Below are 72,089 nucleotides of genomic sequence, written 5' to 3'. Positions count from 1 at the left end.
CCCAATGATTACTTGAAAGTTAAATGTTATTCCTACTGGGCACCCCTTTTAAGGATGATGTGCTCACCCATTCCCACTTTCAGTTTCAGAGGCAGATCAGAGTTGCGCACAGAAGCATCGAGGAGTTGAGTTCGATAGTTGATTAACTTCTGTTATGTTTATTATGTTGTATATTCTATTTGCAAACCAAATGACTATTGTATATGTATCATTTGAGAGGAGTTTTTGTATTTATATATTTCAGAGCGGGGCTAGTTTTTGGGTTAAGTCTTGTAGCAGATTTCTTTATTGAATGCCTAAGTATATGATTTAGATTCTTAGTGCCTCTGTGTTTAGTTAATCTCTTGGATTAGTCAACTGCTAGCTTTGGGGGAGCTACACAAGGGGTCATGGAACCGGCCCTGGTTGGTCATGGGACCGACTGACAACCGTTTGATGAAATTCCAAGTTGTTTGGAAGAGTTTAAACCTAAAGTGAACAAATTAGGTCAAATGATGAAAATATGTGGGACCAGCCTCTTGCAAGCCAAAGATCCAACCTTGGTCGGTCAAGATAATATGCTCATGTCACCATAATGTCCGTGCCTCAGTCCTGAGAATTTTGATATTTTCTGATGCGCGTTTGAGCAACATTTGAGAAATATGAAGAAATCAGGGTTTTGCTCAAACTGAGGAACTTCATAAGATGAAGGAAATAATAATAATAATAATAATAATAATAAAATAAGGAATTACAAGGTGTGGGACCGGCCATGGCTAAGGCATGGCCGACCGGCTAATGAGCCCGGCCCATGACACCTTTCCTAATTTTATATTATTTTCATGATGTGAAGGAAATATCATGAAATTAAGGAGTTTGTTGAAACGAAGGAGTTTCCATGAGATGAAGGAAACAATAATAATAATAATAAAATAAGGGGTCTCAAGGTGTGGGACCGGCCATGGCTAGGGCATGGTCGGCCGGCTAATGACTCGTCCCGTGACACCTTTCCTAATTTATATTATTTCCTTGATGTGAAGGAAATACCATGAAACTGAGGAGTTTCATAAGATGAAGGAATTAATAATAATAAAATAATAAGGAATTATAAGGTGTGGGACCGGCCAAAGCTAGGGCATGACCGACCGACTAGTAAACCCAGACCTGTGACACCTTTTCTAATTTTATATTATTTCCTTGATATGAAGGAAACACCATGAAACTGAGGAGTTTCCTTAAAAGGAATGAATTTTCATGAGATTAGGGAAAATAATAAAATAATATAAAATATGGGAAGAGGCGGGGTCCAGCCACAGCGGCATGTTCGGCTGGCCGGTGGGCTTGGTCCCTTAGGCGCCTCAATTAATATTTTATTATTAGTATTTTCTTTCCTATTTTGCATAGGTTCATCGTTCCTTCGTAATTTTTTGAATGCTCGTTCGTGCATTCAGGTGCTCATTAGTGCATTATTGCTGAGTACACTTGCACCATTTTGTCAGGGCTTATTCGATAGTGTCTCAGATGCCCGTTCGTTGAATATTTATTACTAACCCATGGAATTCTGCTAGGAAGAGCCATGAATTGAAGTAATGAAATATTTTGAAGAACATAGAATATTTTCTAGGAATTCAGTTAATGAATTTAATAACTAGAAATAATTAATTGATGGCTTTATACTAGCACGTTGTCTAGGAGCATTAATTGTTCTAGAATTGAGCGATATGAGCTAGTTGAAGCGTCATATTTATTACGTATAGTCAGGGAAAACGTTGTTGCATACTGAAGACGTTATCGCTCTATACTAGCAGGCAAGCTGTCTAGGAGCCGTCCAATCATTAAGATTCTATACACATGTCTTTTATATAATTATGGAAAACATTGTTACATGCTGAAGATATTATCGCTCTATAATAGCATCAAAGCTGTCTAGGAGCCGTCCAATCGTTCGATTCTATATAAAAGTGATTACTGAAATTGCTCAGTATTCATGAAATACGCCATTGCCTCAATTGAGATACTGTACATTCATGTAGTTTTTGAGAGACAATATACTCAGTAAGAGGTTCTTATGGCATAAGTTTTGATGCTTTCATGAGAGACATGGGCCTCAATATTCATCTGATTGCTGGATCAGGAATATGTAAGATTATGGTTTTATGATTTTAGCCTTTGTCGAAAATCCACCATCAACATTAAGTCCCCTTCTTAGTGAGGGACAGTCATGTTCCTCAGCCAACACTAGATGGTGATTTTTCTAGTTGCAGAAGAAATAAGTAATTGAACTTAGTCGTAAGAAAAAATGTTACCGGATTTTCGATTGCACAAGCGAGCCATAGCTTGGCTGAAGATCCCAATGGTATGATAGAGCATCTTCTAACGAGCGTAAATTTGTGTAGCACCGCTGATTTGATGATGGAACCTTGGTCGATTTAGGATTCACGGGTCCGGATCCAAGAAAGGAAATCTTGTGAAATTAGGTTTTGGAAATAAAATTTGATATAAAAGGGATAAACACCCTTTTTTTTATCATTTCTCCCTCACATAACCGACCATCCCCTTCATCCCTTCATCTTCTTCACGTCAGCAGCAGAGGAGGAGAGCAAAAATTTTGTCGAAATCCGTTGTCGCCAACCGTCCGGACAGTTTCCGGCCGGCACCGACCAAGTACGTAATTTATTTTTTCCATAACTTGATAATTTATTCATGAGTTGCTCATGCTATATATATATATATATGCATATATAGGCGCGAGTTTTGTAGAAAACCCTTGTTTTAGGAACAGACGTTCGTTTGATCGTTAGTTTAAGAAACTAGCAATAATCCCTAACGTAGGAGAGATTTTTTTTTTTTGAAATAAACCTGTGTCTAGTGATAAAATTTTGTCTATGAGCTTTCATGAAAACCAAAGCTTTATCCTAAAAGGTGTGAATTTTCACAAAATCGGAATAAACCCTCGTTTCAAAGACGGGCGATCGTACAAGGGCAAAGTTTTTTTTTTATTTTTTAAATTACGTGATTAATTCACGTTTTTTATATGTATATATATATATTTTTAGTTGAAAATCAAAAATTGATTTTGAGTAATCATTAAAAATAGGCAATTATTTATGATGAAATATTGCTTTGGTGTGATTTTTTCATAATTCAGTTATGAATGTTCAGATGGTGGAAAAAATTATGTTCATGATTTTATGAAAAACCAGGTTTCAAAAATCACGGTTTTGCTCATTTTTTGCAGGTTTAAAGAAACGAGTGAGTTTTGAAATATTAACTCTTGTATCACAATCACTACTGTTAGTGGAATCGTAAAGAGGTAAGAGTTAAGAATTACCATTTTTGTAGATGCTAGTTGAGCATTTTTGCCATCTAGTTGCTTGATTCCATCGTTTTGTTGAAGTTTGCATCTTGTATGGATGATACTGAAGTAAAGTATTGTATGGATGTTACAGCTACTTCACAAGGATGTCTGATTCCCAGAGTAATGATGCTTCCAGAGATGACACATGCATGGATGAAACTTTTATTGATGAAGAAGGGGAAGAAGAATCTCCTGGAATCAAGAATATTCTGAATACAGAGGATTATTTCTTCGTGATTCAGTATAAACCTGAAAAACGTCTCAAAACCACAGAATTTCGTCTCCTGATAAATCCAGAGATATTTCTCAGAAGAAACTGGTGACTCCTCGGGCGGCCATCTGATTCTGTCTACAACGAAGGAATTTTTCTGCTTCAGTTATAGAATTTAATCTTTCTCGACGTCTTTAGAAAAATTTTCTGTATGGGCAAGTCATATGTTGGGATTTCCTCATGTTCAATCCATGCTGGATAGTGCACAAGTAACAAAGGCTATTCAAGCATCCGGAGACTTGTTTATCTTTCACGATGTGCGGGGTATAGTAGCTCTGCTTGCTCGCTGGTGTATTCCAACCCATACTTTCATATACAGTTGGGGAGAGTTTACCATCACTTTAGAGGATGTAGTTGCTTTATTGCATCTCCCAATCACGGGCAATCTTCCTGAGAGTCTTTCGGCAAAAGATATGGCAATCTCTAACATCTTGACAGCTGAAATGGAGGAAATTAATAAAGTATCCAGCAAGTGTTGTTATGCTCACTGGTTAACATACTGGTGGCCGAGAGATAATGTTCCTGACATGCCTGTCGACGGTACGTTATCTATTGCTGCTTTCTTGTGTTTATGGCTGTCCAGAAATGTATTTGAAGATAGTGGAAATTTGTTGAATCCGTTTGTGATTCCCTTTGCCATTAAGATGGACCAAGGTGAGCAACTTCCCATAGGTAGCCTATTCTTGGGCTCTTTATACTCTAACTTGGACTCCTTGGTTATAGATTCCAGCGTCTCAGACAACTTTATGAATATTGAATGCTATGCCAATACGATGTTCCTCCAAGCTTTAACTTGGGAACGCTTTAGGAATTATGAACCCGTTCCTAGTAGTATTCTATAAGGGCCGAATGTTGATGCTCGTCATGTTTTCTCTGAGAAGGATAATGCCAGGATTATGCGCTGGTCCACAAAACAGCCTCGACTTAATACACATCTCGTCGATGTGTTAGACAATGCGTCTGAGTTTAATTTTCGTCCATGGGTGCCAATTCCTTCTTATATTTATCAATTGACGACTTTCAATGCTGGAGAAAGTACTACTTTGAAATATGGTGCAGATATGAGTGATGGCGAGAGATCTTTTATGCTGAGTTGCACTCCTGGTTACTTAATATCAGCGATATATGGATACATTTCAGTAGAAGACTACAATATCGATAGAGCAACTCGAAAAATGGGTATGGATCAGTGTGTTCCGACTTTTCGAAGGATAAAACCATCAGTTGAACAACTTAAGACCCGTTTAGACCGTACGCATGTGTAAGGAAGTAATTACTGGTTCCCTTGCTCTGGCCGAATTACATATGTAATTCCAGGTTACATAGACTTCTGGGATCAACAATTTGAGCGTTTGCATGATTTCGTAATGGTTGTTCAACCTTTGGTGAAAGATCCTCCTTGTGTTGACATGATTTCTACTCGACCCAGATTGAAGTATCTCTTCGGCGATAAGCGAAAGACATCTCTAGGGTGTTCACAAGTATGTATCCTTTTTATAATCTTCATAAGGACATGATAATTGTATCTTGATTATTTCATGAATTTTTCACAGAACGGTCGTATCGTGAGACCTCGAATCGATGTATACTTCTCGGAAACGGAAGCAATTATTCACGGCGGAGAAGGCAGGAGCAAAAATTATAAGATGTTGTCTAACACCATAAAGTCCCCGGTGGTTTCTTTAGTGAGTTGTCAATATTTATTTCGCCGTGACTTCTTCTCATCCGTGTAATTAGGATCACAAAACCAATGTTTGTTACTCCGTTACAGAACTTTACCCCGTCAAGTATCGATGGCCTTCAATTCTCAGCTGGGCAAGCAGTTTCTGAATCGAGTGTTGAAGAAGAAGTTGATGTAAGTATCTCTTTGCACATTTAGTCACAAGGTTTGTGAATAAAATTCTAATTGTTATGAATGCATACAGGAGGATGTTTCCATGGAGGTGGATAATACTGGTGATGCTCGTTCATCTAAGTAGGATTGTGATGAAGAAAATTCCCATAACTCAAGACCGAATGAAAGCAATGATGCTCCTAATGCTGATATGGGCAATTCTGGTTCTTTGAACGCTTCATAGACCACCCAAGTAAGTATTTCCCTTGTATTTTATTCATAAAAGCATAAACTTGTTGATTTGTGAACGAATTAATGAATGAATGAGAATCCATGTGAATATACGAAAAGTTTTGCCAAAATACGTCACCAGAAAATCCAGAATTCAGCCCTTTAGTAAAAATGATGTAGAATCTTCGTCCGATGTCGGATTTTTACGGTCTACCCTAGTTTTCTTATGCCCAGGAAATTTAAAATTTTAGTCAAAGAATCTTTTTGAGTTTTGATCATGTTTAGAGGTCGAAATCGACGAAACAGTAAACTTCCAGGAGATTTCTAGAAAATTTTCAGCTGTCATGTAGTCCAATATTTTGGCCACATCTCTTTGTTTGTTTGTCCAATTGTTATGAAATTTTTATATGTTGTAGAGAACATCCATACTAAGATAATGGTATATAACTCAACCTTATATGCTTCTCCAAATGCTCCCAGTTCGTCGTCTTATACAGGGTAGTGTGAAATATCCTCAGACGAGCTTGTTGTAAAACGTGTTTTTATGACTTTCACGCTATTTGCTCATGTTGTGGATGTATAATGATGATTTTGATGATGTCAGATCACTTACATCCTGAATTTACAATTGCCTTTGCTTTTCATGCTTGGAGTGCTCTAATCTCGTGTGATCATCATATTAGGTGCCAAACGATGAAGTTGAGAATACCCGAGTTGATGACGACGGTACGAGCAGAATTATGAAGTTAGTGGCAACACAACCATTTCTACACCTCAAGATCATGAAGAGGTCATTGTTGAAGTTAGCAAGGAAAACGAGGTTCAGGTCGTCATTACTCCAGGGATAGAAGAAACCACGCCTCGTATGGAAGAAACTGTGATAAACCAAACTGATCTTGCTCGATCTTTGGAAATAGAAAAAGTTGCTCCAATGATAGAAGAAACCTCCCCAGAGATGGAGGAGACTGCTCTTGAGATAAACGAGACTGTTCCAATGGTGGAAACTCGCATAGTGGTGCATGAATACCCGAGTGCAGGAGTTGATTTCGATCCTCCATTTGGTGCATCACTCCCATACCACAAACTAGTTGGCGGATTCAGCATTCCTATTGGATATACATGCTTGTACGAGAAGATATGGAGGAAGTTTGGTCACATCATCCTTACCAGAGACGTTAAACGTGCTTATTCTTTAACAATGCAAGTACGTGTTATCTTGCGTGTTATAAATGACATATGCACTAGAGCTTGAAATATTGTTACTCAAGATGTACTCTTTGATTGGGAGTTCAACTTGGAGAATTCTGAGAGACTCTGCTTCAACGTGAAGTGGCTTCGTAAGAACATAAATGCTATCAAGGACTCATATGAGAATAACATACCCTTTCCCAATGATGATGCGATGGAGAAGGAAGATAATATTTCTAGATTGACTGAAGTGCTGGAGATGGAAAAGGCGGCTTTACAAGTCTTGAAAGATGCAGAGGAGAAAAAAATCTTATTTTGCTGATTTTCTTTGATTTCCTTTCCATGATCTCTTGAACTTCCGAAATTCTGAGAGATGTGAGGTTTTATTTTTGGTTTTGATTTTTGATTGGTTTTGGATAAGTAGATGATTGGAGATTTTATTTTGGATTTGATAGAGATTTTCTCTAAGTAAACTGAACTTTGATAAATTGCTGAATTCAAATTACTGAATACAAGTATTGCAAACATTTTGGAGGAAATTGAAATACAGTGAAAGAAAATCCTAAATGCCAAATTCAGATATTTTGGGCGTTCATGCCTTGAATCCCAATACCTCAAATATCCAATATCTTAGGCGTCAAATGCTTTGAGCCAAGTCTCGTGTATTACTGCCACATTCGCCTTGCCATCCATGTTGATTAATTTGTAGTATCCACCAACAACAAACTTAGAGATCATGCAAGGTCCTTCCCAGTTGGAGTTCCTTGTAGAATGAAGATTACACTTAGTTGCTTTGAGAACTAAATATCCTTCACGGAACTTGTTAGACTTGATCATCCGTGCCCTGACTATCTTATGTTGGTTCGGAACTCTACGTGCAGTGGGATTCCACGTTGGTGAAGCCTTCCTATCTTGTGGTACATATGTGCATTCGCGCAAGGGAGAGTATCTAGGATATTGTTTGTCGTATTCAGCCATTATTTCAGCAATGGCTAGGCTAAGTTAACTAGGATCCTCTACTTTCAGAGACTCCAGCCTTTCATACTTTTGGAGAACTTCCTGCAATTAAGGAGACTAAAACCTAAATGAAGTTGGGTGTTCTTCTGTATAAAACAAAGAAGATACTCTTTTACTTTGAAATTGAATCTCATCTAGCAAAGGTTTGAGCACCGGTCTAAGAGTCTGATATTTGAATCACTATATATTTGACACGGGTTTTCCGTAATGCTGGAAACTGTATTAGTGAGATGCTCGACTCGGAGAGGTTCCGTGTCCAACCACTTGGTGAAATATTGCTGAGGTGAGGTTATCCATTCATAGCATTTTGTAATAGCTAAGTTGTTGGTGGAGTGAAGTCCCCAGACCAGAGTAGCAATTTTGAAAATTGATAATATGAACGCATGAGGAGGGATAAGACTTTCCTGAGTGCGGTACCTTTTGACGAAAGCATGCGCATTTTCTTCAGGTTTTTGTGTCAGCTCCATCAAGGTTTTGACTTCCTTCAGATGCTCGAATGATGGAGTATCCTCTATTTCTTCCGAATCAGAGCTTTCCTCAACGGAGAAATGTGTAATTCAAGGTTTTGGAGTTACCTTTTCAGTATGAATCCACATATTCCCAAGGATCATATCGTATCCTGGATTTTCTCGGATTATGTAGAAATTGGTTTCTGTCCAGGTTGAGTTTACCTTCATCTTGATTGTAATATAGCCATAAATATCTCTGGGCGTCCCTTCATGATCCATGAATGAAATTGGAGCATTAATAGCTTCTTGTCAAGTGATACCAGCAGCTCTGAGAGTTTTCAGAGGGATAACATTGACAGAAGTTCCAACATCAATCAACACTCGCTTGAATTCTTTTCCTTTGAGTTGGACTGTGGTGAGAAGTCCCCAGTCGTACATTTCTTTGTCTGTTACTGAAGGCTCAGGGAGTGTCTCCTGAATCAATAAACGCTTCCCTGAGACAATGTGATTCAATGCAGCAAACATGTCCTTCCTTTGAGCCTTTTATAAGTACAACAATTCACAGACATGTTCGATTAAAGATTGAACTGCTTCTTTGACAGGTGGCTCAGAGAGAGTCAAGGTTCTGACCGGGAGAGGGTCTCTGTGTACTCCTTCAGTATGCAAGTTAAGCTCTCCTGATTCGACTTTCTCTTAGAATATGCGCTTCAAAATTCTGCAGTCCTTTGTGGGATGATTGACGAATCTGTGAAAGGGACAGTAACGAGGATTTTTCATTTCCTCTTCAGTTGGTTCTTTCTTGACATATGGTAACTTGATTGCACCGTCTTGAACCAAGACATACAGTAGTTCAATCACCTCTTCGATGTAAAAAGTGAAATCAAGTGCTTCTTGATCAGTTCCCATGTGTTGGGCAGGAGATTGTGTCTCGGGTTTGATTATCCTTCCTTTGTGCTTTTGAAGGAGTTGAAGAAGTATGCTTGCGTTGTGGCTCGGCTTTTCGTTTGCTCCCTTCTGCAACAACGTTTGTGGAAGGTTGGAGGTTGTACTGTTTGTTGATCAAACGTCTTCTACCTCGAGTTTCTCGTGGTTCTTCAGCTTTTGTAGCTTTAGCTCGCTCTAGTAAAGCAGGTGCATTAGTTGCTGATCTTTTAGCTGCTTCATGAAGTTCGAAGAAGGTCTGGAACCGGAGATTTTCCAGTAAAGCTCTGTAGACCGGGACCATTCCATTAATGCATAAGTCTACAAGTTGCTGCTTTGTGACATTTGGATCATGACAGTCCAGGGCTTGAACTCTGAACCTTTTCACATAATCATTAGGATGTTCATTGCTCCTTTGAAACATCCTTCCAAGATCAGAGAGGTTGATTTTCTCTGAAATGAAGAAATATTTTTTTGTAGAAAGCATTAATCATTTCTCCCCAACTTGTGATACTCCCTGGTGCGATGTTGTTGTACCAGGTATATGCTCTCCCTTTCATAGACTTTGAAAATTTCTTCAGACGGACGACATGGTTGTGCTCATGTTCACCCAAATGCCTCCAGAAACCGAGAAACATGTTCTTGAGCATTGATTTTTCCATCATAAAGGGTGAACGTTGGAGAGGTATAACCTTTTGGAAGAGGAATAATTTGTGTAGCAGCAAGGTATGGAGGTTGGTGACGGTGGACATATGACGTCTTATCTTTTCCACAGTCCTCCAAGAGGCGTTCCAGGTCTTCACGAGTGATGAAACTGGACGGTTCTTTCGCAGGTGGGTTTTTTGCAGCCTTGTGAACATCATCATCTACTACATGAATTGGAGTGAATTCAGGATCACCGGCCGAATATATTTCTTTAGCTTTTCCCTTCTCCTGAGTTTTCTCTGACATCTTGTCTGTAAGAGTCTTGGGATAATTGCATAACTCCTTCTGAGTGGCAGCCATGTCAATCTAATTCTTGGCAAGAGTCTTTTGCACTTTCATGAGATCATCTATGGTAGGCGGATTTTCTCTGATTTCTTCTGGAGATCGACCGAAGAGAGGATTGCTTCCGATGTTGGTTTGAGGAGGAATGGTACCGCTAGTGCCGTTGTTAGAAGCGGGAATAGTTTCTGGAGTACCACCAGTATTGTTGCTAGTGCTAGCATTGTTTGGGTTAGGGTTTGTGCTGATGGTGGTTTTTAGTTCAAGGGATAAAATCGTAAACCCTGTATTTAATGCGCTGTCAACATAAGCCATTTAAAAGCAATGAATGCTTAAGCCTCTTCGCTCACATATGTATTGAGCAATTCAATATATCTGTATATATATGAAATTTACTCAGAATGGTGCGTCAACAGCAATCCCAAAATATTCTGTGAATTTTACCTTCCACCAGCATTATTCACTAATGCATGACTTGCATAGTATTTTCCTATGCTAGGTTCCCAGCCGAACTCTCAATATTGACATGACATGACGATTGAATGTTCGCTCTCAGCTGAGTAGCATGAATCTCCCGAAGTGTCGGTATTGAGATCTGCATGGAAGTACTCACACAGGCTGCATCACTCTCTGACAAAGAAAATTTTGTATCGACGCGCTTTTAAGTTAGCTCGAACGAACACGCTTAAATTCCTTAAGGAAAATCTAGACTGTTAATATCAGTCTCAAAAATAATCACGGCCGCACGATTTGGCCGCGTGATTCAATATGCCTAGCCTTCTCCTAACAGAATTAGGCAATTATCATGATGACCACAGGCGGGCCCACTAACACCCTAGCCGAACGGTTTTCACCTAATACATCCGTAACGCTTCTAACGATCTACCCTAACATGGGTGATCGTGCTATCTAAGAAGAGCTCAAACGAGCTGAGAACGACCAAAGCGGTCTCAAATGCATCACATCCGTCTAACTTCGCCAGCCTACTTGGACGGCTTAGATCTTCCCTCGAATAATCGAAATGGTACTAGCGTGATTACCAACGACCCAACTACATTCTTGGTCGATCGACCTTCCCACTGCAAACCAGAAACGCGCTGAATCACATGCCCAAAGAAGGGTGATCGCGCAACCTTTAAAACCCTAAATTGAATAAGCGGAGTTATACAACTGCCGCAAATCAATCGTGTCCGTCCAACTTCGCCAGCCGATTTGGACGGCTTAGATCGTGTTTCAAACGATCAAGGAGATGCCAACGCGTTCACCATCGAACTAACTCCACACGTGGTCGATCGACTTGCTCATAGAAAGACTAGCGCATCAAACCGCCGTCCCAAAGTAGGGTGAACGTGCTGGTCGAAAACCCTAAGAAACGTTATGCGGCAACACACTTCTGTCGCAAATTGATCGTGGCCACTCATCTTTGCCAGCCGATTTGAGTGTCTTAGATCTACCTTTAGACGACCCGAGAGATGTCAGCGTGCATACCGGTGGCCCGTCTTTTCACATGGCCAATCGTCCTGTTCGAATCAGCACCCAGCGCTTTGATTCGACTAACCAAAATAGGGATGGTCGCACGGTTCCAAACCTTAAATACGACAACGACAATGTACAACTGCCGCAAATCATCTCGTCCATCCAACTTCGCCAGCCTAGTTGGATAGTGTATATTTGTTTTCAGAAATCTAACAAAGTAGCATTGTGATCACCGGTCATCTCTTCCCCACAGGGAGCGATCGACCAAGTGATAGCTCGCACATAGGGTTCTCAAATGAACACCCAAAGAGGGTCGGCCGTGCTTCTTTTAAGACGCTTGATTCGTGACTGATTCGATCGAGCTCAAAAAACAATGATGCTTCTAGCACATCGATTATTTTCAGCTGCTTATTCGAAAGCGATGCTTCACGTACATAGATTAAAAGCAATGCTTTATAAATATAGGTTTTACAAATAATTTATTATTTGACCTAAAAGCACTATGTGCTGCTTTCAGCAACGAGTCCCACGACTCGACCCACTTACTCAAGACATCAAACATGTCACAAACTAGGGGATGCTCACTTGGGTATTGGTCTGGCGGTTTACAGCGTGCGACGTTCAACGCGCCCATTACGAGAAAGTGTCAGGAAAGACGGACGGTTAACAGTAATGAGAGTAGTGGGTGAACGTGTGATCAGTCTTCCCTCATAACGGAAACACGATGATCATTACCTTCCGCACAAATCCACTTCTCCATTACTTAACTTCCTCCACTTCCTGTGAGATCAGGTTGCGCTCAATGACTTGTATAAATATATTTTCAATCTATTTCGACAAGAGGAGAACACAAGTTATCAACACAAGTATCCAAAAAACACCAAGAACCGATAACTTACATTCTTCAAGCCAGTTCCACATTCTGATACAAGTCATAAATAGCCACACCTTCATAATTCAATATTTTGATCTCAAACACCTTCTTCGCTTCCCTCCCTAAGATCAACCATTCTCCTTCACTTTGTGACCGAATTGAATGTGGAACGACCATTTCTTGGTTTAGGCCAGAGTCTTACAGATTGATCTCTTGAATCTAAAAGTACTCCCATGCAGTGCATAGTTTAGGGTTTGAATTCGTTTCTCATCAACATACTAAAATTTACCAAAAACAACAGAACCAATTTTTACCCTCAAACAACTGGCGACCACAATGGGAGATTAATCTCTCGGTTGCAAGATCAATTTTCAATTTCATTTCAATTTTCTCAAAATTCAAGATGGTGAATCTTAGGTCTGGATCAGCGACAAATACTGATGTTACTGACGCTGATAATACCCCTGGTGTCCACATTCCTGCCGGTGGCACCAATGTACCGCCTACCATCATGATCAACGCATCTCGCGGCACTAAATCCTCAACCACCAACACCAGCGGTGCAGAAGACACTCCCTTACGCGTGACACCTCCAATCACCTGAGCCACAGCCGTTGCCGCCACCAACATTTCTTCGAGCTTAACTCCCCCAGTCGTTACTAGAGCTACTTCCACTTACCTATCAGGATGAGAGACCGGAGGAGCCAGATGAGGCTAACCCCTATCACCATTGTTGATTTGATGTAAAGACGAGAAGTTCTCGCTAAGGCTCAGACGTACATGGCTACAACTCAGAAAGAGGTACTCACTTTCCTCAAGACGCTAATGGAACTATTATCACAAGAGCCGCGTCAGCCCATAAAACCAATGAGGAGTACTTTCAACACTTTTGGCGCAAGCACTTCAACAGGGCGTGCATTCATAGATGAAGAAGTTCGTGTTTCTCCTGATCGCTCAAGGGAAAGGAACCAACCGTTCAATTTCATCACGCGTGAGGATCTAGAACGACTTCTCCAGCATCGAGGCAAGGAAAACCCGGTAGGCCTGCACCAACATCAGCCTCCTTATCCTCCTGATGTGCAAAGAGTTCCTCTTCCGAGAGGATACTCCTCTCCTCAATTTTCCCTTTACGATGGAATTGGTAATGCTCGTGAACACTTCTCTCGTTTTCTGGAGTCATTAGGAGAGCACGAATACAATTGTCCTCCGCTTGAAAGAGTTCTCAAAGTCACTTACTGGGAGAGCGTACACCTGGTACAACAACATTGCACCAAACATCGTATCCAACTGGTATGAGATGGTAACCGCTTTCTACAAGAAGTATTTCTTCGTATCCGAGCAAATCACCTTTTCAGATTTTGGGGAGGGTGTTCCAACAAAACAATGAGCATCCAAATGATTATGTCAAGAGGTTCAAAATCCAGGTACTGGATTGTCACGATCCAAATATGATTGAACAACGATTGGTGGAATTATGCATTAATAGGATGGTACCCATCTATCATGCTATGCTGGAAAATCTGCAATTTCAGACATCGTATGAACTTCGTGAAGCTGTTAAACGCTCTGATACAACAACACCTGCCTTCCAGGAATGAAGAGCCTCATGATATTTGTGGAAGTGTACATCTCACCAACATGCAATACAACCTTCAGCCTTCTTTAAGCAGCTTCACTGAAGCATCAAGAGGAAAATCACCGAGATACAACATTCTGCGCGTCCAAAACTACCAACTCCAACCTCAGTACCACATGCACAACTATCGCAATGATAAAACAACGTCCGAGATATACCATATCTGGCTTGGCGGCAGCAAAATCGGTGAGAGACGCTTTCAAAATTTCGTCTCCCGTAGAAGAACTAGTTGCATTACCGAAGGAGGTCGCACCCGAGATTTAAGAGGTACATACTAACTCTTCATGTCAAGAGCTTCTTCATATTTTCACAACCTGTTAGTTAAGTCATCCGCATGAGGGAACTTCCCTACTCCTCAAAGACACGATCCAAAGATGATAAAGGCAAAAGAGTGTGGCTGGGGACTGCTCAACACTACCCATCTCAAAGATGCAAGCAAGCTATCATTATGATTCCAAGATGTCCAAAAACGGGGACATACTCAAGAGAGCAGACATATTGTTAAAGACCAGCGATATGCCTGGACGTATATGAAACGCAACGTAGACACAAAGACGGTCTCATGATCAGCAACTCGTACGATCTTCATCAACATTGGGTTCAACTCCAACTCTCTTCCAAAGTATTTCTTCAGAAACCCAGCGCATCTATCAAGTTCAAAGCTCAATAGATACTCGTGGGCAGGGGACTGTCTCCCTCTTCTCCATTCCTTGAGAAAACATCAAGGAAGCTATCGATTCCATCATCAGCTTCTCCCTCTAATAAAGAGACGATCTCTACCATTATATGAAGACTGCTAAGTTCGCGCAAGTAGCTACCACGCCTCACCCTGCCGGTCTCTTTTGATCACAGCTGCTGCCAAGAATCGTTGTTGCTCGCCAGAGCTTCACCATAAAAACAACCACTACGGACAGAGAATCCCTTCACTATTAAGGAATTCTTCAACACAAGAGAGACGGTCAATCAAGAAGCATGTAATTCGCAAAGGAAAATCAAACTTAAGGTCGGTCGAATCCTTAACCATTATTGTTATCTCCCCTATTTCCAATTATCGGAAAAGAGCGTTGCATGCGTTGAGATGTTACAATATAAATGGTATTCTTTCCCATGAGGAGAAAACACGACTTGCCGGACAGCACTATTTGTGTGTCGTCTTCCCATCTGCCATATCGTTTCGCCTCAGAAGAATTGAAAGAACTCATTTTTCGAAATCAAGGGTTAAGGGCGCTCTCACTGGAGTTCTCTCCATAAGCCGCTTCAACGCACGCTCTCTCCTGAAGCCGCTTCAAATCTCTCTCCAGAAAAATACTCTTCAATGCACGCTCTCTCCTGAAGCCGCTTCAACGTTCTCTCCAGAAGAAGTCGCTTCAACGCACGCTCCAGAAGCCGCTTCAACGCACGCTCTCTGAAGCCGCTTCAACACTCTCTCCAGAAGAAGCTTCTTCAACGCACGCTCCAGAAGCCGCTTTAACGCATGCTCTCTCCTGAATCCGCTTCAACGCTCTCTCTCCCGAAGCCGCATCAACACTCTTTCCCGAAGCAACTTCAGGGCTCTCTTCAGAGGCCGAAGCCGCTTCAACACCTTACCAGAAAATGCAATGGAAGTACGTCTTTCAAGAGAAAATAAACTCGGGATAATTACACCTGGGGACTGCCAGCACAAGATGCCTTCACGTCCCTCAACCCGTTTATTTCTAATATCAGCAATCATCATTGTTGAAGCTTTACGAGCCTCAGAAAATTCTCAACATGAAGACGTACATGTGCATCAAAGACTCCAATGTACAAATCAGAGATGTTTTCACGTGTCCAGCCATGCCATCGATTCTGAGGTGTAACTAGGTACTGCTTATCGCATCACATTCCATACAACCATCCAAGATTCAGATGACGGTTCAAAAGATGTTGCTTGGAACGAAGTCCTTAAAGATTCGCGGCACAACGTCCATCCTTCTACCTACCTAGCCAGCACGCCACAGATCTTCAAGAAGCGTGTAGTCTGCAAGGGGAATATCAAACAAAAAAATGCGAGAGCTCAGATTGCAAAATCATGTACACGGGCTCTACTCCAACCTTACCGAGGAGCGATACGTCTAAAGTTTCAAGCACGAATGAGGGATTTTTATTCGATCAAGCCCTGGCTCCATCCACATGAAACAAAGACTACTAAGCATCAAAGAAGTGTCATCAACGCCAGGTCCAATTGAACCTTCACTAGAGTCCTCTCCGGAGCTTCTTCAACATACTCTCAGGAAGCCGTTTCAACATCCTCTTGAGCTGCCTTCAATATGTTTTTCGGAAATTGCTTCAGCATCCTTTTAAGGATATTCCTCATGATAGGGCTCGTCCGCATCAGAGTCGAGGATTATGACGTCATCAAGAAAAAGGTATTCATGTTTATCCAGGAGTTCATGTTATGCTCCACCCACCTTCACTTTATCCGGGAAGCAAACCTTTCAGCCTAGTACTTTTTAGCTGAGGTGCTTCATCGCGCCTCCACTTTTTCTCCATGCTAACCGAAGCCAGAAAATCTTGGACGCGCTCTCGAACGAAACTCATATGTACAAGGGACTTAGAATACAGTTTGAGATCCCAACCAACAGTATGCCTAATCTACCTAGGGACAACCGACATCATGCTAGGAGAACGCTTACCTGGGCGCATCTTGAACGTGACATGTTCCAAGGACAGGCCAACCCATCTCTCCTGGTAACATCTAACTTTGTCTCATAAGTTTTATCTTTATTTGTCACCATCTAGTGCTTACCCATCAACAATGTCATTGTTACGTACTAAGCAGGGGACTTAGTGTTGATGGTGGTTTTTAGTTCAAGGGATAAAATCGTAAACCCTATATTTAATGCGCTGTCAACATAAGCCATTTAAAAGCAATGAGTGCTTAAGCCTCTTCGCACACATATGTATTGAGAAATTCAATATATTTGTATATATGAAATTTACTCAGAATGGTGCGTGCAACAGCAATCCCAAAATATTCTGTGAATTTTACCTTCCACCAGTATTATTCACTAATGCATGACTTGCCTAGTATTTTCCTACGCTATGTTCCCAGTCGAACTCTCAATATTGACATGACATGACGATTGAATGTTCGCTCTCAGCAGAGTAGCATGAATCTCCTGAAGTGTCAGTATTGAGGTCAGCATGGAAGTACTCACACAGGCTGCATCACTCTCTGACAAAGAGAATTTTGTATCGACGCGCTTTTAAGTTAGCTCAAACGAACACGCTTAAATTCCTTAAGGAAAATCTAGACTGTTAATATCAGTCTCAAAAATAATCACGGTCGCACGATTTCGCCGCGTGATTCAATAGGCCTAGCCTGCTCCTAACACAATTAGGCAATCATCACGGTGACCATAGGCAGGCCCACTAACTCCCTAGCCGAACGGTTTTCACCTAATACATCCGTAGCGCTTCGAATGATCAACCCTAACATGGGTAATCACGTTGTTTAAGAAGATCTCAAACGAGCTGAGACCGACCAAAGCGGTCTTAAATGCATCCCATATGTCCAACTTTGCCAGCCTAGTTGGACGGCTTAAATCTTCCCTCGAATGATCGAAAGGGTACTAGCGTGATCACCAACCATCCAACTACATTCTTGGTCGACCGAACTGCCCACTGCAAACTAGAAACGCGTTGAATCACATGCCCAAAGAAGGGTGATCACGCAGCCTTTAAAACCCTAAATTGAATAAGCGACGTTATACAACTGTCGCAAATCAATCATGTCCGTCCAACTTCGCCAGCATAGTTGGACGGCTTAGATCGTGTTTCAAACGATCAAGGAGATTCCAACGCGTTCACCATCGAACCAACTCCACACGTGGTCGATCGACTTGCTCATAGCAAGACCAAAGCGCATCAAATCGCCGGCCCAAAGTAGGGTGAACGCGCTGTTCGAAAACCCTAAAAAACGTTTTGCTGCAACATACTTCTGTCGCAAATTGATCGTGACCACTCATCTTCGCCCGCCGATTTGAGTGTCTTAGATCTAACTTTAGACGGCCCGAGAAATATCAGCGTGCACACCGGTGGATCGTCTTTTCACATGGCCAATCGGCCTGTTCGAATCAGCGCCCAGCGCTTTGATTCGACTATCCAAAACAGGGATGTCTGCACGACTTCGAAACCCTAGATACGACAATGTGCAACTGCCGCAAATCATCTCGTTCATCCAACTTCGCCATCCTAGTTGGATAGTGTATATTTATTTTCAGAAATCTAACAAAATAACATTGTGATTGATTAATGATTTTTCGTGGGTTGTAGTAATGAGGTTCAAACTCTCGGACTTGTGAAGGATAATTTTTTAAACTTAATAAAAAAGATAAATATATACAATAAAAATATTAACACTGGTGCGAGAAACTAGGACTAAAGATTCGGCCGTTTTTCATTTTCAAGTGGTTCAGAATTTAATTCTAGGCGATTAAGGTTCAAAACAAAACAAATAATAACTTTATTCTTTGTCAAAGTAGATTCTATAAAATATTACTTGTATTTTATGAGCATGGCGCATCAAGAATCCCTAAGACTAAGCATGCTCCATCAAATAAAATCACAAATAATTAATTAAAATCTTAATTCAATTAAAATTGGTGCAAAAAGTAAATAAAGAATTAATTTAAATTACCACATGGATGAAACACGGCCTCCTCCGTCGTCCCAGTGCTTGGGGTTTAACTCGTCATATTAATCATGTTCTCAAAATGCATAATTGATGCTCAAAATTTGATTAAAAGAGTGAAAAAGTATAAAACAGTGAATCTACGACCCACAAAAGGTGTCCAGAAATCAATGATAGAAGTGTACAGCTGTAAAACAACGATACTTAGCTGCTGCTGTTGACACTGTTGAAGAACGATGGTCCTGGGACGTCTGTTCTTCGTCTTCTCCTTCTTCTTCAACAGCAGCAGGAAACTTTCCTGCAGTTCTTCTCTTCGTCTCTGCAACCTCCCTGTGGTCTCCCAATCGACCCCAAACTCTCGACACCCTTATAGGATACACCAGAACTCTATTTATACTCCACAGCTCCAGAAAAATCCTTGTAATAAATCCATATATTATTTGTTTACTTCGCTGCATGTGGACGAGATTTTATTTCCATTCTTTTCTTTCTTCTCTTCTCACACGTCTCTGCAGTTGTAAATATATTTCCTAAACAACAGTGTACATGAATCCCTGGAGAATATCTTCTTTTAAAGCTTACGTATCTTCCAAATATCACAAAATATTCCGTAACTTTTTATTCCCTGTTTTATAGAACAACCATTATGAGAAGATTTGGTTCCTTGTTTTCCTTCCAAAACACGTCCTCTCGACCTATCAGTTGGATGTCAACATAATGACAACATGATACTCACGAAAATCACCCAAATATTTCTCCCAATTCTCATGCAGTTGTGAACAAAAAATTCCCGCCAGTTTTCAAAATTCAAAAGGTATGGGATGACCTACCCTAATCCATTCCTGGGGTCCCTTTAGCAATTCGGGATGAAATAGTAATTTTTGGGGTTCCTCCGCTGCATTTATGGGGTGCCTTTAGTACTTTATCCTGGGGGTGTAAAACACTACTTTTTCGAGCCCATTTCGCCGCAAGAGCTTATTTCTCTAAAAACATCTACAAGAACACAAAATAACACAATAAGTATTTGATCGAGTCTAACAATACAGAAAACTGAGAACAAAATAGACACATAAATGCGTCTATCAAATACCCCCAAACTTATTATTTGCTAGTCCTCGAGCAAATTTATTCTAGAAAGGAAAATCATTTGAACCCCTAGGTGGCCCTAGTGGCGGAGTGTTGTCTCCGGAGGGTTTACCAGAGGTGTACCCACAAAATCTTTACTCCAGACCCTAGCTTATCTATGCAGAACCTTGGAAGGCACTAAAGAATCTCCTTGGTTGGCATACTTATTGACTATAAGAGGAAGTACCTTGATGCGAAATTCCAATTGTTGTACACGAGTTTGCACTCAAGCATACTAAAATTCATATATAAGTGACAGAGCTCTACTCAGATAGTCGCACTATGGACATCAATATCCGGAGTCAAAACTAATCACATGGATAGACCAAGAAGATGGATATAGAAAAACATATATGGTTTTGATGTTTACTAAGTGAACGGCGTTTCCCATATCTGTCTGAAGGCCACTGCCAGAATGAACCTATCCTAATGGACTGAGATACCGGTCTGACTAATATCAACACAACTGGCATATACAAGGGAACCAGTGGTCAATAACTTAAATCTAGATCAACAAACTGACAAATACAAGGGAACCAGCAGTTGACTACACAGAACAATAACCATTTTTATTTTTTTTAACTTAACGGCATGAATAGATCTTTTTGATCCAAGCGCATGTTTCTTGTCAGCAGATTACACGATAGTTCCCACGGGTCCTGCATTCCACGCTTGCTTAGGCGACGGAAACAAGGAGAACACACGCATATTGCTAACCAAGTGTTAATACTTATTCCGATTGGTCTAACTGGTCCAGTCTTTTTTTTTTTTTTAGTAACTCAGTCACTCTAATTCACCCTAGCAGTGGTAACAACTTGAATCGTGTGCCCCACCTAATCACTTAGAGAAACATAATTTAAAATGAAAAAAAGAAATGAAATGGACTCAACGAGATATGGTGCAACTATCATGTTATTTCTAACACCTGAGCTCTGTGCTTTTATGAATAGACTATATAGATGTTTCCATCTAATCAGATTGGTTTCTCAACTCCTACAACCAAGATGCTTACATCCACTTAGATTAGTTAGTGTCATCCTGAATACGCATAAATTTCTAGGCTCTGGAGTTTATTAATTGCAACTAAAAAGTTTCTCCCATACCCCCAAACTTAAATCTAACATTGTCCTCAATGTTCTAAAGATGAAACTAAAAGCATGAACAAGGAGAAACTGTTACCATTTGAAGCGAAAGAGTTAAGGAAAGATATTACCGTGTTGCATGATCATGGGATACCTCCCAAGAAGTGCTAAGTTTAAAGTCTTCAGCCAGACTTAGGAAAGGGTTAGTCAACTCGAACCATAAATTAACAGTCAAAATAACTGTGGGTCTTCAAAACTAAATAGAGCTGACCAAAGGAAACTGAAATGAACCAAGAAAGTGAACAAGACTAGCATGCCCTTACTTAGTTTCCTGATTAAGAAAACTACATCTAATTGTGGTTCAGGTTCAGGTTCTATAAAAGGGTCTAAATAAATTTCTTTAGGCTGCAACTCCTCAAAAGTGAGATCTGAATTATTAGGTCCTAGAGTCTGTAAAAACTCAAATAAAAATTTAGAAGCACATAATAACAACCTGAATAATTGGGGATCCTCTAAGTCAATTAGATTTGACTCACAAAAGTTGACCATAATAATGGTCATTCTTAAGAAAATGTGTCGACCCTAATATCCTAAAGTAATTAGGTTTAGTCTCAAAACTTAATATCCGGCACATCTGAAAATCATATGTTCCCACAATTGGAAGAAAAGTTTTTGGTGGGAAAACAAAGTCAATCTTGGTATCATAGCCTGGGTTAACCACATCAACCAGAGGATGGGTTTCTAACAACTGAGCTTCTCTATGGACATCATTAGGTTCGGGAAAACATGTATGAAGATAATCTTGTAATATGGTTGAGGCATAAATATCAAGTCCTACACGAGGGAACTTTCTAAGAGTTAAAGCACATGGAGAATGATAATCACCCCCAAACTTAGAGTTTTCTGTGTCTCTAGAAAGACTAGTCACCACTTCCATAATTTCTAGGTCATCAGATTCCTGGAAATGGTCAATTGATTCTTCTAAGTCAGGTTCATCCTCACTCATCTCTACGAGTTCATCTTCTTCGTCTAAGACTATTGTTTCTAAATCGCTAGACTCTAAAACATTATTCTCAGAATAAACTCGTTCCTCTAAATCATTATCGGCTTTGTAAACAGGAAATACTACATCGTCTAAAACGAGGGTATCTCTAGTCAAATCCTCGTCCTTTTGAATAGGTGAATAATTATTAAAATTATTTGGATTTGAACTAGAAATAATATTATCATTGTAAAGCTCAATTGGAGTAACCATTTCCTGATCACTATTCCTACATAAGTATGATTCTCCATCAACACTATCCTCATCATAATAACATGAAAAAGATCGAACCTCATCAAAACAAGTAGTGTTACCAATTCTAACCTCGTCATCTTGATTATGCAAATAACTATCCTCATTTTTAAGGGTATTATTGGAAACACTATATTGGAAAGTAAGATTATTTAGAGAAAGTCTTTCGTTCGTCTCAGCCATCAGCTTGAGGGATTCCTCTGTAGAAAGTTAACTCATTATTGTAGTTCTTTCGTCTAGAATTACACTATTCATCTCAGCTAACTTACGCGTCGACTCAGCTAACTCCCTGAGGGACTCTTCTAAAGGAGGAATAGGAACAGAGGGATCATAAAAAGGACTACTTTTCAATAGTTTGATTGTATCCTCTAGAGACGAAGAACTAGTACTATAATCTTCTTGCTCGTAAGACTGATGCATGTGTGGATAGTAATTGGGCTCACCAGGGTATGACCCATATCCTTCCAAATGATGGCGTTCCCAACCACTATTCCCAAATGGTCATAGAAAGGATGATGTCCATATTCAAATTCAGGTCGATAATCATTGTATTGGCTTTTATCATACCAGTTCGACATTCTTAATTGCAAGGGAATTCTACACAATCACAAACAAGGCTGACTCGACCAAATCAAACCTATAAAATCTAGCAAACAACAAGCATGATGGCTCCACTTAGATTGTTTATAGACCAGCTTCTAATCCTTCGAAAGGGATTTCGTTACAATTTAAGCAAACCCCTCTGGAATCAATCCGAGTCAAAGTAAGTTGAATTGAGGCGAGGGAAGCTCAGTGGAGCTTTGATACCCAAGGCTTCACCGTTATCACAAGGCGGCGCAATCACGCATTAAACTCACAGAAACCATCATGAACTTCGAAGTATGCTAAAAGAGTAACCAATATTTTTTGAACGACTTTCCTACTAAGCTCGTTACCCTATAGGTCTCAATCTAGTCAAAATTTTAAGCTTAGGTTCGCGTTTGGATTCGTTTTCCTAAAGCGGGCAAGAAGGGAGCGGTGATGAAATCCGAACCCTTATCTTGTATTGGCCAGGCCTTGCCCTTTACTAGGAATTTAAAAACAGTCCAAATTCGTCCTCAATCAATGAATCACCTTAAGGAATACAGTAACTCGCTTACAGGAGATTCCCGAGTGTTTCGATGGACTTACCTCCCGTACCAGACGGGGGATGAACCGTTGAAGTCGACTCGGGACACGACTCTTATGTCATGTACGAACCCGAGGGGCCGAGACGATATTGTAATCGTCGTCCTTCCCTGCAACCAGTTTATATTTAAAAAAAAAAAATTTATATATAACCCTTCCGTAGGGTTTAAAATCAAAATAAATTGTCCAAAGTCCAGTCCAATGAAAAGAAATACAAAAAAAAAAAATTGGAAAGTCTCTAAAAAAATAAAATAAAAAAATATTTCTCTCTTTTTTTTTTTCTCTCTTTTTTCTTTATTTTTTTGCTTTGTCTTTTTTCCTTCTCTTTTAGCTTTAAGCTTTGATTCCAAGGTCTTTAGTATCCAACTTCAAACCTGTAATACAAAGACACAACCAAAGAGACGTAAAAAAAACAAATGGAATAATAAAAAATAATAAAAACCTAAAAATTCTACCTAAGCACAAATCCGCGTCGGCGGCGCCAAAATGATTAAAGATTTTTCGTGGGTTGTAGTAATGAGGTTCAAACTCTCGGACTTGTGAAGGATAATTTTTTAAACTTAATAAAAAAGATAAATATATACAATAAAAATATTAACACTAGTGCGAGAAACTGGGACTAAAGATTCGGCCATTTTTCATTTTCAAGTGGTTCAGAATTTAATTCTAGGCGATTATAATTCAAAACAAAACAAATATTAACTCTATTCTTTGCCAAAGTAGATTCTATAAAATATTACTTGTATTTTATGAGCATGGCGCATCAAGAATCCCTAAGACTAAGCATGCTCCATCAAATAAAATCACAAATAATTAATTAAAATCTTAATTCAATTAAAATTGGTGCAAAAAGTAAATAAAGAATTAATTTAAATTACCACATGGATGAAACACGGCCTCCTCCGTCGTCCCAGTGCTTGGGGTTTAACTCGTCATATTAATCATGTTCTCAAAATACATAATTGATGCTCAAAATTTGATTAAAAGAGTGAAAAAGTATAAAACAGTGAATCTACGACCACAAAAGGCGTCCAGAAATCAACGATAGAAGTGTACTGCTGTAAAACAACGATACTTAGCTGCTGCTGTTGACACTGTTGAAGAACGACGGTCCTGGGACGTCTGTTCTTCGTCTTCTCCTTCTTCTTCAACAGCAGCAGGAAACTTTCCTGCAGTTCTTCTCTTCGCATCTGCAACCTCCCTGTGGTCTCCCAATCGACCCCAAACTCTCGACACCCTTATAGGATACACCAGAACTCTATTTATACTCCACAGCTCCAGAAAAATCCTTGTAATAACTCCATATATTATTTGTTTACTTCGCTGCATGTGGACGAGATTTTATTTCCATTCTTTTCTTTCTTCTCTTCTCACACGTCTCTGCAGTTGTAAATATATTTCCTAAACAATAGTATACATGAATCCCTAGAGAATATCTTCTTTTAAAGCTTACGTATCTTCCAAATATCACAAAATATTCTGTAACTTTTTATTCCCTGTTTTATAGAACAAACATTATGAGAAGATTTGGTTCCTTGTTTTCCTTCCAAAACACGTCCTCTCGACCTATCAGTTGGATGTCAACATAATGACAACATGATACTCACGAAAATCACCCAAATATTTCTCCCAATTCTCATGCAGTTGTGAACAAAAAATTCCCGCCAGTTTTCAAAATTCAAAAGGTAGGGGATGACCTACCCTAATCCATTCCTGGGGTCCCTTTAGAAATTCGGGCTGAAATAGTAATTTTTGGGGTTCCTCCAGTGCATTTCTGGGGTGCCTTTAGTACTTTATCCTGGGGTGTAAAACACTACTTTTTCGAGCCCATTTCGCCGCAAGAGCTTATTTCTCTAAAAACATCTACAAGAACACAAAATAACACAATAAGTATTTGATCGAGTCTAACAATACTGAAAATTGAGAACAAAATAGACACATAAATGCGTCTATCAGTGATCACCTGCCATCTCTTCCCCACAGGGAGCGATCGACCAAGTGATAGCTCGCCCATAGGGTTCTCAAACGAACACCCAAAGAGGGTCGGCCGAGCTGCTTTTAAGACGCTTGATTCGTGACTGATTCGATCGATCTCAAAAAACAACGATGCTTCTAGCACATTGATTATTTTCAGCTTCTCATTCGAAAGCAATGCTTCACATACATCGATTATAAGCAATGCTTTATAAATATAGGTGTTAGAGCATTGCTCGGTTGAACCCACCAAGGGTTAGTATGTCAAGTTCGGTTGTCATATTTTAGTGAATCAAAACTCATGTTAAGAGTCGCTTGATTATGTACTAGAGTTGAACTTCATATAGGTTAGCTTGAAAGCATTAGGATATGAGACATTACAAGTATTGCGAAGTCTTAAAGATGTGAAGAAGCAAGGAGCTACAACGACAACAATCATCCTTCCACTTAAGGTTAGTGATATTTGACTTGAACTGTTTCATTTCCTAACGTATCTTTCAAGTCGTGCATATTGAAAATATAACTGTGAAGCATATATGAACTCTAGATAGACATAGTATTAAGGAATACAATACGAGGTATATTGCTTAACCATTAAACTTTGTAGATAAGACATCGCCATAATCATTTGAATGCTATTGTGATTATGTATGGGTATGAGGTGAGGATTTCATCTTAGGGAACAATGTTTACATGTGTTCTAAGGAAGTAAGTTCATAAACTTGTTTGTGGACCGAAAAGGAAATTTCCAGGAGTTATTGGTTTTGTTATTCATTGCATATCTTATGAACAACCAATATGTGTGATAGAGTGTAACCTCTCAAAACTTACTGTGTTCTTGGTATAACTATTCACAAAGTCCTGACTTTTGTATTGGTATAACTTTCATTAGTAAAACCAATCTTAAGTAATCACCTGTGGTATGATCGGATTATGTCTGCCTTGGGGAAAGGGAACTGATCCTAGTAAGGTAAAGGGAACCGATCCTTGTAAGGGAAAGGGAACCGATCTTAGTAAGGGAAAGGGAACCGATCCTAGTAAGGGAAAGGGAACCGATCCTTGTAAGGGGTGAAGTACATCAAGGAGAACCGATCCTTGTATGAGGTGCAGCAAGGTTTATAGCAGAAAGAGGAACCGATCCTATGGACATGTGCAACACATATAAGTTAGATACCATATATATGTAGGGAACGGATCTTAGTACCTAGTCAACCGAATCCTTGGGAAGCTAGTGTGACTATGCGTAGTACTCACATGGAGGTAGAACTGAAACTTGTTTTGGTAGAACCGTAAACCCATGATTGTGATTGAATGTTGGTTTGATAAATCACATAGTTCTTGAAAGTCAGATGAACCAATTCTAAACTTTTTTGGAAGTGTGGCATATCGGTTTCAAGGTTGTAAGTGTGAAAGAGAACTTACAAAGTAAAGATGTCGACAAACTTTGAAAACGTGCTGTGAATGTTTATTTCTATAATTTTTCAAAGATATTCCTTAACGGCTAAGGGAAGAGAATCCCAGGATCGAAACATAAGTAAGTTAAGAATCTTTAATTAAGGTTATTAATTTCACTTTGTAGGGAAATTATAGAATTAGTAATGTGCATTTACTAATTAGATTTTCCGAGAGATTTCGATTGTTATTTTTGGACAGAACATTTCCAGGAATTATGGAAACCGAATTTGTGCTTTAATGAATATCTTGAGAATATTTTCGGTTTTGGAAATTCCTTGGTGTCCAAACTTCCTTGTCTATAAATACACTAAGTTTGCCTATCTAGCAAACTAATCCTTCGTAACAACAGACTTCCTCTTTTTTATTTGTCACTGGTGTAGCCGCCTATCGGAGAGGAGAGTAATCTAATTAGGTGAACTCTCTTACGGCCGCTCGTTTTAAAGTCTTCTTTGGGATTGAGAAGCTCTAGCGCGACCCGTTGGTGGGAAACTGGATAATTGCGGTTTATCTTTGTTTTCGATTGATTTGATTGACTAACAGTGGTTGAAATCTGATTGCACCTAGTTTTTTTATTCTTGAGAATCTTATCTTCTAATATAAGATTCACTCAAACTAGTTCAGAGTTTCGACATGGATCTTTATACTGTTGTTAGTTCTAAAGACGATCTTTTGATAATCCATTGTTAACAGACTCCATTCCGTGCGTGATTGATCACAAGAGATTCAAGTGATTGTGTGCAGGTTTTTATTGAAGATTTAAGAAGATTTGAAGACAAAGAAGATATTGAAGATCTAACTTGGGTTTTATAATCTTTGGTGTGCACAATACTTGTTTGGGTAAAAGAGGATACAATTAATAATCGGTTTATCCTTGTGGTAGATTGGATTGATTAATTGAGTAGATCGCCATCAACACGGTTCTTCGAATTAAAGGTGTTGTTGGCTTAATCTTAATAGATTACCTTTGGGTGATTGAACATAAGATAGATCTAGACCCGACGAAGGAGTTTATGTTAAGATAAACGGAAGAGCCTTTGTCTGACTCATATCACTTGGTTGAATAGAGTTGATACCAAACAGATTTCTTGTTCCTTTACTGTTTGGAATACGAACCAAAGAGATTGTTCCAAGTACGTGACTTATTCATAAGTTAGAGGCGTGGGAATACAGACGGAACTAGGTGAACTATAGGGTTAGTTACTTGGTCTCAACTATACGAAGTTAAGTGTAATTGTGTGTAGCGGCTTAATCCTGAGAGTATTCAATTATGGACTAGGTCCCGGGGTTTTTCTGCATTTGCGGTTTCCTCGTTAACAAAATATTTTTGTGTCATTTACTTTTATTTTCCGCATTATAATTGTTTTACTATAATTAAAGTAAATTACACAAACGTTAATTCTTATTTACTTGATAAGAAATCCTATTGTATTTGGTTAAGTCCGGACCTTAATATCAAGTAAATATACTTCGTTGTTGTATTGTCTCGATCTCGTATCCATAGACGATCACATGAAGTGCGAACCGATTAGTTGTATTGTCTCGACTCAGTCCATAGACAATCACTTTCGGAGAAATGACTTATAGGTAGAAAAAGTTTTAGCTTGAGGTATATTTTAGTACCCTCGCCTTTTCAATAGGTTTTACAAATAATTTATTATTTGACCAAAAAGCATTACGTGCTTCTTTCAGCAACGATCCCACGACTCGACCCACTTACTCGAAACATCAAACATGTCGCAAAATGGGGGATTCTCACTGGGGTATTGGTCAGGCGGTTTACAGTGTGCGGCGTGCAACGTGCCCATCACGATAAAGTGTTAGGAAATACGGACGGTTAACATTAATGAGAGTAGTGGGTGAACGTGTGATCAGTCTTCCTTCATAACATTAATGAGAGTTAGGTTATCGACCACTGGTACCCTTGTATATGCCAGTGTGTTGATATTAGTCAGACTAGTATCTCAATCCATTAGGATAGGTTCATTTTGGCGGAGGCCTTCAGACAGATATGGGAAACGCCGTTCACTTAGTAAACATCAAAACCATCTATGTTTTCTATATCCATCTTCTTGATCTATCCATGTGATTAGTTTTGACTCCGAATATGATGTCCATAGTGCAACTATCTGAGTAGAGCTCTGTCACTTTATATGAATTTTAGTATGCTTGAGTGCAAACTCGTGTACAGCAATTGGAATTTCGCATCAGGGTACTTCTTCCTGTATTCGATAAGTATGTCAACCAAGGAGATTCTTTAGTGCCTTCCAAGGTTCTGCGTAGATAGCTAAGGTCTGGAGTACAGGTTTTGTGGGTACACCTCTGGTAAACCCACCCGAGACTATAACTCGGCCACTAGGGCCACCTAGGGGTTTAAAGGCTTATTGCATACGCTAAATGCAATCGACGATGCCTGCGACAGTGAGTTAGGATTTTATTTTGTAGTTTTGATTTGCTCGAGGACTAGCAAATAATAAGTTTGGGGGTATTTGATAGACGCATTTATGTGTCTAATATAGCTCATTTGTATATATTGTTAGATATTGTACTTATTTGGTTATTTTATGTATTTGTAGGTGTTTTTGGAAAATAATCTCTTGCGGCGAATTTGGCTAAAAATGTGGTATCTGGACCTCCGTTGATAACGTACCGGAAGCGCCTCATAAGTGTACCGGAAGTATCCCAGAAATACCCCGGAGGAACCCCGAAAAAAGTGCGGAAAATGCCTCAGAGGACACTTGCTATACAGACCCTTGATTTTGGATAAGGGGTAACCTAATTACTAAGGGGTGACCTATTTCCAGGCAGCTGCTAAAGGGAGAACAGCACAGGATAAGGGCACCCACCTTCTTCACGTTTTGAATTAAAAAAATGGCGGGAAAATGCATGCAGCGTCTGGCAGATTTGAAGATCGAATTTTGGACGTGATTTTAGGAGATTCAATTGCTGTATTTGGTACGTATGGACTCTGCATGACTAATCAGGCCTGATACAATCAATTGGACCCAACCAATTGGTCTGGAATGGCCGGGAGAAGTAATCAAAGTTCAAACAGGACACGTACTTTCTGTTCAAGTTTCAAAGATTTGTGAGAGATATTTGGGAGAGTTTGACGCTGGAAATTAATGTATTTAGTCTTGTTCACGTCTTAAGAAGAGTTTGGTACCTATTTTATAGCTAACAGACGCGTACAAACACTGAAGAGGTGATTATTCTCTCAACAGCGCCGAGAAAAAAAAGAAAAGAAAAAGTCGGATTCAGTAGAGATTTTTGGGGATTAAAAGACTATATAAGAGTTGGTTCAAGTCATAGAAAAGTTTAGAAACCTTGAGGAGAGAGTTTAGAGTCGATGAGAGCCTAGGAGAAGCAATTATAGAGGAGACAACGCTGCTGCTGCTGCTGCCATTAAAGCTTCTGAAGAACACGAAGAAAAGACTCGCAGAGTCAGTCGTTCTTCAGCAGACTTATTTTCATACCACTGTCGTTTTTTCACAGCAGTATATAGTTATCGTTTACAGCAGTCTTAAATTACCATACTCTTTTGTAACAGTGGCGCTGTAACACCACTACAGCGTTGCAAATTCCTTTTTCATCTTATATTCATCAATAAGAACACCTATTTTAGCCATGAATTTATCTTGTGAGTGTGTTTTTGGGATGAGGAGCTAAACCCATTAGCCAAGGCGACGGAGGAAGCCATTGGTCCTTATTTATGGTATAATTCTAACTTTATTATTTATTTGCAATATTATTACATGATTATTTGCATGGAATTTTAATTGAAAAATTGATTTTTATTGAATACTTGTGATTCATTTTGATGGAGCATGCTTAGTTTAAGACTCTTGATGTTTCATGCTTGGTGTTTACATTTATTACTTCAAAAATCTACAAAAGGCATAATATTAGAATCACTCTAAAAGAAAAATTGCATGAATATTAATTATTAGAATTTATCAAATAATGGGTCAATGGTGGAATCCAAGTCTTGGTGTTTTTCTCTAAAGGTTTGAACTATTTTATTTATTTGTGTGTTTAATTTAAATCTAAAAAAAATTGTTTTCTTCACAAGTCTGAAAAGACCCCTTTTTACCACTACTACTACAATCACTATTTGATAAACCATCAAATTTTTGGCGCCGCCGACGCGGACCTGTGTTTAGTTAGCATTTTTTTTAGATTTTTTTTTTTTTAGATTTTTATTATTCTTGTTCTTCTTTACGTTTTTGGTTTTTTTTGTTTTCTTGCAGATTTTTGAAGTTGGAGCGAGAGATAAATTTGCCAAAGCTTGTGGTGATTTACTTAAAGTTTGGGAGTGAAAACCAAAGCTAAAGGAGCGAAAAGAAGAAGATTTTCTTTATTTTGTTAAAAAGAGAGAAAAAAAAAGAGAGACATTTTTATTTTTGTAATTTTTTTTTTTAGACTTTCTTTTCTTTTGTTTTTTTTATGGACTTTGGACATTAATTTTGGGACATTTTTATTTTTATTTTTAAACCCTACGGAAGGGTACCCTTAAATATAAACTGTTTGCAGGGAAGGACGACGATTACAATATCGTCTCGGCCCCTCGGGTTCGCACACGACATAGGAGTCGTGGCCCGAGTCGACTTCAGCGGTTCTTCGCCCGTCTGGTACGGGAGGTAAAATTCTAAACACCCGCGAATCTCCTGCAAGCGGGTTACTGGACTCCTTAAGGTGAATATATGCTGAGGACTTGAATATGGACTGTTTTTAAATTCCTAGTAAAGGGCAAGGACTGGACCATATAAGATAGGGGTTCGGATTTCATCACCGCTCCCTTCTTTCCCGTCTTAGGAAAACGAAACCTAAAGCGAACCTAAGCCTAAAATTTGGACTAGAAAGAGACCTATAGGGTATCGAGCTTAACAGGACAATCATTCGAAAAATATTGGTTACTCTTTTAAGCACACCTTGAAGTTCTTGACGGTTACTGCGAGTTGAATGCGTGACTGCGCCGCATTGGATCGGTGAGGTTTTGGGTATCAAAGCTCCACTGAGCTTCCCTCGCCTCGATTCAACTTGCTTTAACTCGAATTGATTCCAGAGGGGTTTGCTTAAATTGTAACGAATTCCCTTTCGAAGGATTAGAAGCTGGTCTAGAAACAATCTAAGTGGAGCCATCATGCTTGTTGTTTGCTAGAAATCTTTAGGTTTGCTGTGGTAAAGTCGAGTCAGCCTGCTGTGTGTTTGCTAGAACCTTCCTGTTAGGATTTTTATTTCTTTTTGAATTCTTTTTAGTGTTTGCCTGATTTTGTTAGGGCTTGGAAAAGAGATACTCTAGGTCGATTGATTAGCGAAAAACCTAGTAGTTCTTCTGATTTAAGCAGGGAGCTCGAAGATTCTTCTTTTGAGAGCCCTGTTTTTGGAAACTTCTGTTTTGAGAATCTGTCTCTTTGTGAGGATAGTACCCCTAGTACTTCTGTTGTGCCAGCGATGGCAACCTTGAAAGATTACATGTTCCCAACTAGGACCAACCGAGCTTCATGCATTAAATTGCCAGCCACTACGGCTAATTTCGAGATAAAACCTAGTATTCTTCAAATGATCCCTATATTCTTAGGAAAAGATGATGAGAACCCTTATTTTCATATTAGGGACTTTGAGGAAATCTGTGGGACAATTAGGATAAAGGACCTTACTGATGAAGTCTTGAAACTTAAAATGTTTCCCTTTTCCTTGAGAGATAAAGCCAAGACCTGGCTTAATAACCTACCGTATGAATCCATAGAAACATGGCAGGAACTTATCGCTGCCTTCTATATGAAATTCTACCCTAAGCATAAAACTGCAGCTGTTAGGCAGAAAATTAGTGCTAGTGTGCAACAAGAGGGAGAGTCTCTGTATAGGTTTTTAGAGCGATTCAATGATCTCCTATCTCAGTGTCCTCACCATGGATTTGATAATATGAAACTTGTACAGATTATTTATGATGGTTTAGACTATTCGACCAAAGCCATGGTTGAGTCTATGTGCGCTGGTGAGTTCACTAGTAAAAATGCTGATGATGCTTTTACCTTCTTAGGAGCTATCGCTGAAAAATCCCAACAGTGGGAATCTTGTGTTGAACCCCCTAAAAGACTCTTGGTCAATAGAAGTAGCACCAATATGGTAGATACGAGTTTTGCGTCAAATGTTAAGTTTGCTGCTTTATCCAGAAGGTTAGAAGCTTTAGAAATGGGTCAGTCTAAAAATAGGTCCCTTGTTGAACCTAATAGAGCCTCTCAAGTCTCTAGTTGTGGAATAGAGCCCGATAATTCATTTTGGGAAGGTCAAGTTAGTGAAGAACAAGCCCATGTTGTCTATAACAACTCTAGGTTTGAGAACAGTCAGAAGTTTGACCCATACTCAGAAACCTACAACCCTGGTTGGAGAAACCATCCTAATTTCTCTTGGTCTAAGGGCCAGAGTCAAGGCCAGTCTAGCAACTCTCAGCCTCCCCCAGGTTTTGGTTTTAAGAACTCTTCAGGTCAAACCCAGTTTCAGAACACTTCCGAGAAAAAGATCTCTACCTTAGAGGATACTCTCACTATGTTAGCAAATAACCATGAAATGCTAACAAAGAACCACATGAGCTTTCAACAAGAAACTAGGCAAGAATTGAAGAATAATTCCCAGAGTCTTGCCAAATTAGAACTTCAAGTAGGACAAATAGCTAAGTTCATAAGTGAGAGAGAAGATGGAAGGTTCCCTAGTCGTACTGATCCCAACCCAAAAGGAGAGAAATCGTACAATCATGTGAATGTTGTCACAACCCTTAGGAGTGGAAAGAAAGTTGACAACAAGGTTGCCATGCCTGATAGTAAACATGCTGTAGTTCACCCTGCTGAGCCAGAAAATGAGGAGACTGATAGAGTCTCCAAGGAGACCAATGAGGGTCCTGTTGAGCCCGGCTTTGTTCCCAGAGCCCCATTCCCACAGCTTCTAGTTCCGACTAAGAGGGAGTCCAACTTTAATGATATATTGGAGGTTTTTAAGCAGGTTAATATCAACCTTCCATTATTAGATGCAATTAGACAGATTCCCTCTTATGCCAAGTTCCTTAAGGACTTGTGTACGCGAAAGCGTAAGCTCAGTGTCCATAAGAAAGCCTTCATAGCTAGTCATGTGAGTTCTATTATTCAGAATACCACTACTCCTAAGTATAAAGACCCAGGGTCCCCTACCATTTCTTGTACAATAGGTAAGTATCGTGTTGAGAAAGCGTTGCTTGACTTAGGAGCCAGTGTGAACTTACTGCCATACCATGTGACCTCAAGCTAGGACTTGGTGAGATGAAACCTACCCAGATAACACTCCAGTTAGCTGATAGGTCCGTTAAAATCCCTCGTGGTGTGATCGAGGATGTTCTTATTGAGGTCGACAAGTTTATTTATCCAGTGGATTTCGTGGTCCTAGATACCCAACCTGTCCCCGACCCAGAGAACCAAATACCTGTGATTTTAGGTCGCCCATTCTTAGCTACGTCTAATGCGATCATAAACTGTCGAAATGGTATCATGAATCTTTCTTTTGGTAATATGACTATTGAGCTGAATATTTTTAATGTAAACAAGCTACATTCTGAGTTAGATAGCACATGTATTGAAGAGGTGAACATGATAGGAACCTTAGTTCAGGAGTCATTACCAAACATCGTATCGGAAAATACATTGGAGAGTTGTTTATCCCATTTTAGCCTGGATTTCGACGATAATAGTAACATTGAACAAGTTAATGCTCTGTTGGATTCTGTTCCTATGTTAGATATTGATATATAGAAAAATAGGTTCGAACCATTACTAGCTTCTGAGTCTATCTTAATACCTTATTTAAAAGAGCCTCATGAGTTGGAGTCTAATTATACATTTTTAGGCCCACCCGAGTCTTTCCCTGTGATTATAGCTTCCGATTTGGATAGTGATCAGGAAAGTAGGCCAGAGACCGTGCTTCAAGAAAATAAGGAAGCCTTAGAGTGGACCATAGAAGATATGAAGCAAGCTGAGGATGAACCACCTGATTATGACTTAGAGAAAGCAATTGACCTTTTTCAAGAACCCGATGGTCTAGAAATTAGGAACATTGTGACTAGTCATTGTAGAGGCACCCAAAATTCTAAGTTTGGGGGTAGAGAACTAGAAGAATCTCTTGAGTATTTTAAGGACTGGGAAGATCCGGAAATTCAAGCAATAATGAGAGGTTTGTGTGAGAGTAGTGAAAACCCTAAGTTTGGGGCTAGTAATGATTCTTGTGATCGTCAATTATCCCCATTAGAAGTCCCTAACTTGGGACTCGAGCCTAGTGAGGTATTCCATGAGTCTATTCAGACTCCACAACCCGATCCTCCTGATAATGTCCAGGAAAAAATCCATATATTAGAGACCTGTTTTTCGGATGAAGCTGTTTGCCGAGACACTCATACGAAGCCCAAGTGGGCACTCCAGATAAATCCAGTTGTCTTGCGAGAAACTTTAGATCAGGTTGTGCTCTTTCTGCTCATTTTTCTGATCTTGACCATTTGTCTCCTATTAGTGGCAGTTCTATTTGGTCTTATGGACCCACAATTGTTTCGACTATTGGTATACGACTTTGGAAGGTGAAAATTCTTTTTGAGGTATTTGATGTCTAGCTAATGACTATAAATTTAGCATTTACTGGGAGGCTCCCGCGTTCATGTGATACGGTAATATCCTTCCTTATTTTTTTCCTCCAGTGGTAATAGTTTCTCCTTGTTCATGCTTTTAATTTCATCTTTAGAACATTGAGGACAATGTAAGATTTAAGTTTGGGGGTGGGGAAGAAACACTTTTTGTCACCTTTTTGCAATAAATAAACTCCAGAGCCTAGAAATTTATGCCTATTGAGGATTGCACTAACTAATCTAAGTGGATGGAAGCATTTTGATTGTAGGAGTTTGAGGAACCAATCTGATTAGATGGAAACATCTAAAGAGTCTATTCATAAAAGCACAGAGCTCAGGTGTTAGAAATAACATGATAGTTTCACCATATCTCGTTGAGTCCTTTTCACTTCTATTTTTTTTTTTTGTTTTTAAACTATGTTTCTCTAAGTGATAGGTGGGGCCCACGATTCAAGTTGTTACCAATGCTAGGGTGAATTAGAGTGATTGAGATACCATGAAAAAAAAAAAAAAAAGAGTTGAAAAAGAAAAAGAGATGAAAAAAAAAGGATGAAAAAAAAATGGTAGTTACCAAAAAGAAAAAAAAAAAAAAAAAAAAAAAAAAAAAAAAAAAATTGAGACCAGACCATTTGACCAAAAGGAATAAATTCAATAAAGTCGACCACTGGTACCCTTGTATATGCCAGTTGTGTTGACCTAGAGTTAGGTTATCGACCACTGGTACCCTTGTATATGCCAGTGTGTTGATATTAGTCAGACTAGTATCTCAATCCATTAGGATAGGTTCATTTTGGCGGAGGCCTTCAGACAGATATGGGAAACGCCGTTCACTTAGTAAACATCAAAACCATCTATGTTTTCTATATCCATCTTCTTGATCTATCCATGTGATTAGTTTTGACTCCGAATATGATGTCCATAGTGCAACTATCTGAGTAGAGCTCTGTCACTTTATATGAATTTTAGTATGCTTGAGTGCAAACTCGTGTACAGCAATTGGAATTTCGCATCAGGGTACTTCTTCCTGTAGTCAATAAGTATGTCAACCAAGGAGATTCTTTAGTGCCTTCCAAGGTTCTGCGTAGATAGCTAAGGTCTGGAGTACAGGTTTTGTGGGTACACCTCTGGTAACCCACCCGAGACTATAACTCGGCCACTAGGGCCACCTAGGGGTTTAAAGGCTTATTGCATACGCTAAATGCAATCGACGATGCCTGCGACAGTGAGTTAGGATTTATTTTGTAGTTTTGATTTGCTCGAGGACTAGCAAATAATAAGTTTGGGGGTATTTGATAGACGCATTTATGTGTCTAATATAGCTCATTTGTATATATTGTTAGATATTGTACTTATTTGGTTATTTTATGTATTTGTAGGTGTTTTTGGAAAATAATCTCTTGCGGCGAATTTGGCTAAAAATGTGGTATCTGGACCTCCGTTGATAACGTACCGGAAGCGCCTCAGAAGTGTACCGGAAGTATCCCAGAAATACCCCGGAGGAACCCCGAAAAAAGTGCGGAAAATGCCTCAGAGGACACTTGCTATACGGACCCTTGATTTTGGATAAGGGGTAACCTAATTACTAAGGGGTGACCTATTTCCAGGCAGCTGCTAAAGGGAGAACAGCACAGGATAAGGGCACCCACCTTCTTCACGTTTTGAATTAAAAAAATGGCGGGAAAATGCATGCAGCGTCTGGCAGATTTGAAGATCGAATTTTGGACGTGATTTTAGGAGATTCAATTGCTGTATTTGGTACGTATGGACTCTGCATGACTAATCAGGCCTGATACAATCAATTGGACCCAACCAATTGGGCTGGAATGGCCGGGAGAAGTAATCAAAGTTCAAACAGGACACGTACTTTCTGTTCAAGTTTCAAAGATTTGTGAGAGATATTTGGGAGAGTTTGACGCTGGAAATTAATGTATTTAGTCTTGTTCACGTCTTAAGAAGAGTTTGGTACCTATTTTATAGCTAACAGACGCGTACAAACACTGAAGAGGTGATTATTCTCTCAACAGCGCCGAGAAGAAAAAGAAAAGAAAAAGTCGGATTCAGTAGAGATTTTTGGGGATTAAAAGACTATATAAGAGTTGGTTCAAGTCATAGAAAAGTTTAGAAACCTTGAGGAGAGAGTTTAGAGTCGATGAGAGCCTAGGAGAAGCAATTATAGAGGAGACAACGCTGCTGCTGCTGCTGCCATTAAAGCTTCTGAAGAACACGAAGAAAAGACTCGCAGAGTCAGTCGTTCTTCAGCAGACTTATTTTCATACCACTGTCGTTTTTTCACAGCAGTATATAGTTATCGTTTACAGCAGTCTTAAATTACCATACTCTTTTGTAACAGTGGCGATGTAACACCACTACAGCGTTGCAAATTCCTTTTTCATCTTATATTCATCAATAAGAACACCTATTTTAGCCATGAATTTATCTTGTGAGTGTGTTTTTGGGATGAGGAGATAAACCCATTAGCCAAGGCGACGGAGGAAGCCATTGGTCCTTATTTATGGTATAATTCTAACTTTATTATTTATTTGCAATATTATTACATGATTATTTGCATGGAATTTTAATTGAAAAATTGATTTTTATTGAATAATTGTGATTCATTTTGATGGAGCATGCTTAGTTTAAGACTCTTGATGTTTCATGCTTGGTGTTTACATTTATTACTTCAAAAATCTACAAAAGGCATAATATTAGAATCACTCTAAAAGAAAAATTGCATGAATATTAATTATTAGAATTTATCAAATAATGGGTCAATGGTGGAATCCAAGTCTTGGTGTTTTTCTCTAAAGGTTTGAACTATTTTATTTATTTGTGTGTTTAATTTAAATCTAAAAAAAAATTGTTTTCTTCACAAGTCTGAAAAGACCCCTTTTTACCACTACTACTACAATCACTATTTGATAAACCATCACCAAGACAATGTCAATTCCAAAGTCAATTCGGTCACAAGATATGATGGGTCGATCTGTAGGAGGGAAGCTGAGAAATGTATGAGATCAATGGTGATCAAGGATTGTGAATGTTTTTAAGGTTTCTGTAAGTTTGAACTGTTGAGTTCGAATAAATTCTGGTTGATTGATAGAATTCTTGAGAGTGATAGCTCGGATCATAATTCTTCTGTTTAGACGAATGTTGTCTTATTTTCAATCATGGATTCAAAGACTTATTTATATTGCAAGAATAGTAGACACATTGATCCCAGTAAGTGTGACGGTTGCTGAAGTCAAAGAGGGGGAAAGTGGTAAATTGTGTTAAAACGAGTTACTCATCGTTCGGAGACTTGGTTGATTGTCCATCCACTACTTCTTTAAATCCTTCAACCGCTTGCACAACTTAGTCACATTCTCATCATGGATGAACACATGTGCCGTAGTCCTCCATATCAAAACCCTAGTTAACATCCCCCATGTGACACGATTGATGTCTCGTGATTGTGGAGTCTGCAAGGCAGACGTATATTTAGTTAGTCAATTGTTGACTTGATGAGACAATGAGTATTTGTATTGCTGAGTTGAACATGATTTACAAACTCATGAATTGAACATGTCTTGTTGAGAAATGGGTATAATTGCCGAATGAATGTTGATAGTTAAGGTGAACAAATATTCATTCGATGAACTGTTGAATATTGATAGTTGAACCAATATTTCTAATTTGAGCAAATATCGCTCGTTTGATGAATTATTTGGTAGTGGGACCAAATAAAATATTTATTTAATATATTTTCAACTGGACCGAGTATAATAATTAAAGTGTTGATGATCAACATAAAATTATTAGTGTTTGAATCTGGAATTATGAACCTTGGATTCGAAACCCTAATTTTGATCAATTGCTGATCAATTGATGATGAAAATCAACCACAGAGTGAAGGAGGGATCGTCCACATGGGATGATGAGCCAATCATGTAGAGCCCATATGCTCGAGTGGGAAAATACCAAAGTCTTTTGAAGACAAGTCTGTGAAAACATGATTAAATGTTGGTTTAATCATTTATTAAAAATGGTGCTCGTCTGAGCGTTAAGAAATAAAACTAATTATGAGCAAATGAGGAACCGACCAAGGGGTTATGGAACCGGCCCTGGTTGGTCATGGGACCGACTGACAATCGTTTGATAAAATTCCAAGTTGTTTGGAAGAGTTTAAACCTAAAGTGAACAAATTAGGTCAAGTGATGAAAATGTGTGGGACCGGACTCTTGCAAGAAAAAAGGCCAACCTTGGTCGGTCAAGGTAATATGGTCATGTCACCATAATGTCCGTGCCTCAGTCCTGAGAATTTTGATATTTTCTGATGCGCGTTTGAGCAACATTTGAGAAAATATGAAGAAATCAGGGTTTTGCTCAAACTGAGGAACTTCATAAGATGAAGGAAATAATAATAATAAAATAAGGAATTACAAGGTGTGGGACCGTCCATGGATAAGGCATGGTCGGACGGCTAATGAGCCCGGTCCCGTGACAACTTTCCTAATTTTATATTATTTTCATGATGTGAAGGAAATATCATGAAATTAAGGATTTTGTTGAAACGAAGGAGTTTCCTTAAAAGAAGGAGTTTCCATGAGATGAAGGAAACAATAATAATAATAATAATAATAATAATAATAATAATAATAATAATAATAAAGGGTCGCAAGGTGTGGGACCTGCCATGGCTAGGGCATGGTCGGCCCGCTAGTGACCCGTCCCGTGACACCTTTCCTAATTTTATATTATTTCTTTGATGTGAAGGAAATACCATGAAACTTAGGAGTTTCATAAGATGAAGGAAATAATAATAATAATAATAATAAAATTATAAGGAATTATAAGGTGTGGGACCGGCCAAAGCTAGGGCATGGTCGGACGGCTAGCAAACCAGGCCCCGTGACACCTTTCCTAATTTTATATTATTTCCTTGATATGAAGGAAACACCACGAAACTGAGGAGTTTCCTTAAAACGAAGGAGTTTGTTTAAACGAAGGAATTTTCATGAGATCAGGGAAAATAGTAAAATAAGATAAAATATGGGAAGAGGCTGGGTCCAGCCACGGCGGCATGTTCGGCCGGTCGCTGGGCTTGGTCCCTTAGGCGCCTCAATTAATATTTTATTATTATTTTCTTTCCTATTTTTCATAGGTTCATCGTTCCTTCGTATTTTTTTGAATGCTCGTTCGTGCATTCAGGTGCTCATTAGTGCATTATTGTTGAGTACACTTGCACCATTTTGTCAGGCCTTATTGGATAGTGGCTCAGATGCCCGTTCGTTGAATATTTATTACTAACCCATGGAATTCTGCTGGGAAGAGCCATGAATTGAAGTAATGAAATATTATAAAGAACGTAGAATATTTTTTAGGGATTCAGTTAATGAATCTAATGACTAGAAATAATTAATTGACGGCTCTATACTAGCACGTTGTCTAGGAGCATTAATTGTTCGAGAATTGAGCGATATGAGCTAGTTGAAGCGTCATATTTATTACGTATAGTCATGGAAACCGTTGTTGCATACTAAAGGCGTTATCGCTTTATACTAGCAGGAAAGCTGTCTAGGAGTTGTCCAATCATTAAGATTTTATACATATGTCTTTTATACAGTCAGGGAAAACATTGTTACATCTTGAAGACGTTATCGCTCTATACTAGTAGGAAAGCTGTCTAGGAGCCGTACAATCGTTCGATTTTATATAAAAGTGATTACTGAAATTGCTCAGTATTCATGAAATGTGTCGTTGCCTCAATTGAGAGACTGCACATTCATGTAGACTCTGAGACACAATATACTCAATCAGACGTTCTTGTGGCATAAGTTTTCATGCTTTCAAGAGAGACATGAGCCTCAATACTCATATGATTGCTGGATCAGGAATATGTAAGATTATGGTTTTACGATTTTAGCCTTTGTCGAAAATCCACCATCAACACCAGGTACGCGAACAACAGCTCTGGACCTTGCCCTAGTTAAGCCGTTCGCAAACCCGATACGCGAACAACCATTCCGGACCCAACTAAGGTAAACTCGTTCACATACTAGGTACGCAAACAAGAGTTCCGGAACTTCTCAGGTAAACCCGTTTTCATATTAGGTACGCAAACAAGAGTTCCGGACCTGAATCATCACAATACAGTTCGCATACTATGTATGCATACCGTGTTGTATCCATACATGGGTAATTGTTCTAAACTCTCATTTCAATCATTGAATCATCCTTGGAAGACAACAATGGTTGTCTCACACAAACCATTAGCTTCAAGTAATTTTCAAGTGATCGAATGATCAATACACAACTTATCAAGCTAACATCAAATGACCGTCTCATTCAAATCATATAAGATGGTCCAATGTAATTTTCTTATGATCATCTTTTGACTTAATATTCAGTTTCCAACAAATAGATTGTTTTCATCTAAACTCGTCAAGAATATGATGAACATAGATAAAGAAAAAAGCTTTCCAACACATATTTCGAGAAATATATAAACGGGATAAACTCGGCTCGAAATATCAAATGTGTATAATATGAAAGTCTATATAGCTATACAACTTAATCTCATTAGAAATAGAATAGAATAGAGTATACTTCTAAGTGATAGATAAGTTTTAGTCTCCACATACCTTTTGTTGATGAAGTTCCTCCAAGCTCCTCAGTAGATCTTCGTCTTCAATTGGTGAACGTCGTGAATTCTAAAGCTCAATTACACATTCTATCCTAATCCGATACATAAGTATAATTAGACGAAATCAAGTATATAGTTTTGATCAACTAAACATGACAAACAAGCTTGAGATAGCAATGCTTGCGATTTAGACCGAGAAGTGCTCTAACAATAAGAGCCTTTGTCAACAACTCATCTTATCTTTAGCAAGATTTATTAGAGTGGTTACCAAACAAATTCTTCCTTTGCTATTTGGAATAATATCCAAAGGACTTGCAATTCATGTGCGTGACTCTAGAAGTCGAAGGCGCAGGGATACTGAAGGAACTAAGTAGCTAGGGGTAGTCTGCTTGGTCTCAACTATACGAAGTTGGTATTTGATTTCTTATAGCGGCTTAATTCTAAAACATTCAAAACTGGACTAGGTCCCCGTGTTTTTTTTGCATTTGCAGTTTCCTTGTCAATAATTTTATGTGTCTTTTACTTTGTTTTCCGCATTATAATTATTATTATAATTTAGTAAAATACACAAGTACGTTAACTTTGTATACTTGATATTGATCTTATAGAGTTTCGGTTATTTCCAAACCTATTATCAAGTACACACTTTGTTGTCGTATCGTCTCGATCTTGTATCCATAGTCAATCACATAAGTGATCTTGTTGTTGTATTGTCTCGATTTTGTATCCATAGACGATCACACGAAGTGTGAACCGAAATGTCATATTGTCTCAACTCTTTTTATAGACGATCACATTTGGTAGAGGACTTATAGGTTGAAATTAAAAGATTGTGGTGTATTTGCGTACCCTCGTCTTTTCAATTAGGGTAGAAAGACTAGTTGTTCTGGTGACCGTTAAAAAGTAGTCGTTCGCAGTCTAAGAAAACCCGCCAGCGGGTTATGTTTGCCGACCAGCGAATTGTGTTTTCCCGCCAGCGGTAGTACTTAATCCGCGCGTCTGATTTTAAACCTACAGTGCATTTATCATTATTCCTCTTTCCCATCCACCTGGCTCAACCAAAAAAATTATTTGGCAATTGCCATAGGAATTGCCCTCACAGTTTCAAAACATAAACTGATTGCTTAAATCTTCATCAGATAACGAGGGTACCCAAATACACCACGTTTTTCGGTTTAATCTATAAGTATGATACCAAGTGTGATCGTCTATGGATAAAGTCGAGACAATACAACAACTTGATATTCACTTGACAACAGTTACGGTACAAGACCGATTGACTATAGGATCAATGTCAAGTAATTAGGATTAACGTACAAGTGTATTTACTTTAAATTATAATAAAACAGTTACAATTGCGGAAAGTAAAAGTAAATGACACAACAATATTTTTTTAACAAGGAAACCGCAAATGCAAAAAACCACCAGACCTAGTCCAGTTTTGAATACTCTCAGAATTAAGCCGCTACACAAAGTACAATACAGACTTCGTATAGTTGAGACCAATTAATCTACCCCTAGTTACTTAGTTCCCTCAGTATCCTTGCGTCTATGACCAACTGGCCGGGAAAGTGAATCCCAAGACAGGAAATCACTATCTTGAGTTTCTTTACCGATGTAAATTCTTAAGAACTCAACTCCTTTTTATTTTCTTCCAAACAGTAAAGGAACAAAGTTGTTTAATAACTACTCCAATAATCTTTTAGAAAAATATTCATTGAGTTTGACAAAGCATCTTCCATTTAAATAAGGACAATCCTTTGTCGGGAAAGATCAATCCAAATCAGTAACTTAGCTCACAAACATCAAATTTGGATATTGAAGAATGCCACCAAATGATAGTTGTCAATCTATTCGACTTATGATCAGATAAATCTAATCTGAGTCGGATACCAACCGATCAAGATGTGTGCATAAATCACGAGATACGAAAACGAATAAGAAAAATATTCATGTTCTTCAAATCTTCAATTGCCTTATTATGTACATGCACAACACAAACTTGATTCCACTTATGATCGATCACACACAGATCAGAGTCTGTTAACAATGGACGATCACAAGCAGGGACAGGCCTAGCAAGAGGCTAACTCGGATTATAGCTCGTCCGTATATTTGTCCCAATAAATTTCTACCATAGAAATTTTTTTATTTTCTTTAGCCCCTTATAGTTCTACATATTTAATTTTTATCCCACTTAAGGGATAACTAAAAGTTAAATCTTGTTAAAAGAAAAAAAAATAATACTCCTCCACACAATTAACTCTCATTTTGCTTTTACAAACTATAAAGTTCTTTCCATAATCGCATTTTGCTATTAATTAGGTTCCTTTTGTTTTTAGTTGTGCATCTATTTAGTGTTTATAGGTGGGTTAGATTAGCCATTAACTAATCGTTTGGTTCCAAAAAAAAATTGGCGCTTTGACCACTTAAAAATAATTGACATTTGAGCCCTACCCAAGGATAAATCCTGGGTCCATCCCTGATCACAAGTTGTCTTTAGATCTAACAACAGGTTACAAGGATCTCGTTAATACTTTGATCTAGTTTGAGTGACCCTTATGTCAGAAGAGAAGGCTCTCAAGAATAATCAAACTAGGTGCAATCAAAGTTCCAACAACCGCTAGGCAATAAAATCAATAACTGAAAATTAAAATAACAACGCAATTATCTAGTTTCCCACCAACGATACTCGTCGAGCTTCTTGATCCCACATAAGTCTTTAAACGAGTGGTTGCCAGAGATTTCATCTAATTAGGATACTTTCCTCCCCTGATAGACGGCTCCACCGGTAACAACACGAATGAAGTTTTCATGGCTCTTAGGATAGTTTTCTAGAAATGTAAACTCAATTATTTACAAACCAAGGTTGTTTGGACAACAAGGAAAATCTAAAATTGAAAATATTCTCAAGATATGCAGCAAGTACTTAATTTCGATTTTCCTATTTCCAACTAATATCCAACCTATAATTCTGAAATCTCTCGTAACAATATATTTTTAATATTAGTTTAGCACTTGACTAATATAAATTTCCAAGAGATATGTTTTGGTTTGTTGGAAATCAAAAGCATATAATCGAAAATACTTAATTAAAAGGTTCTCAATATTTCAGATTGGGATCACCTTGAGTATCAAGGAATATCTTTGGAAAATAAAAGATAAGAACTATACTCATGTCCAAATTATGTCGACATATGGAATTTTCCTAATTAGCAAACCCTAATTCCAAACTCACACAAAACGGTAAAGTAATATGTGAATATGAAGGATCGATTTTTCTCTTGGGACCGGTTCTATCATGACTCCAAACACAGGTTAAGATCGGTTCTACCAAGTCTCCTAATATAGGTAGGGATCGGTTCTACCATGACTCCTAACAATAGCTAAGATCGGTTCTACAAAGACTCCCAATATAGTTAGGGATCGGTTCCACCATGACTCCTAATAATAGGTAGGATCGGTTCTACCACATATCCCAAAATAGGTAAGGATCGGTTCTACCAAGGTTCTCAACATAAGTCAAGATCAGTTCTACCGCATATTCCAAATTAGGTAAAGATAATTTATACCATTTCTCTCAATAAAATCCAAGATCGGTTTTACCAACCTAGGTTCGAATTGGTCATCCAATAGATTTTCAATGAAAACTGGACCAAAACGCCTATTGATTTCCATTTGATTACGAAACAAGTTTCGTATATGGATAGGTGTCTAAAACACCTTAATATTTGTCTATTGTTTATGCTTTGTTTGCTAAATTTTCTTGTAAATTTTGTATCTTATGTTTGCTTTTGAGTGTTTAGGTACTTTGGAGTCATTTGGAACAAAAGAAGAAGAAACAGGGCAAAAGTGTCATTTAATGTGCAACTGTTGTTGGAGAGGAACTATTTCTCATTATTTGCTTCTATTTCTTAATTTCTGTCTGAAAAGCATGTCGGCTTTAGTGATGCGAATATCTGTCTGAAAAGCACGACTACTTTAGTGATGAAAAGAAATTGAAGAGAAGAAGTGGGTCTGAGATATAAGAGACAGCTGTTGTTGGTGGAAGATTTCGAAAAAAGGCGAAAGCGTCGGGTCGTATGCAAGCACGATGGGGAGCTCGGCGATTACGGGACAACCTGCTGAGTTGTGTTTATTGGCTGTCACTGTTTGTGGCTTGAATCTGATTGCTGGGTGCCTACATTCTGGGGTTCCTAGAACAGGGGCGTCTAAATCCACCCAAATGAAGACATAAACCTAAATTTCAGAGAAATAATCATTTCTCTTTCACTGCGGCTGAGTTCGTTGTCTGAATCAGAAAGAGGGGTTTTGAGAGGTTGAGATGAACAGGAAATCAAGATGGAAAGGATGTACTGCTTCTCAAATTACAGGATGGATCGAGAAGAATAAGGAGTAACAGCTGCTGCTGTTGATTTAAGGAGAAGATTACAGTGAGGAGATTCTGTGATTCGTGAAGATCGAACAATTCAACGGTTCTTCTGGTGAATGTTTTGAACTGTTGCTCAAGTGATGGCAGTTGGTGGTGATGAACTCAAGGAAGAAAAAGGGGATTTGTGATGTTATGGAGCAGATTGAGTGTTTCTGAGCTCGAATTCAACCAGGATTAGGTGGAGAAGATGGCGATTAGAGAAGATTCAGAAGGAATAGGTCGAATTTGTAATTGATGGGTCTTGAGCGCTAGCTGGTGATAGACGATTCTGAGATGGGTTTCCTGTCAAAGAGCTGCTGATGAATTTGAGATATGGAGGTGAATCTGTTGCTGTTTCAAAAGGTGTTGTTGATGAATTGCAGACGAGAATAAAAGATGGATTCAGATTGCAGTTCAGGGTTTGTGTGATGCCATGGGATCTGAAGCTGTTATTGAGCAACAAGGGAGAGTAGTGAGCTGTGTTCTGAGATGGAGAATGGTCTTATTAAGAAATTTGGAGTAAAGCTGAGATGGGTTTGCTGATGTTGCAGTTGGTTCTGGTCAGATGGGTTGGTAATGCGAATGCTTGATTGCCATGGATTGAAGGTGGTTACAGTCAGGAGTTGGTGGTGCTGTTTAGGAGGAGGAGAAAACTGGTAGCTGTGAAGTAATGCAGCTGAAACTGAGGTATTGCAGCTGTGAATGAGAGTAGCACAAGGAAGCTGAGGTAATCGAGGTTATGCTCAGTCTTGCACCTGCAATGGACTGAGGCAATGGCTGGTGCAGTTGTGCAATATAGCAGAGATGATGAGTTTCAGATGGAATTGAAGCAACAGGATGAAGTGGCACCTGAGAATTACAAGGGGTGGCAGGTGCAATCTGAGATGAAGATTAAGAAATGATGGACTTGGATGTTACAGGGAAGAGAGCAGTGGATGAACCAGGAAAGGAGATGTTGCAGGTGCTGCTGTGTACAAGGGACTGAGTTGCTTTTGCTATGAGGAAGAGCTGGGACCTGAATTCGTTGCTGGTGCCATTGATTGTGTTAGGCAAGGCAGGAGTGGTGAGATGCGTCTGTAATTGAGAAGGAGGTATCTGTTGTGTTGATGGAATAGCTGCAAGTAGATGGTGCTGATCTGTGTTGAAAGGAACTGCGAGTAAAAGCATTGCAGTTGTAGCTGAAGGCATTGGTGGTGTTTGAGTCCACATGGTTGAGCATTTGAATGAGTCAGGCGCAGTTGCAGATGGAGTATGTGTTGCGGTTGCAGGTGCAGGTAATGGCATTCAGGTGGTGGATTGTTGTTTGGCTTGCACTGTGGCTAGACAGGCAGAGAAATTGCAGTTGGCTATGTTTACAGCCAACAAGGAAGTGGTTGTAGGCTGATTTCAGAAGCCAAGGAAGGACAGAAGTTGCTGGAGAAGGCAGTAAAGAAGTGCAGCAGAAGTTACAGGCAAGTATGAGAGGCAGTGCTACTGTTGTTGCAACAGAAGTGCAATGCCGGGAAAGAGAAGTAGTGGTTGAACTTGAATGGATTGTGCTGGTTTGTTGCAAGGAGTTGGCTTGAGCTGGGACAGTTGAAGCTGCTTACAGTCAGGATGGTGGCAGAAAGTCAGGGGCTATATGATTCAAGGAAATGGAGTTGTTGGTGCAGCTGCAGTTGCAGGGAGAATCTGGTGCTGTCAAGAAGGTGGGTTATCAACTGGTGTTGTTGGTTGCTGCCGAAGGAAAGTGTATCGCGGTTGTAATTCAAATGGTGGTGTTTGAGGCTTTGAGCTTATGCAGTACAGCATGGAGCTGAATGATTTCAATAGATGAATGTTAGGATATTTACAGGGTTGGAATGGCCTGAATTTGGCCGGGAAAACATGCCAGAACAATCAAAACTCGGTAGTAATCGGTTCTGGCAGAGTCAACTCAGTGGGTTACCCCAGTTGACAGAGAATGACTTGGACCTGTATTGAACGGGTTATAGCTGCTAATGGGCTTGAAGATGGTCAGGCCTTTGTCGAGAAAATGGAACCTACTCACACAACAGGAGAAGCATATAAATAGAAAACTCTTTCTCTAAACCTAGGGATATCTCTTTTATTATCTTCTTCTACTTTTTGTTCTAGGGTTAGAAACAGTAAAGTTTTTCTTTTTCTTCTTGTTATGAACTCCATGAATATGAGTACCTAGTTTTTTTTTGTTATGGATTAGTTGGATTTCACATAACATGGTTCTTTGATTCAATATATTAGTTTTATCTCATATTTATCGTTCATGATTCTCTGATAATGTAGTTGTATGATTGACGTATTACAACATGATTGATTGTTTGTTTTGTCAAGTTGCAAATTGGTAGAATTTGTAATCACATCTATTGCTAGTTTAGGGTTAATCCTTGAACACAAGTAGCATAAATATGGTTATAGCTTGTAGTGATACATCCTTGTAATCATATGTGAACCATGACCTTTGTTAAATTGTTTGCACAATGTATTTCAGTTGCATTGATTAGCCTTATTTCTTGAATCTTAATGCTCCATGGGAATTGAACTTGATTAGCGCAAGGCGTTAGGTTATTCTTTTGGTAGAATTCATATTCACATCTTTTAATGTGTTTGTTGATGACAAGAGGAAATTAGCGGGATATCCTTTCGACAAGGTATTTTAGGGCTTTTGATAATGAGAGATTAAATATCAATTCTAATTATTAAGACAAGAACATGTTTGTGAATGAAAACGAAATCCTTAACCAATATCTTTACATATTGATTTGCGTGTTTGCTTTGCTTTATTTGTTTTTAGTACAATTTAGTTTATTAAAAATCAGAAAAATCCCCCCTTGCTTTACATAAGAACCGAAACATATTGACAACCTAGTCCTCTCTGTGGGAACGATCCTTTCTTGCCCTTGCTTCATTATGTATTTTGAGTAGTAAGCAAGTGTAATTATTATTGACGCATACGACAACGATCAAATTTTGGCGCCGCTGCCGGGGAAGCAACGGTTGTCACTTGTTTTTGGTTTCTTATTTTTTTTTGTTTTTCTTATTTTTTGGTGTTTAACCTTATTTTGAGAATCGTGTTTCAGGTACTTATTTATCATGGATGGAGCATATTGGAACAATGAATACGGTTTCCAACCTCAACAATTTGACAACTTCCAACCATTCCATGAGTATAAGCAAAACCAATATATTGGCTATGATCAGTATCCTACGGAATATTGTGGTCCTCATACGTATCAACAACCTTATGGCAGGTATGTGTGTGAACAACCACAAGGGTTGGAGGATTCTTATGCTCGTGAACAACAAGTCTCTAACTGATTAGACAACTTTTCCAACTTTGTACGACAAGAGTTTCAAAAAGATAAAGAGGCTACAAACGAGAAACTCCAAGAACTTCATGAAGGTATGGCTAACTTACAAAGAGGCATTGATAAATACAAGGAAGAAATGTATGAGGAAGAACTTTGCTTTCAAAGCAATAATTATTCTAATATGCCTGTGGTGTGATGAATATTTGATTGATGCTAATATTGAAAAAGACCAACCTTTGGAGTCTATCATTGATAATTGTGTAGTTAACTCACTCTTGATCTTAATAATGATCATTCACGTATTCAAAAGGATGAGTTTGAGTTTAGCAACACTGAATTCAACGACAACCAATCTTATGCTAACTATGAGATTGACGATGATTATGAAGATACGTCATTTGAAGCAACTCATGATGACATTACCCAAAGGTGTACAATGGAATTCTGGGATCAAATGAAGATGAAAAGGACTATAGTGACACTTGTGTAGATCACTCAAGCATTGATCTTAATAATGATCAAGAGCCTATTCAAAGGGTGGATCTTGAGGATGATGCATTTTTGAGTGTTCTAAAAAAGTTTCTTATAGTGAAATTTGGATCCGCAGTAGAGTGTGTGCCTTGCAGCCAAGAGGAGTATGTTGAGAATGAAACCGATTTGACCAATATTGTGGAAGACTCAATTGAGCATGCAAAGGAATGTAATGAAGATGTTGATGTTGAGACTTTGGTTATGGCAGAAACGAATGAAGAATTGTTGCAAGTTTCGATAGAGGACCACGATGTGCAAGAGGTAAGTAATTCACTTGAATTTTCTAAGGATGAAGAGGATACTATAATACAAGAGTTGCAAGGTTTGTTTAACCCTTTGCCAATTAATCCTTATCCTTTACCTCTTATTGGTTTGAATGTATGTGCTTCGAGAATATTGTTAAATGACTTTGTTTCTCGATTTCCGCCATTAGAAACATTTGATTCTCATACTATGGATATTTGCAAAAAACAAACCATAGAAGTTCCTGACTTTTATGTTCTTTATATACTTCCAAGTGTGGACAAGAATAAGTGTGGGGGAAAATTCTTTCGGTTGATAGTTTCGTTTCTGTTTTATATTACTAATATGTGTGCGAAGCTAGTGTTTGCAAAACAGGTGCTATGGGTGGATCCCCAACTTTTCATATTGTTGGTATATGGGGAGTGAATCTTGCAAGATGAAAGTCGGGCTAACGACTTTAAACCAAGCGCTAGGTGGGAGGCAACCCACCGGTTTTGTATCTTTATCTTCTTATTTTTAAGCATTTTAACTTTGTTTTTGCATATCATTTGTGGAATTTCCCACCTTGAACTTTACCTTGAATGACTAAATTTTTTACATTGAGGACAATGTAAAGTTTAAGTGTGGGGGAGCATTTATATGTTTGTAGAGTTTGATGCCTTTAGTTAAAAAAACAAAATTGCTTTATACACTCCGAAACCTAGAAACATGTGCCTTTAGGATGACACTACCAATATAAGTGGATGGAACCATCTTGGTTGCAGGAGTTGAGGAACCTATTAACTAAAAGGACGAACAGAGCTCATGTGTTAGAAATAATATGATAGTTGTTACCATATCTCGGAATGTCACCATATCACTTTCAGTTTTTATTTTTGCAAACTTTTTGTTTCTCTAAGTGATTTGGTGGGTCACTAACATCAAATTGTTATCACTGCTAGGCTGAAATAGAGTGATTGAGTTACTATTTATATATTAAAAAAAAATCAGACCAATTAGACCAACCGGTGTATAGAAAAAAATGACACTTGGATAGCGATATGTATGTGTTCTCCCTGTCACCGTGGCCTAAGCAAGCATGGAACGCAGGATCCACGGGAATTACCATGTAATCCGTTGACAAGAAGCATGCTCTTGGATCCAAAAGATCTAATCATGTTGTCAATTCGAAAAAAGAAAAAAGAAAAAAAAAGTGAAAAAAGAAAAAGAAAAAGAAAAGAAAAAGTTATTATTATTATTGTTCAATTAATAAAATCGATCACTGGTTCCCTTGTCTATGCCAGTTGAATTGATCTAGAATTAAGATTTGTCCACCATTGATTCCCTTGTATATGCTAACAGTATTGATATTAGAATTCAGACCAGTATCTCAATCCAATAGGGTTCATAGGTTCATCTTGGCGGTGACCTTCAGACGGATATGAGACACACCGTTCACTTAGTCAACATTCGCAAACAGCTATCTCTATATCCATCTTCATAATCTATTCGCGTGTGATTGTGGTTAGTTATATTTCGAGTATTGTGGTTTGTTCGACTTTCTTAGTAGAGCTTTGTTTACATATATATTAATTTGGATTCGCATCAGGGTACCTCCTCATGTAGCCCTTTTGGATTTGTTCATAGATTTGTCACAGGTAGCTGGAGTTGGAAATATAGGTTTTGTAGGTAGACCTCTTGTAAACCTTCATGAGACTATAACTCATCCACTAGGGACACCTAGGGGTTCAAAGGCTTGTTATACATGCTAAGTGTGACCGTAGCCTCGGCGACACGGAGATGTATGTATGTTTTAAAATTATAGGTGTTATACATGCTAATTTTGTTTGATTTGCTCGAGGACTAGCAACGTCTACGTGTGGGGGAATTTGATAGATGTCTAAAACACCTTAATATATATCTATGCTTTCTTTGCTAAGTTTTCTTGTAAATTATGTATCTTATGTTTGCTTTTGAGTGTTTAGGTACTTTGGAGTCATTTGGAACAAAAGAAGAAGAAACAGAGGAAAAGTGTCATTTCATGTGCAACTTTTGTTGGAGACGAACTATTTCTCATAATTTGCTTCTATTTCTTAATTTCTGTCTGATAAACATGTCGGCTTTAGTGATGCGAATATCTGTCTGAAAAGCACGACTACTTTAGTGATGAAGAGAAATTGAAAAGAAGAACTGGGTCTGAGATGTAAGAGGCGGCTGTTATTGGTGGAAGATTTCGAAGAAAGGCGAAAGCGTCGGGTCGTATGCAAGCACGATGGGGAGCTCGGCGATTACGGGACAACCTGCTGAGTCGTGTTTATTGGCTGTCACTGTTTGTGGCTTGAATCTGATTGCTGGGTGCCTACATTCTGGGGTTCCTAGAGCAGGAGCGTCTAAATCCACCCCAATGAAGACATAAACCTAAATTTCAGAGAAATAATCATTTCTCTCTTTCACTGCGTCTGAGTTCGTTGTCTGAATCAGAAAAGAGGGGTTTTGAGAGGTTGAGATGAACAAGAAATCAAGATGGAAAGGATGTACTGCTTCTCAAATTACAGGATGGATCGAGAAGAATAAGGAGTAACAGCTGCTGCTGTTGATTTAAGGAGAAGATTACAGTGAGGAGATTCTGTGATTCGTGAAGTTCGAACAATTCAACGGTTCTTCTGGTGAATGATTTGAACTGTTGCTCAAGTGATGGCAGTTGGTGGTGATGAACTCAAGGAAGAAAAAGGGGATCTGTGATGTTATGGAGCAGATTGAGTGTTTCTGAGCTCGAATTCAACCAGGATTAGGTGGAGAAGATGGCGATTAGAGAAGATTCAGAAGGAATTGGTCGAATTTGTAATTGATGGGTCTTGAGCGATAGCTGGTGATAGACGATTCTGAGATGGGTTTCCTGTCAAAGAGCTGCTGATGAATTTGAGATATGGAGGTGAATCTGTTGCTGTTTCAAAAGGTGTTGTTGATGAATTCCAGACGAGAATAAAAGATGGATTCAGATTGCAGTTCAGGGTTTGTGTGATGCCATGGGATCTGAAGCTGTTATTGAGCAACAAGGGAGAGTAGTGAGCTGTTTTCTGAGATGCAGAATGGTCTTATTAAGAAATTTGGAGTAAAGCTGAGATGGGTTTGCTGATGTTGCAGTTGGTTCTGGTCAGATGGGTTGGTAATGCGAATGCTTGTTTTCCATGGATTGAAGGTGGTTACAGTCAGGAGTTGGTGGTGCTGTTTAGGAGGAGGAGAAAACTGGTAGCTGTGAAGTAATGCAGCTGAAACTGAGGTATTGCAGCTGTGAATGAGAGTAGCGCAAGGAAGCTGAGGTAATCGAGGTTATGCTCAGTCTTGCACCTGCAATGGACTGAGGCAATGGCTGGTGCAGTTGTGCAATATAGCAGAGATGATGAGTTTCAGATGGAATTGAAGCAACAGGATGAAGTGGCACCTGAGAATTACAAGGGGTGGCAGGTGCAATCTGAGATGAGGATTAAGAAATGATGGACTTGGATGTTACAGGGAAGAGAGCAGTGGATGAACCAGGAAAGGAGATGTTGCAGGTGTTGCTGTGTGCAAGGGACTGAGTTGCTTTTGCTATGAGGAAGAGCTGGGACCTGAATTCGTTGCTGGTGCCATTGATTGTGTTAGGCAAGGCAGGAGTGGTGAGATGCGTCTGTAATTGAGAAGGAGGTATCTGTTGTGTTGATGGAATAGCTGCAAGTAGATGGTGCTGATCTGTGTTGAAAGGAACTGCGAGTAAAAGCATTGCAGTTGTAGCTGAAGGCATTGGTGGTGTTTGAGTCCACATGGTTGAGCATTTGAATGAGTCAGGCGCAGTTGCAGATGGAGTATGTGTTGTGGTTGCAGGTGCAGGTAATGGCATTTCAGGTGGTGGATTGTTGTTTGGCTTGCACTGTGGCTAGACAGGCAGAGAAATTGCAGTTGGCTATGTTTACAGCCAACAAGGAAGTGGTTGTAGGCTGATTTCGGAAGCCGAGGAAGGACAGAAGTTACAGGCAAGTATGAGAGGCAGTGCTACTGTTGTTGCAACAGAAGTGCAATGCCGGGAAAGAGAAGTAGTGGTGGTTGAACTTGAATGGATTGTGCTGGTTTGTTGCAAGGAGTTGGCTTGAGCTGGGACAGTTGAAGCTGCTTACAGTCAGGATGGTGGCAGAAAGTCAGGGGCGATATGATTCAAGGAAATGGAGTTGTTGGTGCAGCTGCAGTTGCAGGGAGAATCTGGTGCTGTCAAGAAGGTGGGTTATCAACTGGTGTTGTTGGTTGCTGCCAAAGGAAAGTGTATCGCGGTTGTAATTCAAATGGTGGTGTTTGAGGCTTTGAGCTTATGCAGTACAGCATGGAGCTGAATGATTTCAATAGATGAATGTTAGAATATTTATAGGGTTGGAATGGCCTGAATTTGGCCGGGAAAACATGCCAGAACAATCGAAACTCGGTAGTAATCGGTTCTGGCTGAGTCAACTCAGTGGGTTACCCGAGTTGACAGAGAATGACTCGGACCTGTATTGAACGGGTTATAGCTGCTAATGGGCTGGAAGATGGTCAGGCCTTGGTCGAGAAAATGGAACCTACTCACACAACAGGAGAAGCATATAAATAGAAAACTCTTTCTCTAAACCTGGGGATATCTCTTTTATTATCTTCTTCTATTTTTTGTTCTACGGTTAGAAACAGGAAAGTTTTTCTTTTTCTTCTTGTTATGAACTCCATGAATATGAGTACCTAGTTTTCTTTTGGTTATGGATTAGTTGGATTTCACGTAACATGGTTCTTTGATTGAATATATTAGTTTTATATCATATTCATCGTTCATGATTCTTTGATTCAGTATATTAGTTTTATCTCATATTTATCGTTCATGATTCTCTGATAATATAGTTGTATGATTGACGTATTACAACATGATTGATTGTTTGTTTCGTCAAGTTGCAAATTGGTGGAACTTGTAATCACATCTATTGCTAGTTTAGGTTTAGTCATCGAGCGACAATCCTTGAACACAAGTAGCATAAATATGGTTATAGCTTGTAGTGATACATCCTTGTAATCATATGTGAACCATGACCTTTGTTAAATTGTTTGCGCAATGTATTTCAGTTGCATTGATTAGCCTTATTTCATGAATCTTAATGCTCCATGGGAATTGAACTTGATTAGCGCAAGGCGTTAGGTTATTCTTTTGGTAGAATTCATATTCGCATCTTTTAATGTGTTTGTTGATGACAAGAGGAAATTAGCGGGATATCCTTTCGATAAGGTATTCTAGAGATTTTGATAATGAGAGATTAAATTCAATTCTAGTTATTAAGACTAGAACATGTTTGTGAATGAAAACGAAATCCTTAACCAATATCTTTACATCTTGATTTGCATGTTTGCTTTGCTTTATTTGTTTTTAGTACAACTTAGTTTATTAAAAATCAGAAACCCCCCTTGCTTTACGTAAGAAACCGAAACATATTGACAACCTAGTTCTCTCTGTGGGAACGATCCTTTCTTGCCCTTGCTTCATTATATATTTTGAGTAGTAAGCAAGTGTAATTATTTTCGACGCATACGACAGTTATCATATATGTACTTCCTTTAAACATATGTAATCAAATATAGTTTCCTACGACGAAATCGCGCCTATATCGAATACACAATCAAGCAACAAATACATAGATTATGTCCATGTCACATTTACAAAGTTCAAAATATAAACGTTATACTTCCTACTCAAATAAACATCCTTGACACTTTGATCATACTAAAATGACCAAGTCTAATACTAAAGTATTATATATAACCACGCATGTTAGGTTTTCAATCTTAAACGACTTGAAAGAAACAATAGGAATGGAAACAAGTCATGTCAGTATCAGTAACCTCAAGTGGAAGGATGATATCTTCATTGTAGTCTATACGTCTTCACGATCTTCAGGTATTCAGAGTAATACTTGTAAGTCTCGACATTCCTAGACTTTCTAATCTAACCTAAACGAAGTTGGTCTCTAGACACTTAATCAAGCGACTTTAATTGAGTTTTGATACTAAAATATGACAACCAAACTTGACATACCAACGCTTGGTGGGTTCAACCGAGCAATGCTCTAACAATCTTCCCCTTTGTAAATTTTAGTAACAACACTCTAATACATCTGGAGATAAACGAATTACAAAATAACTCATTCTACATACACTTGATTCCAAGTTCAACGACACAATATCCTGCACATATTAAAAAAAAATGTCGTTGTTGACATTTGAATAACAAAAGCTTTACTCCCCTTAAAGGAAAGCTAGGTAAATATCTAATCCGAACATCTTTGTTATTCCTCTTTTGAAGTGTGAAATACTACACAACAAAATGATATGTTTCTCTCCCTTAGTTTATGCTTTACTCTTTCGTTAGATATAACGATTTAAGCACATATATCCTTTCCTAGTGATCATAAGTCACTTGTTTACTCCATATATTTCTCCCCCTTTTTGTCACAAAAATGACAAAGAAACGAATAGACATAAGAGCAAACCATAAGGATCTTACAAACCCATAAGACTTGTACAACCTATAATAGTCAAGCACGAAGGTTTCACATACCATTTTAGATAACCAATACTAAAACCGAAACTACCTAAGTAATATTTTCTTTAGTATGTTATCAAAGAAACACTTTCCCGAAACAATTTTCCCTTAGTCCAGTGATTAACCAAGATAACTTAATTACAAACCGAACTGATTATGTATTTATAATCACTTAATTCGTTAAGACTCAAAAGAGATCGAAATTAATTAAATTTCTGTTATCAGGTTATAATTATTCATAGAATAACTTAAACCTTCTTTTAGATAAGACAAAAACTAGGTTAGTTAACTAGTTTTTATTATCAAGGAATCAACTAGACTTGAATAATTGAATCCTAAATTTCGATAAGCCTGAACTAAGATCAGAATTAACTTAGTTACTCTTATCAGGAATCAAAGAGACTAAAACAAATGATTCCTATTTCGTTAAGCAAAAATAATTGATACAAATCAATAAAAATATACCAATTCAATAAGTGTTTTTCTTAACCAGAAAAAATTGAAACACAATAATCAATCCATACAATCATAATGGAAATATATCAATTGCACCGAATTTCGTTAAGAAAAAGCAATATATATGCAATAAAATCAATCATTAATTAACAAGATATACCATTAACTGACACAAAAATCGTACCTTATGCTTCGACATGACAAACTAAGATCATAATTAAATTAGTTTTCATATCAGGAAATATTATAAGCATAATTCTTCCCTTGGTTTCTACAACCACTCTCCCCACAAAGATATATCATTAAGCACCAGTTCAATAAGAACTCTCCCCCTGTTAAGTTGTTATTCCCCTGCAAAACAATAGAACAACAACAAAAACAACCTTTACCAGAGAAAGGTTGAAACCGGTTTTAGCTATTAAGTGTCAATAGCAAAAGCCTAAACAGAAACTCATATGTTATGCTAAATACACAACTTATGTAAACATAGATTGATAATAACAATGTGACTTTGACACATGAGTTTATCAGTATTTCTTCATGATCCTTTGATAAATCCTATCTAAAAAGGCTAAAACTTAATCCCGCCAAATCAAAAAATCACAGAAATCATAAGAGACCGCCATAACATGAGACCGGAAATTAGGGTTAGTGAAAACCAAAATAACATCTAAAAATCCAAAAGAAAAGCGAAAAGATATTCATTCACACATGCCATGCAATCGAAACAACCATCAAAAACAATGATACGAAGGATTTAAAATAAAAGCTTAATTATTCATATTATTGATAGTTCTGAATAGACATTACACACATATCGAAATAAATCAACAGTTATTATTCTTATAATTAAAGAAGTAGATTACTCCTTGTTTTTGGACCATTCTTGACATTCATGATGTAGCCCTGGTCCTTGGTATCCTTCATTTCTCTAAAACTCTGTGTCAATATCCAAGATACCTTGTGGAGTTTCAGGATCTTTTCGATGAACAAATCCTAATTTTTTCTGAATACATTTTTATTGATTACCAAGACGTTGAATGTAAACCATGAGATCTTTGTCAGAAGTCTGAGGATAGGAAGCAACAATATGTCCTTTGTTTTGCGCTCCAATCATTTGATTGACAGTTCCTTTAAAGATATACTTAGTATATATGAGATCATCAAACATGTCTCCCATTGTTTTTTCGCATATTTTTGTGATGAGACATTTCTTTTACCTCCTATAAGAAAAGGATATTCAGAAATCTTAATCATCTGATTAATAATTATCCCACAAAGATCAATTTGTTCATCACCTTCCAGGAGAAAGTAGACAAGCTCTGCAAAATCCTTATTCAAATGTGACTTGTCTCCAATACTTGCAAAGAGAGTTGCAGTTGCAAGTTTTCCAAAAACCCTTAGGTCAAATGGTACATCTTTGGTCGGGAATCTTCCATTTCCCCTGTCAACCCTTTTTCAAAAGAGGGGGGGGGGGAGGTCTAACAACCTCACCCAATATTTCGATTAGCAATCTGTATGTACTAACTCTGATATACTTTTAATAGAATAAACTAGACAGTCAGACTCAATCTTAATAAAAAGTATATCAATGAGTTATTATCTCGATCTCTCGATTTGATCTATACTCAAACAAATAGAAATCTGCGAGACTTTATCAAATACAAGAGAGATAACTTAGATGGTACCAAAGACCAATATCCAAGTATCAATCAATTTAAATCAATAATGAAAGGTTGGATATTCTAATTGATTGATCTTAACGCACAACCTGTGATATTTCAATTATATAACAAAATATAATGCGGGATAGAAATAACATAGACACAAGAAATTTTGTTAACGAGGAAATCGCAAATGCAGAAAAACCCCAGGACCTAGTCCAGATTGAATACCACACTGTATTAAGCCGCTACAGACACTAGCCTACTACAAACTAACTTCGTTCTGAACTGTAGTTGAACCCTAATCAATCTCACACTGATTCAAGGTACAATTGCGCTCCTTATGTCTCTGATCCCAGCAGGATACTATGCACTTGATTCCCTTAGATGATCTCACCCACAACCAAGAGTTGCTACGACCCAAAGTCGGAGACTTTAATAAACAAATCTGTATCACACAGAAAAGTCTATGATAATAGATAAATCTGTCTCCCACAGATAAACCTAAGAGTTTTTGTTCCGTCTTTTGATAAAATCAAGGTGAACAGGAACCAATCGATAACCCGGACTTATATTCCCGAAGAACGGCCTAGAATTATCAATCACCTCACAATAATATAAATCGTATAGTAGCGAAACTAGATATTGCGGAATCACAAACGATGAGACGAAGATGTTTGTGATTTCTTTTCTATCTTGCCATACCGGAGATATAATCTCAAGTCAATTATCCAATTGAACTCGTACGATAGAAAATGGCAAGATCAGATCGCTCAACTACAAGAGAAGTAGTTTCGTCTGGCTTCACAATCCCAATGAAGTCTTTCAGTCATTAACCTACAGGGTCTCGAGAAGAAACCTAAGGTTAAAGGAGAACCGACTCTAGCAAACCAACTAGTATCACACAGGAGGTGGGGATTAGTTTTTCCAGTTGCTAGATGTCTCCTTTATATAGTTTTCAAATCAGGGTTTACAATCTAAGTTACCTTGGTAACAAAGCATTCAATATTCACCGTTAGATGAAAAACATGATTTAACCAAGCTAATATCTTTCAACCATTAGATCGAAACTTAGCTTGTCACACCCAAATGAAATGTATTTCATTTAGGTTTGAGTAACCGTACCTAAACGTGTACACTTGGTTGGTTCAAAAATAGTTAACCAATGGTTAGGTTCATGAGCACTTTCATATTAACCGTATTCATCTTCTTCACAACTAGTTCAAATGACTTCAAAAGAATTAGTTGAAGAGTTTTTCAATTGCTTAGGTCTTTATGAATAGACACAATTGAAACAAAATCGGTTTGATTCACTTGAATCAATTCATGAAAAATATTGCCACGGTTTGCAAAGATTGCATTCCCTATTGATTTATTGTTTAAGTTCATAAACTTCCGATTTGAGAAATATAACCAGCTTGGGTACACGTACGGGTACGTGTACTTTAGCTACCGGATTTCAGTTTACAAACTCAGCAGAAATTTTCGGTTCGAAAACTTCGTACGAGTACGCGTACCTAAGGTGACTGGTTTAACAGTTTGCAAACTTACAAACTCAGCAAAAAATTTCGGTTCGAAAACTTCCGCTGGTACGCGTACCCAACCTGTATCCTTCACCAATACCGTATGCACACATATGCACACCCTTGGTTTCCGACACATGGATTTATACACTAATGTGCGAACACACTATATATGCTATATCCGTAGTTGGTTACGTAATCTCAACTCTACATTTCAATCACTGAAACATTCTTCTATAATGTTATAACAGTATCATCATCAAAGATATTTTCAAGATTAAAACGTCATCATGACTTTCGTCACAGGTTAAGATGAAAATTGGTTAAAGCGAAAGCTTACCAACACATATTTCGAGAAAAAGATAGGCGAGTAAACTCGACTCGAAATAGCAAATGTGTATGTATGAAAACTATGATACTTATACGACTTTGTCTCAAGAATAGGAGATAGAGAGGTAGAATTTTGAGTGATAGATAAGTTCACGTCTCCACATACCTTTTAGTCGGATGAAGTTCCACTGGTTCCTTGAGTAGTTCTTCGTCTTCGTAAGATGATCGCCGTGGAGTCTGGAGCTCAACTACACTTAACTGTCCTAGTCGGAGACTTAGCTATAAGTAGTCTAGAAATCAAGACATATAGTTTTGACAACTAAACTTGACAAACATGCTTGAGATAGCAACGCATGCGAGTTCGACCGAGCAATGCTCTAACAATCTCCCCCTTTGTCAATTTTAGTGGAAAAACTATCAATACATATGGATAACAAAATAAAATAAACTTTGTAGCTTCTCGTCCACATGCTTGATCTCGTTGGTGCTTCAACATTACTCGAAAACTTCGTCTTTTCCAAGTACTCCCATGATTTCATAGATGTTCAATTCAGCATCATAGTTGTTGAAGATCCATATCCATAACAATGAGAAAACAAAAGCTCTCGATCATTGTTATACAGTGTCATAGTATTATTACACAATATCAAAGTTCTTATGTCACAACTTCGACAAAATTACTATGGTGATATGTATCACTCCCCCTTAGTCAATACTTTCATCTCAACATGAAAACCACTCCCCCTTACATAATGATCCGTAAAACATGTAAACCATATGTATTTGTAGTGTGAACTACATATTAATTCTCCCCCTTTTTGTCAATAAAATTGGCGAAGGTACGAAAACGGGATCCTAATGAAATTTCCACCGAGATGCTTCAAGACCAAAGAAAATTACATATAAACTTTGTTTAAATGCAATCAAATAGCCGAAGCTAAATGCATTCATCAAGGAGTTTACAAAGATACAAGATAACTCCTAAAATATTCCACAGCCACACTCCCCACAGAGATATGGAAATTAAGCGCCAGTTCAAAAGAACTCTCCCCCATTTGATGCCATGCTCGAAAGAACAACAGAGCGACCTTACTTTTACAAGAAAAGAAGGATTTCTTTTGACACCAAAAACCACAGAAAAAAATGATTTTGTATCCAAAATTCTCAATTAAACTAATCATAAGAGAACCCATGATTAATTTAATCGGAATACACAACCAAATTAATCAAAAACGAATCTATGATTAGTTTAGTTGGAAATGCTCACATAATAAGACTTATAGAGCCGCACAGTATATACATAAAATATGGATCAGGGAAGATCAATACTGCGGAATATACAAAAATTCATTCTATCTTCATCACTATTTGCATGATGACATATAATAGACATAATCTTTTTAAACAAAATATTTTAACCTATCTTCCATCAAAGAATTGACATAATAGGCTTAACTTTTGTTTGTCAAAAGTTCATCGATCTTGTATCAATACATGCATATCGACATATGAAAGAGATAACTTTTGACATTGTATGGGACAATAATCGTTCACGGACGCAAACACACATATCCTATAACATATTACAATATATAAAACCATAAATATTAATATTGCAAACATCATCTTCCAAATCACTTTAGAATTTAAATAAATAAATCTAAAAACATTGCAAGATGAAAACGTTGGACATAGCTATGTGTACTCACAATAATGGCTATTCCAAACCCCAGTTATCCTTCTTAAACAAAAACAATAATAAAAATTCTCTTAAGAAGTTTCCTAGAAAAAATAAAAACAATGTCTTCCAGAAAACTGATCATAAGCTGCATCAAAGTTCACGTTCGACAGCTTCACGGGTTTCGAGACCTTTGAGCTTGTGATTCATATCATCAACTACATCTTCAGAGAAGATATCATCATTGAGAAGTCCTTTAACATGTGACTTTATGAGACCAAGGTCAGTAGTAACCTTTTTCAACTCAGTTCTAATCACATCAAGAACCTTCATAGTATCAACAAGCTACATCTTTGCTTTCTCAAAATATTTAAGAAAGTCATGAACCACTTCAGTAGAAACCATATCCTCATTCTCAACATATTGATGTGAGTATGCATAGTAGCATGAGGCATTGGGTGCACCATCTTCTACCAAAGTTCTTTTATTCCTCCCTTTTGATTCGAAACCGAAACCTTTCTAAAGAAATACCTTTGCAAAATCACCATAGTGAGATGAATAAGAAGACATTCTTGACAAACCAAAACCTAGAGTATGCTTACGTGAAGGAGTTTTTAGGGTTTCCTTAATTGATTCGTGCCAGACACGCGGGTATCCCGTACGAGATCAATCTTGACCCAAACGAAGGACAAGAGTCGTTTGCACATGACCTTGCAGAAACTCTTTGCACATGAGAAAATCAAAAAGACTCCCAAAAAAAATGTCTCATAAGAAAAGCAATTTTAGAGTACAAGAGTAGTACCAAGTTTAACCAAAAATAAAAAACTGATCACAGTAAAAACAAATACTTGTGCAAGCATTTTCGCAAAGATACTCATGTTAAATACGATAAAAAAATAGATTGAGAAACCGAAAATATCATTTCCAAACAAGTATACCTGAGCATATCTCTCAACCAGGAATTTTGTGTGAGAGATTTCAACCTTGTGATTAAGTAGCACAAGTATGAGCTCTTAGCTCATCAAATGAATATTGTTTTTGGTTAAATCTCTTCCTTATGTACTTTGGAGGAAGGTTGTCATGATGTGAAAAATTATCATAAAACTTACTATCATCATAATACGACACATAGTATGGATTCTTACCTGATGAGTGTTGTCTAGATGGAGCAGTCATCCTGTTGATGATTTCCTTATATCCTTCAATAATCAATTTAAGGTTGTCATCCATCTTCTCATATCTGCATTATTCACTTGATGCATGTTTCACATTAGGGTTATCATTATCTCCATGAGTTCTTCTTGGACGATATTTGTCAACAGGTATGTTATGTTTTTGTGCATTTGAGGAACTCATTGAACTGACTTTCCTGGTAGGAAACACAGGACGTATACTAAAACCAATTGGTTTAGACATACGAATGTCAGTTACACCTTTACGAATCAAATCTAAGGTGTGTTGAAGTTGAATCAACGATTTGTTTTTCAACTTGGGTTTCCTCTTTTGCACTCTATGCCCTTTTGATTCACAAAATAGGCACACTTTATGATCACAGAAGTTATTAGAGATATCAGACCTAACATTATGGTTTGGAGATTTCTCTCTTCCAACTGATGTGTGAATCCCATGTGCATCAGTTTGAGTGGAAAGAGAATCTGAAGTTACTTCTGAAACTGGAGCTCTTTCAGTTTGTGTAGAAGTAGATGGTATAAAAGACCTTTTGAACATCATTGGATGGATATTTTACTCAAGAGATGTTCAATTTCTAAAGCAACCTTTTTAAGTTTTGCCTCAAGTAAGATACGAGCTGATCGAACTTCAGATTTTTCCTTATAAGAAGCCTTTTCACGGGAGCCACAGTCTTTTACTACACCAAGAAGAGCATTGACATGTTTTTTCAACTGTTCGAATCTATCAGCTTGAATTCTAACAAGATTTAGAATTAGTTTACTCTCTCTAGCTATTTCCTCTTGAGCAACAGAGTCAGATTCATCAGGATAACACATGTCAGTACTGGTTGTTTCATTTGAACATTAGGTTCGTCTATGACCGAGATTGACGGATCTTTCTCTTTGATGGACCTATTAGAAACCGAGTCTTTATTTCTGGTGACGCATTTACCAGAGATAGTACCTTTGTCCATAGAGTCAGATCGCTACAAACACAGACTTTTGAGGTCTTAAACGTGTTTGCCTGCTCTGATACCAATTCAAAAAGCGGGGTCTAACAACCTCACCCTATATTTCGATTAGGAATTTGTATGGACTAACTATGATATAATTTTAAGAGAATCAACTAGAAAGTCAGACTCAATCTTAATAAAAAGTATATCAAGGAGTTATTATCTCGATCTCTCGATTTGACCTATACTCAAAAACATAGAAATCTGCGAGTCTTTATCAAATACAAGAGAGATAACTTGGATGGTAACAAAGACCAATATCCAAGTGTCAATCAATTTAAATCAACAACCAAAGGTTGGATATTCTATTTGATTGATCTTAACGCACAACCTGTGATATTTCAATTATATAACAAAATATAATGCGGAATAGAAATAACACAGACACCATAAATTTTATTAACGAGGAAACCGCAAATGCAGAAAACCCCGGGACCTAGTCCAGATTGAACACCACACTGTATTAAGCCACTAAAGATACTATCCTACTACAAACTAACTTCGGTCTGGACTGTAGTTGAACCCTAATCAATCTCACACTGATTCAAGGTACAGTTTTGCTCCTTACGTCTCTGATCCCAGCAGGATACTACGCAATTGATTCCCTTAGCTGATCTCACCCACAACCAAGAGTTGCTACGACCCAAAGTCGGAGACTTTAATAAACAAATCTGTATCACACAGAAAAGTCTATGATAATAGATAAATCTGTCTCCCACAGATAAACCTAAGAGTTTTGTTCCGTCTTTTGATAAAATCAAGGTTGAACAGGAACCAATCGATAACCCAGACTTATATTCATGAAGAACATCCTAGAATTATCAATCACCTCACAATAATCTAAAACGCATGGTAGCGAAACTAGATATTGCGGAATCACAAACGATGAGACGAAGATGTTTGTGATTTCTTTTTTATCTTTCCCTATCGGAGATATAATCTCAAGTCAATTATTCAATTGAACTCGTATGATAGAAAATAGAAAGATCAGATCGGTCGACTACAAGAGAAGTAGTTTCGTCTGGCTTCAAAATCCCAATGAAGTATTTCAGTCATTAACCTACAGGGTCTCGAGAAGAAACCTAAGGTTAAAGGAAAACCGACTCTAGCAAACCAACTAGTATCACACATGAGGTGTGGGGGTTAGTTTTTCCAGTTGCTAGATGTCTCCTTTATATAGTTTTCAAATTAGGGTTTGCAATCTAAGTTACTGATATAGTTTTTCAAGTGGTAAATAAAGTTCGTTCAACTCGGACTTGTGTAGACTCGATTCTAGACTTAAATATTAACTCTAATAAATATATACAAAAAGATGATATCAATATCGGAGAAACTGGGACTTAGGATTCCACCAAACTCATAACATAAGGTTCAAATATTAATTCTTTTAACAATTATAGTTCAACAAAGGTATGAACTCTTATTTTTGCCAAGGCAGATTCTTAAAACATTAGTTGTAAATCCTAAGCATGGGACATAAAAACATCTAAGCAAGCATGACCCATCAAATGAGATGACAACTAATTAATTAAAATCATAATTCAATTTTAATTAGTGCAAAAGTCATATAAGAATTAAATATAATTACCCACGTATGAAAATTGGCTTCCTCCGTCATCCCAGTGTTGGAGTTTAGCTCCTCATATTATTCACATTCTCAAAATAGGTGTTTATAGCTCAAAAGTATGAAAAACAAGAGAAAACTAATAAAGCAGACAGTTTGCAACGCTAGAAAGGCGTTACAAACAGACTGTTACAGAGAAAAGATGACAAGCTTGTGATATATGAGATCTGTTGAACAGCGATACTTCTGTTGTGTTGTTTGAATAAGACTCCCTCTGCGACTGTCCTCCTCTGTCCAATGTTCTTCAGCTTCTCTTCTTCACCAGCAGCAGGTGAATATTCCTGCAACTTCACCTACGCTTCTCTGCTCCGATTTTATCGACCCCAAACTCTAGACTATCCTCTGTGAGACTCCAACAACTCTTTTTGTATCATTTATACATGGCAAAGAAATACCGATTATATCTCTCTTTTTCTTTGAGCAAAAGTCTCGGCCTTTTCTTCCAAAGTTACGGGATTTCCTTGCATCTTTCTACGCGTCTCTTTCCCTTTTTCAACCCAAACTCCTCTATATTTGATGAATGAGATCTCAGAGAATATTTTATCCATGTAACTGCCTTTAATAACACCAACAAAGTGCCCGAGAGTACACCATACTATGTTTTTCTTCTCTCTAAAGTTCCGAGCATAATTCCTTTTCTTTCTCTCTATTACCGCATATGAGCTATTCCAAACACTTCCAAAGATAGAACCGAATCTTCCCAAAGCAAATATATTTATTTTCTCTACACGTAACTTCCATAAACAATCCCACACAAACTCGATAATATTTCTCTTACTGTTTTGTAGGAAACCTGATAATCCAGTCCAATTTGCTCTGTTAAATAACTTATACCAGCCCTGTTTACGCCTTTAGAATCCACCCCATAAGAAATACGAAATTGAATCTCCTTAAATCTCTCCAACTCCGTTCCAGCAAAGTCGTGTAGATGTGAACAAAATTTCCTACCAAACTGAAGTTTAAATGATGAAGATGGGTTGCCCCCTAACCAGTTCTGGTGTGCCAATAGGAGTTTCCCTGTGGGTTCCCTTTACTAACTGGGTACCCCTTATCCAAAGTAGGGGATCCATGTAGTAATGTCCTCCGGGTGTGAAAATTCCACTTTTCGAGCCAATTTCGCCGCAAAAGCTTATTTATCCAAAAGCACCTGCAAAGACATAAATAACCAAATAAGTACAAAATCGAGCACTAAAAATACATAGAATTGAGATCATATCAGACACATAAATGTGTCTATCAAATACCCCCAAACTTATTATTTGCTAGTCCTCGAGCAAATCAAATCTAAAAAATAAAATCCTAACTCACTGTCGCAGGCAACATCGATTGCATTTAGCGTATGCAATAATCCTTTAAACCCCTAGGTGGCCCTAGTGGCCGAGTTATAGCCTCGGGAGGGCTTACAAGAGATATACCCACAAAACCTTTACTCCAGACCCTAGCTATCTACACAGAACCTTGGAAGGCACTAAAGAATCTCCTTGGTTGGCATACTTATCGACTACAGGAGGAAGTACCCTGATGCGAAATTCCAATTGTTGTACACGAGTTCGCACTCAAGCATACTAAAATTCATATAAAGTGACGGAGCTCTACTCAGATAGTCGCATCAAAACTCAGAATCAAACAAATCACATGGATAGATTAAGAAGATGGATATAAAAAAACATAGATGGTTTTGATGTTGACTAAGGTGAACGATGTTTTTCATATCTGTCTGAAGGTCACTGCCATAATGAACCTATCCTAATGGACTGAGATACCGGTTAGACTAATATCAACACACTGGCATATACAAGGGTACTAGTGGTCGATAATCCTAACTCTAGGTCAACACAACTGGCATATACAAGGGTTCCAGTGGTTGACTTTATTGAATTTATTCCAGTTGATCTGATGGTCTGGTCTCAATTTCTCTCTTTTTTTTTCAACTTTTTTTTTCAACTTTTTTTTTTTTTTTTGCATCTCAATCACTCTAATTCACCCTAGCATTGGTAACAACTTGAATCGTGAGCCCCACCTAATCACTTAGAGAAACATAGTTTAAAAACAAAACAAAATAAAAACAGAAGTGAAAAGGACTCAACGAGATATGGTGAAACTATCATGTTATTTCTAACACCTGAGCTCTGTGCTTTTATGAATAGACTCTTTAGATGTTGCCATCTAGTCAGATTGGTTCCTCAACTCCTACAACCAAAATGCTTCCATCCACTTAGATTGGTTAGTGCCATCCTTAATAGGCATAAATTTCTAGGCTCTGGAGTTTAATTATGCAACTAAAAAGTTTCTCCTATACCCCCAAACTTAAATCTAACATTGTCCTCAATGTTCTAAAGATCAAATTAAAAGCATGAACAAGGAGAAACTGTTACCATTTGAAGCAAAAGAGTTAAGGAAAGATATTACCGTCTTGCATGAGTATTGGGTTACCTCCCAAGAAGTGCTAAGTTTAAAGTCTTCAGCCAGACTAAGAAAGGATTAGTCACCTCATAGAATCATAAAGTAATAGCCGAAATATCTGTGGGTCATCAAAACCAAATAGAGATATCACAAGTAAAAGGAATCTGCAACCTGTCAAGAAAATAAACACATAAAGCACACCCTTGTATAGTTTCTTGTTTAAGACAACTACATCTAGCTGTGGTTCAGGTTCAGGTTCTATAACTGGGTCCAAATAAAATATTCTCATGGGTTGTGTTTCCTCGTAGCTAAGATCCGATTCAGGTATTAGAGTCTGGAAAAACTCAAGTAAAAGCTTAGAAGCACATAATAGTAACCTGAACAATTGCGGATCTTTAAAGTCAATCAGTTTTTACTCACACATTTGACCACGATGAAAGTGATGGTCAATCTTAGGAAAATGTGTTGTTTCTAATATCCTAAAGTACTTAGGTTTAGTCTCAAAACTCAGTAACTGACACATTTGAAATTCATACATCCCCACATTTGGAAGAAAAATATGGTGGGAAAACAAAGTCAATCTTGGTATCATAGCCTGGGCAAACCACATCAACCAGAGGATGGGTTTCCAACAACTGAACTTCCTTATGGACATCACTAGGTTCAGGAAAACATGTATGAAGATAATCTTTTAAAATGGTTGAGGCACATACGTCAAGTCCCAAGTGAGGGATCTCTGTAAGAGCTAAAGGTAAGGCACAAGGAGAATGATAATCACCCCCAAACTTAGAGTTTGGGTGTCTCTATATAGACTAGCTACAATTTCCCTAATTTCTAGATCATCAGAATCCTGAAAATGGTCAATTTCTTCGTGTAGATTATACTTAGGTGATGCATCCTCACTCATATTTAAAAGCTCTACGAGTTCATCTTTTTTGTCTAAGACTAATGTTTCTAAGTCTTGGGACTCTAAAACAGTATTCTCAGAATAAACTCGTTCCTCTAAACCATTATCGACTTCGTAAACAGGAAATACTACATTGTCTAAAACAGGGGTATCTCTAGTCAAATCCTCGTCCTTTTGAATAGGTGAATAATTATTAAAATTATTTGGATTTGAACTAGAAATAATATTATCATCGTAAAGCTTAATTGGAGTAACAAATTCCTGATCACTATGCCTACATATTTCAAATTCTTCATCAACATTATCCTCATCATAATCATCATTATAAGAACATGAAAATGGTTGAACCTCATCTAAACAAGTAGTGTAAACAATTTTGTCCTCGTCATCCTGTTTATGCAAATAACTATCCTCATTTTCAAGGGTATTATTGGAGACACTGTATTGAAAATTAAGATTATTTCGAGCAATTATTTCGTTCGTCTCAGCTATCAGCTTGAGGGATTCCTCTATAGAAAATTTTCTTTCGTCATAAACTAAGTTATTCATCTCAGCTATCCTACGTGTCGACTCTTCTAATTTCCTGAGAGACTCTTCTAAAGGAGAAATATAAGAATTTTGCTCATATGACCGGTGCGTATGTGGATAGTAATTGGGCTCACTATGGTATGGAGCATAATCTTCAAAAGGCTGATGTTCCCAACCACTATTCACACTATGGTCAAAGTAGTAACGTCCATTTTGAAACTCAGTCGGATATTCGTTGTATTGGCTATTGTAATACCAGTTCGACATTCTACTGCAGGGGTGTGAGTTGTCACACAAAATATAACCCACTGACAGGGGATTCATGGGTGGATAGAGTCTTACCTCCTGTACCAGACGGGCGGTGAACCGTTGAAGTCGACTCAGGCCACCGACTCCAATGTCAGTGTACGAACCCGAGGGGCCGAGACAGTATCGTAACTGTCGTCCTTCCCTGCAAACAGTTTATATTTAATTTTTAACCCTTCCTTAGGGTTTCAAAATAATAATAATGTCCAGTCCAAAAATAAAAATGTCCAAAAAGGAAAAGAAAAATTACAAAAATAAAATCATATTTACAGTTTCTAAAAATATACAAAATAATTATATACAAAATCTTCTTCTTCACTCCTTTCGGATTCCTCTTTTATTTCCTTCTTTGGCGATGTTTTCCTTTTATAGCAATTTTTCTTTCCTTGTAGCTTCGCTCCAAACCTGAAAAGAATCGAAAAATACCAAAACGCGTAAAAAAAGAACAAAAAATAATAAAAATAAAAATAAACCTAAAGAAAATCTAAATACAAATCCGCGTCGGCGACGCCAAAAATTGATATAGTTTTTCAAGTGGTAAATAAAGTTCGTTCAACTCGGACTTGTGTAGCCTCGATTCTAGACTTAAATATTAATTCTAATAAATATATACAAAAAGATGATATCAATATCGGAGAAACTGGGACTGAGGATTCCACCAAACTCATAACATAAGGTTCAAATATTAATTCTTTTAACAATTATAGCTCAACAAAGGTATGGACTCTTATTTTTGCCAAGCCAGATTCTTAAAACATTAGTTGTAAATCCTAATCATGGGACATAAAAACATCTAAGCAAGCATGACCCATCAAATGAGATGACAACTAATAATTAAAATCATAATCCAATTTTAATTAGTGCAAAAGTCATATAAGAATTAAATATAATTACCCACGTATGAAAATTGGCTTCCTCCGTCATCCCAGTGTTGGAGTTTAGCTCCTCATATTATGCACGTTCTCAAAATAGGTGTTTATAGCTCAAAAGCGTGAAAAAAAGAGAAAACTAATAAAGCAGACAGTTTGCAACGCTAAAAAGGCGTTACAAACAGACTGTTACAATGGGTTTTGAACTGTTACAGAGAAAAGATGACAAGCTTGTGATATATGAGATCTGTTGAACATCGATACTTCTGTTGTGTTGTTTGAATAAGACTGCCTCTGCGACTGTCCTCCTCTGTCCAATGTTCTTCAACTTCTCTTCT

At 38.1% G+C, this 72,089-nt stretch overlaps 1 long non-coding RNA gene across 1 annotated transcript; it reads left to right on the top strand.

Moving 5' to 3' along the window:
- Positions 1 to 46,498: 46,498 nt before the first annotated feature.
- Positions 46,499 to 55,512, top strand: LOC113287451. The gene is made up of 2 exons (XR_003330072.1): positions 46,499 to 47,911; positions 54,560 to 55,512. It is a non-coding gene; the product is annotated as an uncharacterized LOC113287451 (long non-coding RNA).
- The last annotated feature ends 16,577 nt before the right edge of the window (positions 55,513 to 72,089 follow it).

This window comes from Papaver somniferum, chromosome 6 (assembly GCF_003573695.1).
Source record: "Papaver somniferum cultivar HN1 chromosome 6, ASM357369v1, whole genome shotgun sequence".
Lineage (NCBI taxonomy): Eukaryota > Viridiplantae > Streptophyta > Magnoliopsida > Ranunculales > Papaveraceae > Papaver > Papaver somniferum.
The sequence above is the reverse complement of the archived record's forward strand: the minus strand, read 5'-3'. Positions and strand labels throughout refer to the sequence as shown.